The sequence below is a fragment of the Polyodon spathula genome, chromosome 5 (genome assembly GCF_017654505.1).
Source record: "Polyodon spathula isolate WHYD16114869_AA chromosome 5, ASM1765450v1, whole genome shotgun sequence".
In the NCBI taxonomy this organism is placed as follows: Eukaryota; Metazoa; Chordata; class Actinopteri; order Acipenseriformes; family Polyodontidae; genus Polyodon; species Polyodon spathula.
Genome location: NC_054538.1, coordinates 50739594 through 50811682, shown reverse-complemented (window position 1 = coordinate 50811682; position 72089 = coordinate 50739594). Strand labels below are relative to the sequence as shown.

Genomic DNA, 72089 nt, shown 5'->3' with positions numbered 1-72089 from the left:
TACATGGGCTCAAATGGGGATTTCATAAGTGCCTTAAGCACCACATTCAACAGCAGGGGACAAGGTCCTTCCTAGGAGGACGCAACCTCTGAGCTCCCTTCAAAAACTGTTCCTCTAGGAAGTAAGCTCCTGGGTAATCAGAGCCTACTTTAATAATGCAAGCTGAAATAGCTGCCAGGTAGACCTTAAGATTAGAGGGAGATTTCCCTTCATTAAAAATTACAGTATGGCTGCCATGGGGCAAGTGATGGGGTTCAGCCCATGAGTCAGACACCAAGTCTGGAAAGCTCCCCATTTAAACCCATACCTGGAACATGTAGAAGCTAACCTGGCATTCTTGAGGGTTGCAGTAACCTCGTCCAAAAGACTGAGCTGGCTTAGTTGCAGCCATTCAGGGGCCTGACCCACAGCTGCAGGCTTGCTAGGTCGGGATGCCACAGGGTCCTCCTCGCCTGGCTAAGCAGGTCGCGATGCGCAGGCAGCTCCCAAGGCTGGCCGTCCAGGAGCTGGATCAGTGTCGAGAACAAGGTTCTCCTGGGTCAGTTCAGGGCTACCAATCTTGTCTGATTTTCTCGAGGCACAAAGCAGAGCCTTGGGCCACTTGTGTGCCAAAGTGTCTATGTCGAGTGTACGAACTAGCACATGTCTCCTTTGTAGCCCCTAGGTAAAAATTCTGCATGGCCAGATGAAATGCCTGCAGTTCCAAAAGATTGATGTGGATACCCTCCCATGGAATTGCTGCCCATGAGGAGGCTGTATTGTTCCATGACAGGTTGAAAAATCCTGCGACTGAACCAGGCCTGGAAGCTGCTGCCATCAGGTCCTTCAGTGCCACGTTGGGCTGGAACGACTGTCGTACAATACAGTTGTTGGACAATTATCCATTGTCGATGTTGTATCCTCAAAAAAATCAAGCAGGTTAGTTAGACACGATCTCCCTTTCCTAAAACCATGCTGACTGGCTCCCAGGATACTGTTACTATATAGGTAATTTTCCATTTTGGATCTTATTATAGTTTCCATAAGTTTACATATAATAGAAGTCAGGCTTATTGGTCTGTAGTTACCTGGTTCGGTTTTGTTTCCCTTTTTGTGGATCGGTATTACGTTTGCAATTCTCCAGTCGGTCGGTACAACCCGTGTCAAGAGACTGTTGAATGATCTTTGTTAGCAGTTTGTAAATAACTTCTTTCATTTATTTGAGTACTACTGGGAGGATCTCATCCAGGCCAGGGGATTTGTTTATTAATCGTTCCTAGTCCCTTTAACACTTCTGACTCGGTTATGCTAAAGTTATTTAAAACTGGATAGGAACAGGTTGACATGTGGGGCATGTTGTTAAGAGCTTGAATGTTTAGGAGTTTGTTATACTAACCCTGCAAAGCTGTATCTTACAATATAATGTATCGCAATAGTTTATAGGAATAGATAAAACAGAATAATTCCATAATGTTATAATACAGTGTTAATACAGAGGGTTCTGACAACCCGGGGTGCAATTACCAAACAAAAAGCATATCCCCTTCAAGGGGTTTCAATGAAAAACAGGTCAACAGTTTTTTTTTAAAGATGGTTTGAAGAAGTTTGTACTGAAAGATACTTTATTTAATCTTTTAGACTCCCCAAGTGTGTCTGCTGAAGGCAATAGACCTCCTAGTTGCTTTGAGGCACCTCAGGGTTAATAATTCCTCCAAGAGCATTGGGTATGTTGTACCTGAAATTATATTCTGTATTATATTCTGTTGTTTTTTTTTTTTGTTTTTTTTTTTTTTATATATTGTATAGATCTAGGAACATATTTTATTTTATTAAAAAAATTCCAGCACCTCATAAGAGAATTCAGAATATCGGGCAGTCCCTGTTCAATTTCAGTTCAATCCCAGTTCAATCCTAGTTCAGTACCACTTCAATTCCAGGTTCAGTTTCAGATGAAGACTGCAGACTAAAAAGAAGAAAAAAAGCCCCATCAAAAAATTTCCAGATGGCTGGGTCTTCCCCCAGAATCAACAGAGTCTCTGCAGGCAACATCAAGGCACCAAAGGGTCTCGAACACATCTATAATTAACAGCGGACGTTATTCCCAGTTGCTGCGTCATGAGGGAATTGACCATCACTAACATTACTGGTAGTTAGTTATCCTATTTTAGACTTATCAGTGACTGATCCGGAGGTGTTTTTTGAGAGATTTAAACATGCCAGTCTAGAGTTATGGCCTCCTCAAAAAAAACTTGCAAAAAAACTGATGAGCAAATGTTGACGATTTGAATGTAAATGCTAAGAAAAATAAAAAGAACAACTGATCTCTGCCAGTTTGTCTCTAATAACTATTTAAGTAATGATGTTTAAAACCCCTCAAATTCTCGTAACAACCCCTCTGTAGCACCACTAGGTGGAACCCATTATGTCAGCCAACAGGCTGAAGGTTCCAGAAGGGAAACTTCTGTAAATGTACCAGATTGTGAGAATCTGAAAATTCTGAATATACTGTTAGACAATCTAGCCTAACCCTCATGTAATCTGGAGGATCTTACTACATGGCCAACAAAACATGTGAAAATCCTGACACTGTTACTGACAATATACCCATTTAAATACAAAAGACAACCAATCCTTCAATAGCTGATATATTTAAGACAATTTTTATAGAAGGATAATATACCGGTACATCGGATTTTGAACTTTTCTAAATGAACTGATCACAACACTGACATTTTTTATTGGTCCACTCTGTGTATAAGAATTCTTTGTAACATGTATGAGTGTCTTATATTTGTTTTATGGCCGTTGCATGAAAGTGTAGTGGGAATCTTCATTTGTGTCTTTATAGTGTAATGGCTAATTTTGAGAAATAAACTGTATGTGTTGAGGGGGCTGTGGCTGCTTCTGCTGCTGAACTGGCACACTGGGATGAACTTGATGGGCACTGGGTTGTGACATGCAGAGATACTCCATCTCTGCTTCGTTTACTAGATGTTACAGCGTGAACAGTAAATCCAAGATGGCTGTCAGCAGAAAAAAAAAAAAAATATTACTTTTGGTGCATCATAACTAATTCTCTACATGATTAAAACCCATCTTTTTGGAATTTATTTGTTGAATCTAAAATTTCCATATGATAACCGTTAAAAAAAATACTGTGATAACCTTAATATCACGGTACAGAGTGCATCATGCAAGTTATCAAATAAAGACTCAAAAGAAGAAAGAATAATGTAAATCACTTAAATTACCGTAACTCACAAAAATAAAACCAACAAATCACACTTCCTTTCATAGAATGATTTCTTATTTAGTATTTTACTCTCAACGTTACACTAGTATTAAGATCTATTATTTGCTCCAAATGACGTGGTGCAGTAGTGTGTATTTTAACGTATAAAATTAAATAAATAAACAAATAAATAAATAAATACTTTGTTTAGTTGATGGCAAATAGAATTGGGAAATGAGCTGTCTTTTGCTTAAAACACAAACATGTACCTGTACAGGTTATTATAAAGCTGAGATGAGTAGTTTATTTTTTCAACCGGATAAATAAAATATATATAACAACAAAAAAAAGTATTTTAATACTAAAATGTGTTCTTGGATTTACATTTACGACATTGCACAAGTCGTGATTCCAATGATTACACGGTGTAACAATTTTTTTTTTTTTTTTTTTTTTTTGTTCCTGGGTAGTAAGTGTTATTTCCTAATTGCTTATGCCTCAAAAGTATAGAAAATGGCTATTATTCCCCACAAACTTTGCTTTTGTGACCAGGACAGTGATATTTCAAAATATCACTATTTCCAATGGGAAAATGGGCAAATGTGTGTCTTTTCGTTCACATAAAGTCAGAAAAAAACAACATATGAATTCAAATTAACATGTATTTATACTAAAGTAATACAAAAATGACTACAAAAGATTTAGAAGTGAGTAGTTTTTCGAGATTTACGATTATACTGTATACTGTAACTGACTTCATAATCCAGACAAATGTAAATATAGCATGTTGAAAATGTGTGCTACGCTGAAGGTTTGGAGAAGGAGTTTCTTTAAAAGCTGCATGTGACATCAGAAAACAGCAGCCGGCGCAGCAAGCACTGGGTAACAGAACGCAGCAATTGAAACGTGTATTCTGTGTCGTTGACCGTTTCCTTTATCAAAATACAGTATCAGTTCACAAAAAGATCTTCCTCAGACACTTTGCTAAGGCTGCAAGTACCATCGCTTGATTTAGAAGAAGCGTGTTTGCAGTTGAAAAAATGCGTTAACTGGTGTATACCAGAATTACGATAATTTACAATTTACAATTTACAAATGCAAAAATTGGCAAAAATACCAGATGTTACAGCGTGAACAGTAAATCCAAGATGGCTGTCAGCAGAAAAAAAAAAAATATTACATTTGGTGCATCATAACTAATTCTCTACATGATTAAAACCCATCTTTTTGGAATTTATTTGTTGAATCTAAAATTTCATTTGACCACCCAAATAAGGTAGAGATTATTAATTATCCCATAACTCCAATAATTTGCAAGTTGATGTGACTTTAGGAGATCGTCTAATTAGTCAAAGCAAAAACACTTATTCTTACAGGAGCATAATAGAAGCCCTGCTAAACGTTAGCAAGGAGACCAAAGGATTATTTTACAAAAATATCCCAGGAAACATAGATGCAAATAATTGAGCAGGGGCCAATGAAGGGTCACATCACTTATAGAAGCTAGATATTGAACTTTTAGGACCCCTGCTCGCTGATATTTGAAAAAAAAAAAACTAGAAAGAAAATTAAAATGGTTCACAGCACGGACAGATTTTGTTTAATGTCGCTGCAGATCAATACAAACTTAACATTTTAGAAGCCTCTCTCTTTGTCAAAAAAGTAAAAGTATCCTCTGAGGTAAAAATAGGACATGCTCAAGCCTTGATGGCCTCTAATGCTAAATACCCTATTGAAAGAGTGTCCCTGAAAGTTTTTCGTGTGGCTGTGAGTAGCAGAGAGTGTAATCAGGTAAATGTGTTTCTTGGACAGCTACCAAAGTTTGTGATTAATGGTTTAATGGATAATAAAGCTTTTAGTGGAGCCTCAAAAGCTCAAAGTCTCTCCAGCGAAGTGAAGCCATCTCTGCAGCCTGGATCCTCCAGCCATGCAGGCATGCGTGCGCAGCTTTTTATAGACGTCGTCATTCATCTGAACACCCCAATCACACAATCACATCGTACCTTATCATAAAGCCTAGGACACACATGAGCGGCATGTTCACTCGATTAGAGTGAACACACATTGACGAAAAAATTACTTTGCGGAAAAGTGTCACCGCCGCAGAATTTTAGAACGGTAAAATATCGCTCGGTGAGCAATGTTTTGCTGCTCAAATATTTTCCCTCAGTGGTAAATCTGGAACCTAGCCAATCAGGTCCATGGTGTGGGATACGTCATGTCTTGATTAACTCGACTGTCCATCAACATGAAGGAGCTACTGATAGCTGAAGTTTCTCAGCATCCCGAACTATTTGATTATAAAAATAAGAATTTCAAGGATGTTAATATGAAAAATAACAACTGGTGCACAGGCTGTAGGCGGTAGGCGTTATTCACGTCTTATTTTATACATAACCTAGTATATAAGCAGCACATGTACAATTAAAGCATATACCTGCAAACAATAGAAACTTCCAGACTGTCAAGGTATATGGGCTTATACCTTGGCCTTATATGGGGTTATGCTAAGAAATTGGGAGGACAAAACCAAACAATATTTGTTGAAGGAAAAGGAAAACGCAAACAAATAAAATACGTTTTTTACTAAGACTATAGCCTACTGATGCACAGGCTACTTAACTTCAAAAATAAAATGTCAATTCACATTTCCAGAAAGTATAATGCAAATGCTTAACACACGTATATTCTCATAAAGTGGTCAAGTTGCACTTTTTAGAAAACGTTTTTTGCAGACCCCACTGTCTGTGGTGCTGAAGTCACACTGACATGTCGCTTCTGTGAAATAGAGATGCACGGTTCTGCTTTTTGACATGTAAAATTGGCAGCAATAGCCTTCCATTTCTCTTGTGTGGGTACAGGCATCACCTTGGGTCAACCGCCCCAAAAAAAACACCACCACAACCAAAACCAAAAACCCACCCACACCCAAAAACAAACAACCCCCCCCAAACCACACAAAAAACAAAAAAAACCACACCAACACAAACAAAAAAAAAACAACCCAAAAACAAACCCCCACCAACACACACCCACAAAACAAAAAAAAACAACCATGGTTGTTTTCCATACGACTTCACATGTCTCCTCAACAATCTTTTTAACTGTCGACTTTCCCCCTCTATAACTGAAGGCTATTGTCAGAAAAGAATCACCTGTTGCCAGATCCCTGAACTCAAATAAGAGTTTGAAATAGCAACATGTCGTAAAATTAATATACTTTTAAAAATAATGTAATTGACTAAGTATTTCTTGTTGATAACTGAATTAGTTCAATATATGGAATGGCTGCTAGGAGTGGATAATGGTGCTATGCAATAGGAGTCTTATTTTCATCCTTGTGTGTGGGAATCACGGTTTGAGTGTGTATGTATTTGTGTTTCTCTCTATCTCTCTCTTCGGGGGAGGTGATATATGTTCTTTGTTAAGTGAGGAGTGGCTGATAAGGAGAGGGGGCTTGTCAAGGAATGTGTGGGCTGGGGTGGGGGTTAAAGACTTTACATGTGTGCCTTATGTGAAAATACAGGAGAGTGGCTGACATGTCCAGGGTTAATAGATAAATATTTGATTTTATGTTAACTCAAGGCTAATTCATAAACACTAGTAACAGTGAATTTCTCTGTATACTTTTGCCTGTATGTTAATAATAAAACCTGATTACTGTGATTTGAAATTGTTTGTGTCTGGTAATTTCAATAGTTAAAAAAATGTAAATTATTATATTCAAATAAAAAAATGTAAATTGTTAAAATAGTAAATCACTGACTTAGTTATGCAATTTGTGCCTCTAAAAACACTTTCACTGTAAACCACCTGTCAAAAGTGAGAGCCACCCACTGAGCAGTCCGTACTGCAGTTAAACACATAGGTGTCTATAGAAAAGTGGTTTGCAGTGCACAGGTGTAGAGGTGATGTGATTACGAAACAGACAGCAAAGTTCATGATCCAAACAGTGGTTTATTTTTGTAATCCCGGTCTGGGGAACGCAAACAATAATCCCAGACAACTCACTGCAGTGTGTATTGCACTGTTTCAAACAACGGGTTACAGTCTTGCAATAATAAACACAGTATAACACACACAAAGACACACACACGATCACAAGTCCACAGTGAGTGCTAACGTTCAAGTGATGAAATACAATTTATTGTGAAGTGTTGTCCGGCTTGGTGTTGGCCTTAAGTGACAGCTCCCGGTATGTGCTAGCCGTCTAATAAACAAGTATATAATTAGACACAACAAAAAAATAAATCCACTTATGGTACAATTTTTGTTCTCCTGTAGCGGTTCGCTCTTAACCATAACAAAGGAGCAGATCACCTAGCCACATCTCCTTTTGTACCGTCAGTCATGCTCCCTTGGTTAGCTTCCCTTCTGGAGCGATGACTTGGCGTACTGTAGCTCCGTCCCCTTTTTAGATGGCCAACGTCCACCTTTCTCTGGAGTGAACTGTCAAACCATCCAGTCCGGGGCACTCTGTTTCCTTTACACAGTGCCCTCACAGGTTGGGAGGGAGATTTATAACCAAGATTCTTTCTCTGTCATTTGGTCATACAGTCACATGGTCATACAGAAAGCCCATCTCTTCAATGTTATGGTGCACTTCTTTATCCATCACAGGCTGCTTTTTTTATCACATGACAAATCAGTCTGTCTTGATTGTGCAGTTACACAGCTTCCTCCAGTCTCCCATGACAAAATTGCATCAAAAACAAAGCAAACGTGACAAGCTACGGTAATGTTAATCATTAACAGTATTAGATACTGTGACGCATTTTTTTGTTGTTTGGTGCATTTTCATTTGCAAGTAAACAATGACATTAGGGCCTTATCGAGCACTATATTCTGCAATTTTGAATATTGACTGTTGCTGTTTTTTTAATCTTTTGCTTAACTGCATTGCCTTTTATGTTTTACGCAGTTCTGCGCATGGGTAATTGTGAACAGGATGTGCAAAGCAGTGTAATAAATGAAATGACCGAACCATGTTTTCGCTCACAAAACTGTCTGTTTTTATTTAATTTAACAACAAAAATAAACTTCTCAAAAATAAAACAGGTCGACCCTATACCAGAATGGGTATAGGGGAAGCAAAACATGGTGGGTTGCAGTCCCAAACAAAACAAAACAAAAAAAACAAGACACTCCAATAACCACAATTCCTCCATGTACAAAACTGCTCTGGTGCTTCGTTGTGCTGTTCAGTGAGACGGTGACTCGGGGTTAGCAATGGCTCCATGGCCATAGGGGATGTACAAGACCACGCTCTGGTGCTTCGTTTGTGCTGTCAAGGTGTGCCACCTGAGACCAATCACGACAGTAATGACTGAGCCCAATCATTACCGAGTACTTTTTATATGGAAAAAAAAATGTATATTTTTTGGAATTATAAAGATGCCCTGGTGATAACAGCTTCTTTGTGCATTATTTATACAGTGCCTATAGAAAGTCTACATCCCCTTGAACTTTTTTCACATTTTGTTGTGTCACTTATCTACACACCATACTCCACACTGTTAAGTTGAAAAAAAGTTTGTTTTTATTGAGAAAAAAAGTATATATTAAAAATATAAAACTGAAAGATCATAATTTGATTAGTCTCCACCCCCGAGTTAATACTTGATGGAAGCACCTTTGGCAGCAATTACAGCTGTGAGTCTGTTGGGATAGGTCTCTACCAACTTTGTACAGCTAGATTTGACAATATTTGACCATTCTTCTTTACAAAACTGTTCAAGCTCTGTCAAGTTCCTTGGGGAGCGTTCATGGACAGCAATCTTCAAGTTGTGCCACAAATTTTTGATTGGATTTAGGTCGGGGCTCTGACTGGGCCTCTCATGGTCATTTACCTTTTTGTTCCTAAGTCACTCCAGTGTAGCTTTGGCTGTGTGCTTTGGGTCGTTGTCATGCTGAAAGGTGAACCTCCGTCCCAGTTTCAGCTTTCTTGAAGAGGGCAACAGGTTTTCCACAAGGACTTCTCTGTACTTTGCTCCATTCATTTTCTCTTCTATGTTGACAAGTGCCCTAGTCCCTGCTGATGTGAAACATCCCAATAACATGATGCTGCCACCACCATGCTTCACAGTAGGGATGGTGTTCTTTGGGTGATGTGCTGCGCCAAACATAATGCTTTGCATTTAGGCCAGAAAGTTCCATTTTAGTTTCGTCAGACGACAAAACTTTTTGCCCCATGGCTGTAGTTTTTTTGCATACTTGAAACGGGAGTTAAGGTGAGCTTTCTTGAGAATTGGCTCCAGTTTGGAGGGACAGTCTGATCTAGGCAGGGTCTTGGTAGTGCCATACACCTTCCACTTCTTAATAATCATCTTGACCATGCTCCATGGGATATTCAAGGGCTTTGATATTTTGTTATACCCATCCCCTGATCTGTGCCTTTCAACAACTTTGTCCCGGAGTTCTTTTGAAAGCGCCTTGGTGCTCATGGTTGAGTCTTTGCTTTGAAACGCACTACCAGCAGAGGGAACCTACAGGAACTGTTGAATTTATCCTGAAATAATGTGAATCACTATCATTTAACACAGGTGGAGGCCACTTGGTGTGTGATTTTAAAGGCAATTGGTTATACCTGAGCTAATTTACGATTGCTATTACAAGGGGGGTAGACACTTATCCAGCCAAGCTATTTCAGTTTTTATTTTTAATTACTTTTCTACAAATTTCTAGAATATGGGGAAGGATATGTAAATAAATGAAAAAAAAAAACTATTTTAATGCATTTTAATTCCAGGGTATAAGGCAACAAAAGGTGAAATTTTGAAAGGGGGATGTAGACTTTCTGTAGGCGCTGTATGCTGCTAATAAGTTTTTAAATAATGTAAAAGTAGCCTTTACTTCCACTTTGTTTTTCTGCTTTATTACCAATGTATTAATCATACACAAGTTGCTAGTAGGACCTAATATGGTCAAGAACAGTCTTTACTTCAGAATAAGGCATGCACATCCTTCGTTAATGTTCAGTAACCTGTTAGTAAGGCATGTTTGAGAATAAGCATAATAAATACAGTGCCGTGAAAAAGTATTTGCCCTGTCTGATTTTCTATATTTTTGCACTGAATGTTATCAGAGCTTCAACCAAAATGTAATATTAGATAAAAGGGACTGTGAGTGAACAAATAACACAAAATGTTGATACTTATTAAATTTATTTATTAAAGAAAGTTATGCAGCACCCAATGCCCCCGTGTGAAAAAGTAATTGCCCCCTTAGACTCAATAACTGGTTACGCCGCCTTTAGCAGCAATAACTGCAACCAAACACTTCCTGTAGTTATTGATCAGTGTCTTACAGCACTGTGGAGGAATTTTGGCCCACTCCTTCAAGCAGAACTGCTTCAACTCAGTGACATTTGTGGATTTTCCAGCATAAATTGCTTGTTTCAGGTCCTGCCACAACATCTCAATGGGATTTAGGTCTGGACTTTGACTCGGCCATTCCAAAACGTTAAATTTCTTGTTCTTCAACCATTCTCATGTAGACTTGCTTGTTTGTTTCGGATCTTTGTCTTGTTGCATGATCCAGCTGCGCTTCAGCTTCAGCTCATGGTCGGATGGCCTGACATTCTCCTATAGAATTCTCTGATACAGAGCAGAATTCATGGTTCCTTCAGTGATGGCAAGTCGTCCAGGTCCTGATGCAGCAAAGCATCCCCAAATCTTGGCACTACCACCACCATGCTTGACTGCTGGTATGAGGTTCTTATTGTGGAATGCAGTGTTTGGTTTTTGCCAGACATAACAGGGCTCATGTTGGCCAAAAAGGTCCACTTCTGTCCATAGAACATTGTTCCAAAACTCTTGAGGATCATCCAGGTGCTTTTTGGCAAACTTGAGATGAGCATTCATGTTCTTCTTAGTGAGCAGTGGTTTCCACCTTGCTACACGGCCATGAGTCTCATTTTTGCCCAGTGTCTTTCTGATGGTGGAGTCATGAACACTGACCTTAACTGAGGTGAGAGAGACCTGCAGATCCCTGGATGTTGTTCTAGGGTTCTTTTTAACTTCCTGGACGATTTTACACCTTGCTCTTAGAGAGATTTTGGCAGGACGGACACTCCTGGGAAGATTCACTGCTGTCCCAGACTTTCTCCATTTGGACAATATGGCTCTGACTGTGGTTTGGTGGAGCCCCAGAGCCTTAGAAATGGCTTTGTAACCCTTTCCAGACTGATAGGCATCAACAGCTTTTTTTCCGGAATTTTCAGGAATTTCTTTTGATCGTGGCATGACATGCCTCTAGAACCTTTGTGCTGACAACTTCACTCTAATGGTAAGGGCTAAAGTTAGTCAGATTTGTATTGGGCAGGGCTGGCCCAAATCAGGCCTGATTGTTAAACAAAGTATTCAAACAGCTGACCCTAATTATCTCTTTAATTGGGTTGAGTTAACTAGGGAGGGCAATAACTTTTTCACACCTGAAGATTGCATGTTTGATTACCTTGCACAGCAAACAAATGAAAGAAGCACCAAACTTTGGTGTCAATTTTTCTCTCAGACTCCCTCTATATACTAATACAACCCACAAAAAGATTTAACCAAATTCAATGTGAAAAATGTGCAAAAATGCAGAAAATCAGACAGGGGACAAATACTTTTTCATGGTACTGTACCTAACATTCCTTTATTAGGAGGCTATGCATGATGTATTATGTGCTAATTAGTCACAAATAAGTACATAATAAATGCCTAATATGTAGTGCTTAAAATAAAGTGTTACCCTTTTTTGTATTTCCTTTAAAACGGACAAGGGTTGGAACAGACCAAAATGAAATAATCAGGAGTCACACTTGTTTAACCATTACTGAAGTCAATATTTTATAGGGTCGGATCTGTGAGTGCTGACTGTTTTTTGTTTTCAACATATCATAATGTGAGTGTTAAAGTAAATGAATGTGTCTCTTAATAAGTGAAACACTATAAATGCTGTATTGTATTTACGAATATTTATTTGAAGGTTACAAAGACACAGTAGCATAATAGTTATTTATTTCCTCCTCGATTTGTGAGACATAACAAAATATTTAATGCATATTTAAGTGAAGTGAAAATTATATATTTGTCATTTTTTATTTGATTAGCAGAGCAGCAGGTGCCGCTGAGACGGGCCAGCCAAACTCGAGGACCCCCTAAACATAATTCCTTATTTTTTGAAGAAGTCTGAACTGCTGTCCTCACTTGTCTCTTGTCACTCTAGATTTTTGATTGTGGGTGATTTTAACATTCATATAGAAAACTGTTTGGATAGCCTTTCTAAAAATGTCACTACTGTTTTAGATTCTTTAAATTTGCATCAGCTTATTTTGGCAACTACCCACATTCAGGGTAATAAAAAGTTAATAAGGTCATAAAGGTATAGGAAGTCAGCATTTTTTGAAGGAGGCACAACTATACACTTCTAGGAAGGAGGAAAATGAAGTATTTAATTTTCTTTCCTAGAGTTAGTAATACAAATATTGCTTTGGTTTGTTTGATGCTAGAGGGAGAGAAAAAGAAAGAAAAGGCTCCCAAAGAAGCACAGCAACAAGGAGTGGAAGAGCACTGAGAACCCAGAGGGGAACTGGATCTCAGGGAAGGAGTGAGGAAAGCCATCGGCTTCCAGTGGTGCACAAGACGAGAAAGTAACCAGAACCAAAGGCTAAAGCTGCAGAAAACACACAAAAGTATGATATATACTAGAAGGTGGCTCTTCTAGCAGCTTTGACATATATGAGATCAGGAAAATTGAGCTACACATAGGTATATCCCAATCAATAATGGAATGACATGACTTACTTGAAAGGGAATCCATTTTACAACATGTCTGCCCTTAGCAAAATAGATGTAGGGGCCAATCACCAGCAGTAACTGTTTAGCAATATGAAGCCTAGGATCTGTTCAAAACAAGCAAGTGTTCTGTAAATAGCAGGCACTGTATTTATGTGTTCATCAAAATTTAAACTGGAATCAAGTTACAAGTTAAATGCTCAGTAAGTACAAGTGGAGAGCCATCGTAATTATCAAGACATTTTATTGAACTTAATTTTTAAGACAACCATTTTTTTTTTAAAATAAAAATGTGTTTATTATTCTTAAACAAAGTCTTCAATAAATGAATCATATTAAAGCTACTTATCTAAAGGAGACAGAATATTAGACCAAACATAGAATTATATCAGGATATTAACATAGCACATTTCTTTCTCAGTGTATAACAAAGCGCACTGCAGCATACATTTTGAGCATCTGCAAATTTGAAAGATTATTTCATGTAAAATGCTTTAAAGAGAAAAGTATACACACATACATACATATGTACACACACATACCAGTCTTTATTGTAAACTATTATACAAGCAGAATACTTAAATCATAGAAAAGACAATGTTAGCTTATGTTAACGAAAAGTAATTTCAACTGAACTACAGTTAAGTTCCGAAAAAAGATGACAGTAACAGATGTAATGTGTTTCATGTTTACAGACCACGGATTTTCGTTAAATTGTTTTGCTCAGATTATTGAGGTTTAAACTGTACTTACTAAAAGTACTTTTTTCATTGAACACAGTTACTGTTTACAAATAAATGCTTTCATTTTCATTAAAAACATCTCTGTTAGGTTGATGGTTTCGGTCCATTTATTCTTCTCTGGATTAGTGTACGTAACCAGATTTTCTGTGTATTGTAAGATGGCTTTAAGAAATCTGGTGAGAAAAGTATAAACAACGAAAATGGCTCAGTATTAAAGCATTATTGTTAGTTAACATCATAGCATAAAAGGCCACATTTCAAACTTATCACAAAGGCATGTTTAAACACAAATTAACGGTTTCTTGGCTTCAGATTGGAAACCAACAAAATCTGAGGCTGATTTTCAAGACAAGTTATTGTGTTTATGTCAGCACCGATTCTCAACTGCACTTACGTAGTCTTAAAAGTGTTAATGGACAGGCTGTAGGCCTGTGTTGTACATATTCCTGCAATACCTTTGTCAATATAATCTCAATTTTAACATTTTTATGAACATATCCCTGGTTATTAATGAGTTCTGACAAGTAATTTTTGTTTTTACATTGGTTATGCCTCCAGTCTTCTGAATTCACAACTGCTTGACTGCTTCAAATCAGAAACATGCAATTGGTTCCCGACTCCTCTCACAAAGTTCAGCATTTTCATTGGTTCATCTATACATCATCTTTGCCAGTATCCTAACTGCTCGATATGACAAAGGTTGAGGAGTGGCGGGCACAGGTTTATGAATATGCATGAGAAGCCCATGTATTGGCAATAAATAAATACATTATTATTGGTGGGTTACGGTGAAATAGGAATGAGTAATAAACCTTACGCGAGAACTCTACATGCAAAAAAACACAACAACGTTTAGACAGAAAGCAGATTTCACTGCCTAGGTTATAAATTGTTCTACATGACATTGTCTTTTGCACACAAACATAAATATTCCTATGGTTGGAGGTTCACCATCTGCACATCTTGCATATTCACTGTACCCGTTTATGGGGTCTGTAAAGCGGATGTTGTGTACATATTCATAAATCTGTTCCCCTACTGTGAACATGTGCCAGAGCAAGAACGTAGTACAGATGAACCAATCAAAATGCTTTGTGACCAAGGAAATGTTTCTGATTGAACGGTTAGATTGAAGCAGCTGACATTGTGAATTCTGAAGACATTTTGGTGGGAAGTGCTCAAACGGATTTATGACCAGGGACATGTTAATTAAAATAACGAAACAATCACAATTAATGTTGAAAAAGATATTACAGGAATACGTACAACAAAGCAGGAAACTAAGAAAAGTAACGCATTGTGTTTTAAACCCTACAGCCTGTTCTGTAACACTTTAATTCAGAGGCAAACTGCTTTATCCCATTTCAATAAGACATAAATCACAGTAAAGAGAAAGTGTTAAAGAGATTAATCATTCTTTGTTAATACTGAGAGGATGAGAAAAAATACATATTGTGCTAATGACATTTATGTAAAAAAAATAGTAATACAACAGGAGTTAAAACATGGATCAACCACTGTGTACCCTTCCACTGCTAATTTCTAAACAGCCACAATCACTTTTATTTTGTCATTTCTATATATCCATGATCAGTATACTACAGTCTGTTTTTCATTTGGAATTGGGGTCTAATGAGAACCAAAGCAAGGCAGAGTTTATCTGTTATAATGAAGTTCAAGTGAAACACACAACCAATGTGTCAATCTGGGTTAAGCTAGCAGATCATTAAGAGCTACTGTATAAGTAGCCTCCATGTTTTTAGCCACCAATTTGTGCAGTGTATATAGAGCGTTGTAATATATATATATATATATATTCTATATATATATATATATATAATATATATATATATATATACACACAGTGCCTTGCAAAAGTATTCAGACCCCTGACCAATTCTCTCATATTACTGAATTACAAATGGTACATTGAAATTTCGTTCTGTTCGATATTTTATTTTAAAACACTTAAAATCAGTTATTGTAAGGTGACAAGGGTTTTATGTTGGGAAATATTTTTAAGAAAAATAAAAAACTGAAATATCTTGCTTGCATAAGTATTCAACCCCCACACATTAATATTTGGTAGAGCCACCTTTCACTGCAATAACAGCTTTAAGTCTTTTGGGGTAAGTATGTACCAGCTTTGCACACAGTGTCGGAGTGATTTTGGCCCATTCTTCTTGGCAGATTTGCTCCAGGTTGTTCAGGTTGGTTGGACGCTTGTGGACCGCAATTTTCAAATAGTGCCACAGATTCTCAATGGGATTGAGATCAGGACTTTGACTGGGCCACTGTAGGACATTCACCTTTTTGTTCTTGAGCCACTCCAATGTTGCTTTGGCCTTGTGCTTGGGATCATTCTCCTGCTGAAAGGTGAATTTCCTCCCAAGCTTTAGTTTTTTAGCGGACTGAAGCAGATTCTCTTGCAGTATTATCCTGTATTTTGCTCCATCCATTCTTCCTTCAATTGTAACAAGATGCCCAGTCCCTGCTGATGAGAAGCATCCCCACAGCATGATGCTGCCACCACTATACGTCACTGTAGGGATGGTGTGTCCTGAGGCATGGGCAGTGTTAGGTTTGCGCCACACATAGCACTTTGAGTTTTGGCCAAAAAGCTCATCTGACCACAAAACCTTTTCCCACATCGCAGCTGGGTCACTCTCATGCTTTCTGGCAAACTCCAGATATGCTTTCAGATGGTACTTTTTGAGTAACGGCTTCTTTCTTGCCACCCTCCCATACAGGCCAGTGTTATGCAGAGCTCTTGATATGGTTGACTGGTGCACCATTACTCCACTCCCAGCCACTGAACTCTGTAGCTCCTTCAAAGTGATTGTTGGCCTCTCTGTGGCTTCTCTCACAAGTCTCCTTCTTGTTTGAGCGCTGAGTTTTGAGGGACGGCCTTTTCTTGGCAGTGCCTGGGTGGTGTGATGCAGCTTCCACTTCCTGATTATTGATCCAACTGTGTTCACTGGGATATCCAAACACTTTATTTTGTACCCTTTCCCTAATCTATGCATTTGTATTACTTTATCTCTAACTTCTGTAGAATACTCTTTGGTCTTTAATTTTCCTTCAGATTCACAGCCTTACCAATGATCCTTCAACAATGGGGTTTTTATCCAGAAAATGTGACAGCAACTTTAATGGTTCACAGGTGGAAGCCAATGGCAAGGTAATTGTGTCCTCGTTAGGGCAGTTTCTTTCATCGGTGCAAACTGGGAGCTTCCACAGCACAGGGGTTGAATACTTATGCAAGCAAGATATTTCAGTTTTTTATTTTTCTTAAAAATATTGCCCATCATAAAACGAATGTCACCTTACAATAATTGATTCTGAGTTTCAGTGTTTAAAAATAAAATATCAAACAGAACAAAATTTCAATGTACCATTTGTAATTCGGTAATATGAGAGAATTGGTCAGTGGTCTGAATACTTTTGCAAGGCACTGTGTGTGTGTGTGTGTGTGTGTGTGTGTGTGTGTGTGTGTGTGTGTGTGTGTGTGTATATATATATATATATATATATATATATATATATATATATATATATATATATACATACACACACACACACACACACACACACACACACACAGTGCCGTGAAAAAGTATTTGCCCCCTGTCTGATTTTTTGCATTCTTGCATATTTCTGACACTGAATGTTATCAGATCTTCAGCCAAAATCTAGTATTAGATAAAAGAGACCCTGAATGAACAAATAACACAAACTTTTGATACTTATTTCACTTATTTGTTAAACAAAGTTATGGAACACTCATGTGAAAAAGTAATCACCCCTTTAGACTCAATAACTGGTTACACCACATTTAGCAGCAATAACTGCAAATAAACGCTTCCTGTAGTTATTAATCAGTCCCTTACAGTGCCCTGGAGGAATTTTGGCCCACTCCTTCATGCAGAACTGCTTCAACTCAGTGACATTTGTGAGTTTGAGCATAAACTGCTAGTTTCAGGTCCTGCCACAACATCTCAATGGGGTTTAGGACTGAACTTTGACTAGGCCATTCCAAAACTTTAAATTTCTTCTTCTTCAACCATTCTGATGTAGACCTGCTTGTTTGCTTCTGGTCATTGTCTTGCTGCATGATCCAGCTGCGCTTCAGCTTCAGCTCACAGACAGATGGCCTGACATTCTCCTGTAGCATTCTCTGATACAGAACATAATTCATGGTTCCTTCAGTGATGGCAAGTTGTCCAGGTTGATGCAGCAATGCATCCCCAAATCATGACACTACCACCACCATGCTTGACCGTTGGTATGAGGTTCTTATTGTGGAATGCAGCGTTTGGTTTTAACCAGACATAACGGGGCCCATGTTGGCCAAAAAGTTCCACTTTTGACTCATTTGTCCATAGAACATTGTTCCAGAACTCTTGAGGATCATCCAGGTGCTTTTTGGCAAACTTGAGACGAGCATTCTTGTTCTTCTTAGTGAGTAATGGTTTACACCTTGCTACTCTGCCATGAATCCCATTTTTGCCCAGTGTCTTTCTAATGATGGAGTCACGAACACTGACCTTAGCCGAGGCAAGAGAGGCCTGCAGATCCCTGGATGTTGTTCTAGGGTTCTTTGTGACTTCCTGGAGGATTTTACGCCTTGCTGTTGGAGAGATTTTGGCAGGACAGCCACTCCTGGGGATTCACTACTGTCCCAAACTTTCTCCATTTGGACAATATGGCTCTGACTGTGGTTTGGTGGAGCCTCAGAGCCTTAGAAATGGCTTTGTAACCCTTTCTAGACTGATAGGCATCAACAACTTTTTTTTCCCCAGAGGTCTTCAGGAATTTCTTTTGATCACGGCATGATGTGCCTCTAGAACCTGTGTGCTGACAACTTTAGTTTGACGGTAAGGGCCAAAGTTAATCAGATTTATATTGGGCACGGCTGGCCCAAATCAGGCCTGATTATTAACCAAAGTATTCAAACAGCTGACCTTAATTATCCCTTTAATTGGGTTGAGTTAACGAGGGGGGGGCAATATCATTTTCACACCAGAAGATTGCATGTTTGATTACCTTGCAAACCAAACAAATGAAATTAGCACCAAACTTTGGTGTCATTTTTTTCTCTCAGACGCCCTCAATATACTACTACAACCCACAAAAAGATCTGACCAAATTCAATGTGAAAAATGTGCAAAAATGAAGAAAACCAAATAGGGGCAAATACTTTTTCACGACACTGTGTGTGTGTGTGTGTGTGTGTGTGTGTGTGTATATATATATATATATATATATATATATATATATATATATATATATATATATATATATATATATATATATATATATATATAGATTCATTTTCACAACAAGTTACAAGGTCGTGCACAATTATTCTGAATTTTGTAATATAGAATATTAAGCCAGTCTGTAGTCTACAGCAGTTCTGTGTAGATACAGAGCAAGTGTACGCGAGGTTAAGGCCTTGTCCACACTATGCCTTTAAACTGTATTAAGACAAAGATATAACAATAGAGGCTAAGAGGAAGCTAGTGAAAGCGATGATATTCACTGTGGCTTTGTACGGGTGCGAGTCATGGACAATGAGGACAATCGGAAGAAGTGGTGTTGGAGACGAATGGTCAGAGTGGCATGGACTGACAGAAGAACGAACACTTCAATAATGAAACAAATTGGAGCAACACTGCCATTGGAGGCCATGATTGTGAAACAAAAGTTATCCCTCTTCGACCACGCGATGAGAAATGAGGAGTTGGAGAAAATAATCATGCTAGGAATCAGCGAAGGCAGAAGAAGGAGAGGCAGCCCGAGGATGAGATGGTTGGACAAAATCAAAAACAGGACTATCCCTCCATGATCTCCAAGATGCAGTTATGGACAGAAATAGGTGAAGGGTGCTCGTCATGGAGGTCTCCAGAGGTCGTGTCTGACCCAACGGTCCAAGGTGACAAGGTGAGGGTTCTATTGTTTAACTAGTTGTGATTTAGAAGGTAAAATATAAAGCTAAAGTAAATGATATAAATAGCTATGATTAAATGTATGTGGTAAAGTGCTGTTACTGACATTGCTCATTATATATTTTTTTAAAAATAGACACAAAACCGTTTGTGTTAAAGTTAAATAACACAACTAACAATTTAACTCAGGGGTCCCATAATGCAGACTCTGTTTCTTGTGATTGTTTACCATACTTTTGAAAGTTTTTTCCATCATGACACTAAATATAATAGTGTTAAAACGTACTTCGTGAAGCATCTCAATGTTGTACAGTACCAAAATGTAAACCTGATGCTTATCCTGTCAATATTCTGCAGTTTAATCGTTTTTATGATTTTATCTAAGCAATTTTAAAACAAACCAATACAGACTGGTTGTTAATAAGTGCCCTGATAGAAAAGTGAACCCTCGGTGAACCCTCCCTTTAAAATGTGTGCATGCGCAGTATAGACAACATCTATTTCCTGTTCTACCAATTCTCTTTGACACTAGCATTTATTGATTTTTTTCTATCTTCACACATTTAAATAACACATTTATTGATTTTTTTCTATCTTCACACATTTAAATATTTTTTTAAAAAATCCCATGCACAGCATTTAATTCAAATTGCATTTGTATGGGCAGAAACATCTTTTTAATATAGCAGTTTTTTTGTATTGCCTGTATCTTTGCCCATCACCACTCCTATAGATTTTAATTTTGACTCAATTTTGACTCTGTGTCCCTGGACATTAAATCCAGTTGTGTCTCCAAAACAAGGCAGCTGAGAAAATATTTGCTGTTGTTCATATTTACAAACTGTTAAATGTATATGGCTACTATGCCAAAATTCTATAATAATTCAGACTTACTTCAGATGCTGTTGAATTTCGTGGTCATCTTTTTCACATAATGCAAATGCATTCTGAGTTTCTACTGTAACCAGCAGCAAAATCACTCTCATAACTGGTGAAATACACTGTATGCTAAAAACAAAGATTGGGACTGTTAGTATACTATATAGAATATAGTTGAATATTTACATTGTCAATATTTATGGAGTGATTACTAAAATTCTTAAAATAAAGCATTACAAAATCTATGTAAGATAATGTTATAGGAGGGGTTACAGTCACTGCAATTGACTTAGCAAGGTGATGGTTGTGAGCCCACAAGTTTCACTTTCACTGAAAAAGACAGAAAACATTTAATATATTTTTTATCATCATTTATTCGCGCCCTACTCAATGGTATTGTAAATGCAAATGGTTAAAAAAAAAAAAATATATATATATATATATATATATATATATATATAACGTAAAGGTTACGTGCTATAAAGGTTACGTGCTATAAGGAGCTTAGTTTTACACATGGTTAATTGTATGATAACATCCTGTATTGTAGCAAATATTTCTGACTTCTGCATTATGTATGCTACTAAAAAAAAATATATGGCCCACCAAAGCTACCCATCCCTGCTCTAGAGAAATATCAAACAGGACAACATATCCTACGCTTACTGTACCTGTCTAACATGCGGAGGTATGTGAGCCTCTGCCGTGAACGCAATGATTTGTTCATCCACTGGTTGTAACGGGATTCCGAACTGGAAATCACTTTTTCAGACACAATCTGGCACTGTGAGGTTATTTTTCTCAGCAGTGACACCACCTCTATCACAGTACGTGGGCAGTACAAGGTTGATATGTGTAGATTCCAGATTTCTTTCAACAACTGAGACCACCTGGAAAAGCCTTCAGTTCATTACCAACAGTAGGTCACTATAATAATACTTCCATAAAAAGGGTGTGATTCAGACAGTCAGAGTTTAAAATGAAGCATACATATTTACCATTTTTGTTAGAGGTTTAATTTTTATTATAATTGTATTATAATTGGGTCTGGATATAATTTTTTTTTTTTTTTTTTAATAAAATGGGAACACTGCTTTCATTTATTTTGGAATTAACAAATATAATTGTTTGGTAAAAAAAATAGGTCTGTTTATCTTGGTAATAAGATAACCAAAAAACTATATTTGTTAATTCCAAAATAAATGAAAGCAGTGTTCCCATTTTATTAAAAAATATATTTTATGTCCAGTTCTTGGATGACCAAACACAATAAGTAACATCAAACAAAACATGATATTTCATTCTTAACTATATTACCACTCAGTCTAAGTACTTACGTATTACCACTCTGGAAATAATCTTCAGGAGCTACAGTCTCCCTGCATTGCACAGGCAGTTGGGATTGCAAACTTGAAAGAATTGCTTTCACCAAAATGTTGCCAGCACCTGATTCCACAGATGAGTCTAACCTTAAAAATAAATAAATAAATAAATAATTAAATAATGTAAGGTGATCCAGATGTGTTTATTTATGTTTAAAATCAGGTGTTTCTAAAGTTATTAGATGAGTATATTTTTACAAATCCTGCTTTAGGCAATAATCTATTTTTGAAATTTTACATTAGGACATCCCAAAAAAAGAAGTTTACTTGTATCCCACCTTGATTTTCTGCTGTTGTTTACTCATTCCCTCATAACACAAAGGGGTCAGGGCTACATCATGAACAAAACAAATGTCTTACAGATGCTGGAAATTGGTCTGTATAAATTATGTACCTGGTATTGTTTTGAACTTGGTCTTGAGGTGGAACAGGCAAATTAACCCACATTTGTAGATTTGTAGTGCAGTCAAGTACCTTCAAAAACAACAACATTTGTGAATGGTTTGTAAAAATAAATAGTATAAAGTGAGTAATCGCTATCATTGATATGAGCAGAAATAATAAGTGGCAGGAAAAAAGTAAATCTTTACTGGACAACATCAGTAACGGAAGTTGACAGAGAGAATCATAAAACACAGCCCGTAGCAAATGTGAAGATACTATTTAAAAGTATGTTTAGTCTTTATAATTGATATGGGTTGAGATTAAAACAATGCAGCAGTATGTAACTGACAAGATCATAGAATACAGGTGTGTACACATGGGAAGACAATAATTCAAAGTGCTCAGTCTATTCAGCAAAAAAACCCAAAAAATATCAAACCCTCCTAGACAATCTCTTTTTCTGCCAAGTATGCCTCCATTTTGTTCCTTGCAGAAGGGCCATGTTGTGTTGGACTGCTGTTCCCACTGCCAAGTGTTACTGAGATGGTGCATTTATTTTTGCTCTTTACAAAATTCAACACAGAGCAGATGATGCTAGTAGCATTGCTACCACCATACTGCCACATTAGTGGCAGACTTGGTACTTGCAGCATCGCTCCCCTCACTTACACCGCCACTGCCCCATACAGCCTGTGCCAGCTCCACTTCCTGAACAAGCGTAATCTTCCACGAGACTAGTCTGAGTCTGTGCTACACTTTTTGTAGTAGTGAAAGCTGGCACTGGGGGTAGGGAGAAAGGCCTGTTTAGTGTATCCCCAAGCTGAAACCAAATCAAATAAATCTGCAAGACTATTATTTTGCTGTTATTTGGAGGTGTCGGATGTTTTGTTCTTTTTTTACAACAGTATTTAGTTTATTAAATCTGAAAAAGAGAGGTTCTATTTTAAATACTTACAACTTCCAAGGTATTTTAATGCTAAGAGGTTTGGATGCAAAATTAAAGTACCAATACACAGGCTCCCGAATGGCACATCCAGTAAAGGCGCTCCGGCACTATGGGTCCGGTGGCTTCACTGTGGATCCGCAGTGTGAAAAATGATGGGTTGGCAGGAGCACGTTTCGGAGGACGCGTGTTTCAGCCTCCGTTTCCCGAGTCGCCGAGGGGGTTACAGCGGTGAACCGGGATAAAAATAAGAATTGGGCATTCCAAATTGGGGAGAAAACCGGTGTAAAAACCATTGGCAACGACTACATTTTTATAGTTAAGTACCAATCCACGTATTAGCAAATGATTCAGTACCATCAGCCATTCAGCTTCCAGCTCTAGCAGGCACCTGACTGTAGATGCCCACTGCTATGGTCACAGCGTAAGCTGTCAATCAAATTTAATATCAATGTGCATATGCTGGCTTTTTCATTTTTAATTGTTATAATGAACATTTTGTTTACATCTGTTTAGTCAGCAAATATTAATCTAAATGTACTTGATTATCCACTGAATCATTCAATCAATGCTGTGCTTCAAAACTAGCCAAACAGAACTGTGCAGCTACGAAAGCAACCAGTCATGTATCTGCCACTGTGCTGCCAAATCACAGCCTGTTGGATAAACTGGATCTCAGCATCTTTCAACAACAAACCGAGACAAAGACAATTCAGTAATGTTGTTCCATCCAGTTAAATATCCAGTAAACTATACGCAACTCTGACAAGTGAAAGTTATTTGTTTAATACAGTTATTTGTTTTTTCTCTCAATATGTATGTCATCCTTGGGGACTATTTTTCTCAAACTCTTCTTAATGAAGGGGTACCCAATGAACCGTTACAAGTTCAAGGTAAATCTAGGTTTTAAAATGTTGTTTTAAAGAAAATAATGAGAAATATAATTTCTTATTAGCAATAGTGCCCTCTTGACTTCAACTCGGCACTATTGCTTAATTTAATTATATATCTCCTAATACTTAAGGGGATTAAATAGCCAAGGTACAGTATTTGGGTAATCGCTCAGTAATGAGGTGCTGCCAGAGCATTTACTACGGTATAAATGGTGCCTTTGTTATTGAAATATATATGAATGGCAAGGAAACGAGTTCCAAACAGCTGGGTTTGCCAGAAATATCCAGAGTGCTTAACACGATAAAGTGATGCCTTAGTTATTGAAATCTATGGGAATGGCAAACGGCAAACACTATTTGCCAAATATAAACGGCTGCCCGCGATAACCCTGGATGGCATAAGTGCTGGATACTGTATAAGCTTACATACCTGTTTCCTGAGTTTTCCAATTGGATGAAATCTAGAGCGATAGCACTGGGCAGAATTTAGGATTTCCCCTAATAATTCATTGTCCTGGTTTTGAAAGATAAAAAATATAAAAATATTAGTAATAGTTAAGTGTTCACTCCAGTCTTTAATGAACTTTTTTTTTTTTTAAAAGAACATTCCATGTAAATGATATAAAGCTGAGAAGGAAACAGCTTTAATTTGTATGAAAGTCCATGTATATTAGTATAGTAGTTGTTTGGTTCTAGTTTTATAAAAAATCTGCTGCTTTTTCTCATCCAGAAAAATAGGAGTAATGCTTTGAAAATATAACCTTTTGTTGACGTGTTCAAATAAATATTATATTTTACACAGGAAACAATTCATGGCATTCATAAATTAACATTCCAAGTTTGTTTAGCATTTACTTAGCAATAAGACCCAAAAATAAATGCTCTATTGAGTGTCCTATTGCTATTAGATATTGTATGCATTATAAAGCCAAAGTTTCTTTTTTTGTGTGGGTTTTTGAATACAATTGTTTTGCTAATAACATTTCACATACTGTATGTAATGTGGCATGTCTTCATTCAATACACTGTTATAACCAATTCATCCTGTTATAAAATTAAGTCTTCATAATATTTACATTGTGTTTGTTCAATAGTTTTCTTCTCTTTTTGTTTTTTCTCAGAGAATGTTAATACTATGATTACTACTAGTAATGGATTCTGGTTTGTGTCAAAAAAAAGTTAGTGTCAAATTGTCAATTGATGGATCTGCATCATGTGTTTTTAAGACCCCTGAGCCACACTTACTAGGCTTTTGCTCAGTTTTATTTCTAAGTAGCATTACATCTGCCAGTGTTTCAAAGTAGGTATTGAGGAGTTACAAAACATAGTTACAAAACATTTGAAAGGGAGGATATGTAAAAAGTCGGATAAATGAATCCTTTTTAAATACCATTATACACAGCTGTAACAATTAATATATTTACACAATTATTGTTTTGAGATTCAGCTTTTATTAGGGAACTCCCCTAAATCCCTTGTTTAGAGTAGCCATCTGCCGTGTGGATGCGTACATTCGCTGCTGAGTGACAGGCAGGAGATCGAGACTGAGGTTGAAGTTGACACACCCCGCAGGCAAACAGGATTTATTTACAGATCAAGTCAACAAACCGAATAGCTCACATGACACTAACAGCAATGGTAACGCACAGAGTACACACAACACAGTGAACAAAACCTTTGGTAGGAACTACAATCTCTGAACTAATCTTCTCTGTTCAGTAATAAACTAAAGTTGTTGAAGAGCTTGATCATTGCGGATAAACGGTTAAGGTGGATGTGACAGACGGATATGCGAATGAATACTGTATAATTCAATTGAAAAGCTTAAATCTGTTCTTGTCCAATTTATTTAGCTCAGCCTTAACAGACAGTAATCTATGGGAATGGCAAACCACAGATGAAAAATAAAAGCCCACAGACTCTTATCACGTCCACATTTTGAACCTTTAGGCATGTGCTATTTGCGCTATTTTGATTGCATGGATTTCCACTCTGATATATAGGTGAAGTAGGTGTCTGGTGATTGTGCCTGTGCAGAGCGTTCTGTGCTGCTTATGATCTTTGCTGTTTTAAGAAATGTTTCTGCATTTTTTAGAACTACAAATGCTCCGGTAAACGCAATTAGTAATCACAATACTCATATGTTGACGGTGTATGTTTTATTTATTACTGCGGCTGCATTTTATTAACAGCAATAGCGGCTGCTTGAATATGTTTTCGGTGTTTGAAATGGATACTTGCAAAGTTAGAAAACACAAGAGTACAGAAAGTGCAAAGCGACAGAAAGTAATACAGAGTCCCTTTGTTAGTTATTATAGTTTTATTTTGAGGTTAATGTTTTTGATGTTGTAAACATTTTAAAAGGCACACAATTATACTGAGGTGGGAAGTAAATGGTAAGTGATAAACATTTACAGTGCAAACTACTTTGTATTACTTATAATGACTTTGCCGAATAGAAACCGAATACAGGTGCTTCCAAAGAGATTCCTAAATACTGACTTTTAATTTGTGCATCCATCATACAGTTAAGTTTAAGTTTTAAGAATGGAGCCTGCTGTTTGGCATTCAGTCTTAAACTAGCAGTTTGTCAGTCCCTGATTGTAATGAAAAATTAGATATTAAATAAACAGGAGGGAAAACTCATATTATTCTGCCTTTTATTGCTACTGTGATATCATTCAGTGAGTGAAAATCGTAAAGAGTACCTTAGATGAAACCTCCAGACAGAAGGGGTACATTTTCAAAAAAAAGGTTGAAAACCCCTGGTTTAGACAGATCTCTAAATGAACAGGAAGTTATTTATCTTTAAATGATTTAGAGATCTTTAAATGAAAAGGAAGTTATTTAGCTGTATGTCTAAATGATTTAGAGATATCTTAAAATGATCTAAAGATATCTGAAAATGCATTTTAGATATCACATTTAAAGCTCCATTTAAAGACATCTGGAAATCATTTTGAAATATCTAAAAAGGACTTTGAGAAATCTTTAAATATTTTAAAATATTTAGAGATATCTGGAAATGATTTAGCGATATCTCTAAATGATCATCATAGTAACTAGTCATAGTAACTGTTGCTAACATAATTCCATAAATCTCATAAAACCATTTTGCACATCCATTAGCTAAATATAACCTTTCCCATTACTCCCGCCACCCGGGAAAAATAATCAGCATTTTAGTGGTCTTTCCCCACACGGTGTATCATATGGTACACGAAGGGCTGCAATGCCAGATACCAACGGCTTATTCGGGCATTGCTGTCCTTCATTGTGCTTAACCACTTGAGTGGTGCGTGGTCAGTGACGAGATCAAATGAGTGCCCCAGCAGGTACTATTTCAAAGAGTAGCCCATTTGATGGCCGAACACTCTTTTTCGACAACAGTGAGTAGTTGCGCTCCCGAGGAACCTTTTTTTTTTTTTTTTTTTTTTTTTTGCTTATGTACACAATGGTATATTCTACTCTGTTTACTATTTGGGACAAGACTGCACCTAAGCCGACATCCAACGCAATGGTGTGGAAGATGAATCTCTTGGTGAAGTCTGGTGTGATTAGGGCGGGGGCCTGGCATAGTCTCTGCTTAACAATATCAAATGCCCCCTGACATTCTTCTGACCACTTAATTAAATTTGGTGCGCTCTTTCTGGTGAGGTCAATTAAGGAATTGACCACTGTGGCATACTTGGGGATAAAGCGGCGGTAAAAACTGTCTAACCCCCAGTAGAAATCTCACTGAGCCTTCGTCTTGGGGATTGCTGCGTCCACCAAGGCCTGGACCTTGGTGTCAATGGGTTTCACTCTGCCATTGCCCATTATAAATCCCAAATATTGTGTCTCTTTCTTGGCAAACACATTTTCACAAGTTAGCTGTCAGCCGGGCTGCCCTTAGAGACTGAAGGACGGCTGTGATCCTAGCCAAATGCTCTTGCCAGGTGGAGCTGTAAATAACCATATCATCGATAAACGCTGCCGCACATTCACAATGTGGATGTAAAACCTGGTCCACCCGTCTCTGAAAGGCAGCGGGAGCACCATGTAGCCCAGGGGTGTCAAAAGTATTCGCATGCCGAATACTGCCCTTGGGGGTACTTTATCCGGCCCCCGCAAAGTTCATTCATTACAGTGTAATTTGACCCGGCACAGTTTATTGGGTTATTACGCTTAAGAACTCCAAATCCCATCAGCCATCAGAAAAGCAGCAGGAAGCTCAGAGCTAAAGAAACAGAAGACAGCGAGAGAGAGCCAATCATATCTCGTGCTTGGTGCTTAAGGCATGTTTTCCATTAGACACTGTAGCCTACTGGCCGTCAAAAACGGTGATATAACTCAATGCCCAAGAAAAGAAAGATCGATAAGGAAGGCAGATTGTTTCGGGAAAGGTGGGAGTATGAATTTTTATTTGTAGAGCAGCAAGAAAACCCATTTGCTTGGTATGGAAGATACGTATTGCGGTGATGAAATAATTAAATTTAAGGCACCACTATGAAACGAAACAAAGAAAAATATGACGAGTTTGAAGGAAAGCAAAGGCAAGAAAAGCTGGCTGAATTAAAAAGAACCCTTGATTTACAGCAGAACGTAAAAAGGCAAAAAGTGAAAGTGATGCGTCAGTGGAGGCAAGTTACCTTGTGTCAAAGCTAATTGCAAAGTTGTCAAATCACTTTTCTGAGGGTGCTTCTGTAAAAGACTGCATGCTTAAAGTCACAGAAATAGCCTGTCCTGAGAAAAAGCAAGTGTTTTCCAATGTCACCACTGTATTCTACACCAGCAAGCCTTGTGTGGGAAGGTGCTGAAAATGGATCAGGTAATGGTCACGGTTGTGAAAATGATACATTTCATCAGGGTGAAAGTTTTGAATCACCGGTAATTCCAAAAGTTGCTTGACGTGCTTAATGCTCAATATAGTGTTTGGCCGCACCACACCGAAATTCACTGGCTTAGCCGCGGTGCAGTACTTACAAGGTTCTTTGAATTGCGTCAAGAAATATACATTTTCATACACAATAAAGTTAAAGAAATTAGACAGCTTTCAGATGCAAAGTGGTTGTGTGATTTGGGATTTCTCTGCGATATAACTGAACAGCTCAACAATTTAAATGTGAAACTGCAAGGCTGTAAACAAGTCATAACTGAAATGTATGACAGTGTTAAGGAGCTTCAGTTAAAGTTACACATGTGGGAAAAACACAAGCAGCAAGGAAACCTTTCCCATTTCCTAACGTGCCAAGCTGTGTGTGATTCTATGGCGGATTTTACTTTTCCTGGTAGTGTGTTTGCTGCAAAAATAAACGTGTTGCGTTTGGAATTTGAGCATTGTTTTTCAGATTTTTTCAAAGTAGCAGTTCCAGTTCCAGCTTTTTTCAAACCCATTTAGCATAGATTTGGAAACTGCACCTGAAGACATCCAGATGGAATTTATTGAATTGCAGTGCAATAGCGCACTGAAGGCGAAGTTTGATTCTGTCTCGGCTGAGCAGTTTTACCCATTCCTTCTAGACACATTCCCACAGCTCCGCATTCAGGCTGCACGCATCATGTCAATGTTTGGCAGTACTTACTTCTGCGAACAGCTATTTTCACTGATGAAGATTAATAAAACCACTCAAAGATCTCGTCTGAATGACAAGCATCTACACTCCATGATAAAGATCGTTTCAGCACAAAACATTAATCCCGATATTGACAAGCTTGTCTCATGAAAAATGTGCCAGATTTATTCAGTAAATGAGAATGCAGAGGACAGCAACTTGGTAAGACAGATAACCTGTGTTTTAAATTAGTAAGTCATATATAACATACATGTGTATGTATTAAAAGCTGTGAATATGTGTATATGTAAAACGTGTGCATTTTGTGGCCCGCGAATCAAACCTTAAATTAAGATATGGCCCTTGGTAAAATTGAGTTTGACACCCCTGATGTAGCCCAAACGGCATGGCTGTAAAATCAAACAGCCCCTCTGGTGCTGAAAATGCAGTTTTCTCTCTAGAACTATGAGTTAACGGGATCTGCCAGTATCCCTTCATCATATCCAAAGTGGAAATAAACCTTGCCATCCCCAGTCTATCTAGAAGCTTGACGACCCAAGGCATGGGATATGCATCAAACTTGGCAATAGCGTTTACCTTGCGGAAGCGGTTGGTGCTGTCCTTTTTGGCCACTATCACAATTGGACTGCACCACTTGCTCCTGGAAGGCTCAATCACCCCAAGTTCGAGTATGTCCCATACCTCTTTGCGAACTTTCTGGGATCTGATAAGGTCTCTCTCACACCGTGACACCTGGGGGAGAGGCAGTGGCATATTTAACAAGATTAGTTCTACCGCGCAGCTCATGTTGCTGATCAGGAAGTAACTGTTCCTCCACTGAAATGTCCTTTGTGCTAGAGGTCTTTAGCTCATGGCCCAAATCATCCTCTAATTGCCTGGGGCTATAAAATAAGGCTCCGTTGCCTGCCAGGGCTTTAATAAATTTATATGGTATATGGTAAACATTACCAATCATTTCTCTTTCGGCTTTTTCTACAACATTTACGTGTGCGGTCGGGACTGCCATTAATTTCACCAATTCTTTATAGTTTGGCCAGTCTCGACCCAGAATTACTGGATGTGGTAGCCTTTCAGCCACCCCAACTACCAGGTGACGTTTTATCGGACCGACCGATAAGTATACTTTGACTGTGGGGTGTGTTGCCGTGTCTCTATTTATACAGGAGATAGCCACCTGACCTTTTGGCTGCCACAGCACACCGCCCAAAAGAGACATTCTAATTAAGGTCTGACCACACCCTGTATCCACTAATGCATGGGTTTTCACACACCAGAACCGATACAGAAGCAATGCAACAGATTGGAAAACTGCCAGATCAATAAAACTAAAAGACATTGCTAGTGACAAAACTATGATCAAGACTAGCACATATTCAACATGCCATAGTAATTATGAGTGCCTTTTCTGAGAGTATTTCAACATACTGTAAAACAGGATTTCTTTGCAGCAGCTTAATTTCTCTAATGACCTACAAGTCCATTTTTGCTGCAATAAATGTTAGCGCTTCTTTTTCTTTTAATGTACGGCACATGTATGAATAATATATTTCACGGCACATTAATTTTGCGAATTTTTAATAAACACAAAATTAGCAAACATTTCTTGCTCGGGAAATGTTCTTGTTTTACAGTATATGGCAATAAATCATAAATACCAGGCTTATCAAGTCAAGTCCCTTCGAAAATTGACTCTCGTGCCTTTCAAATCTGCAATAATCTTTGTCATAAAACTCGGGGCATTTTTCCACGGCAAGTATTATTTTTTTCCTCTGTCGTTTTGGATACTGCTTCACCCTGCTGGACCACGTGCATTGAAGCTGTTCTCTGATTGGTCAATTCCCTAGTTGTCGCATGACAAATCGCAAAAAGGACTAGGACTCAGTTCTATTTATTTCGCATCGCTCTGGTGTCACCCCCCGTGTCACCTGTCGTGGTCGCCGGTGGTGTGAATGACACTTAACAAAAGTATAGGTTCTATTAATTTTGTTGCATCGCTGAACAGTTTCGCTTCTTGCATCACACCTGGTGTGTAGCAGCCTTTAGTTTCAAAGTCAGCGAGCAACAACGTTTAAGCATTTCAACAGTTTGTCTTCATCAGAACATTTCTGATAATGACAAACTGTTGAAACGTGTAAACATTGTTGCTCGCTGACTTTTGAAACATGAATATGAAAGAATAAAGATACTTTTATCTACAAACTGACTACGGACGGACCAGGATTAATCCAAGGGAGTTCCCTCTGCCTGTGGTTTTCCAGTCAGGTATTTGAGAGAGAGAGAGAGAGAGAGAGAGAGAGAGAGAGAGAGAGAGAGAGAGAGAGAATATATGCATCTTTCCAGTCATATGCGGTTTTCACAATCATGTCAAAATTGTAGATATTAGTACTGCCACAGCTGTATGTTTTACCACTGTACTTTATGCATCCAGGGTATGGATGTAAATAGTGTTTAATTGGGTATTCAATTATACTCTTGTTACTTTGCTAATTTAACCTATAACAAAAAGTGACATTGGCATATACATCTATTCCATACACAATCAAAATATTGCTTATGTTATTGTACTTACCAAGAATCATTTATCCAGTGCTGAAGTTACAGAACAAAAATCAGTTTGAAGGCTAACATTTTTTATAAACTGCTGAGAACTCATGAGGACTTGTAGCAACTTGAAATAAAAAAATACAACTTTCAAAATTTTTTTTATGTATAAACACATGCTAACTTTTTTAATGCATACCATAATTTTACAAACCTTATTAAGTTCTTTAATATACAAACAGGATACTTACTTTAGTGGTGGTGTGTTGTTTACCAATGAACTTGTGGAGAAGCACAAGTGATAAACCCAAAACTTGGTTTGCTATAACTCTGGGGAAAACATTTAAATCCACTTCCCCATGACTGAGGTGATCCCGAATGCGAGGACCCTCTTGATTGTTCAAAAAATCCCAAAGTATTTCCTGTAAAATTCAAGTTGAATACTAAATTAGAAGATTAGTACAGTGATTATCACAAATCTAAATCAGGCAGTTCAGCTACATTCTGTGACCTGTGATGAATTCAATCTTTATAGATGCTTGGTTCTCAACTTTGCTGTAAAAATGTTTTCGTCACATGCAATACCGTATATTGTACAATGCAAAATGTTTATTTCTGTAATTTTAAATCTGTTTCCCCTTCAAGGTTAATTGATGATACAATCGCAGGGAACACACACAGCCTACTAAATACTGAGGTTTTGACTCACTCTTATGGTCACAACTAATACAGCAGTTATTTATAAATGTACTCACTGTATTTTTTTTTTTAACATTGCGCTGTGTCCTTTTTACAATTAACAATACAATGAATAGTAGTTGGTACAAATGAGTACAATACGGTACTAAAACTAGTCAATATCAACAGCAGAGTTAAGTGCAGCACATTCAAAAGAATTAAAGGACAAACATGTCAAACTTTTCTAAACCACAAGAATAAAAAGTGAGTATTTTAAGGGAGCACTCTTTACACACTGAAATTGACAAATGTGTGTAACATCATTCAATTAAATAATCCATGGCAGTATGACAACAGGCAATACCTTGCATAAGAACAAACTCAGGGCTATTTGCATCAGGAAATGGTCTTACTACAGGGTTCAAGACTGTGTTTATGTACAGTAGAGCTGTAAACAATAATATCTGTGCAACGTTTGATTCTTAAATTGTTTTGCGTAGCGTAGCAAAGGAGGGCATTTTTTTTCAGTTAATGATTACCCGGATATTTAGCTAGCAACTGTTTTATAAGGATATATAGAGAAATATGGAGGTTGCGTATGTGTTGTGATCACAGCCACCATTATGCGCTCAATTTTATTGTCATTCATTACATTCTTATTGCCATTGAGGGCTCAACAAGACCATGTAAATTCTACAAAGGAACATTCTGAAGTGATGCATTTGTGGAAGTGAAGATAACTAATGAGGCTTTCTAACATGCATAATTGCAAGGACACTGGTCCCTGAATATTGGAGTAAAAGAGAATTGGAGTAAAAGAGAAACATTTTCTTACCATGATTCGGTCACCAAGCATCAGAGGAATGCGATTTATTTCTTCATTATTCGTGTTTTTAGCAAGTATCTAAGAAAATAAAAGTTCAATACATTATCAGATATTGTATAATTCTTTTAGAACTGGAAATGTATGTACCAAGTGCACTATAATAGGGTAAAGGCCAAAGCAAAAGGTAGCCTTACATATTGCCCAGAATTAACCCTGATTTTAACTTATTTTTAACATGGCAGGTCTGTTCTGAAAATATCATTAACCAAAACAGACGACTGTGGACATGTGGCCTGTAATACAAAACATCCTTGTATTCCAGTTGCTGTGCGGCTCTGCTTTTACAAGACAAGGGTTTTGCGACCTAACCCAAATAAAATTTAAATGTTAGCACAAAAGATCCAGAACAGTATCCAGAATTTAAATGGTATCCAAAGTTGCAGAACTGTACTCAAGTGCTTGATAAAAGGTTATAATGTTACAATGCAATTGTAAATGAAAATGCACAAAAGTAACAAAAGAGATTATGGATTAAAAAAATAACTTATTTAACACTGTTTAATGAACATTACAGTGTAAAGTTACTGTCTGAAGTATTCAATGCTAATTGACGTGTATTCTGTTGCCCAACTGCTGATACCTTTTTTTATGAGGCCTCTAATCAATCTATCTCGGCAATGCCAAAGAAATCACCTATACCGACTCCAGGCCATGACGGCTTCTCTTGCTCTCCACTGGTCTTGGAGGGTCACTGTCATCCATGTCTCTCTGAATCTTTTAAGATGTCAGAAATGGTTGAATGTCCAAGAGACAGTTTATTGCCTTTAAACGCATGTTAAATCATGCAACACCTGGAAGCTTTAGGATTTCTCTCATGGAAAAGACAAACTGCTTTTTTGTTGACTGCATTTTTGGTGAAACTCTCTTAAGCACTGTAACTGCACACAGACTTAACTGTGCATGTGAAAGAAAAGCAAAACAAAAACAAAACAAAAAACGTGGGCTGTGACGGATAATCAGATAAACTGTATCACTGAAGAGATGGGCTATGTACAAAGAAACTGGTGTGAAATTGCGTGTGATGGATCAGTGCTGGTTTTGTTATAGATATATAATGGGAATTGAGTTTATTCTTAATACACAAGGACAGTAAAATGTGACTGATGGTATCTGATTAACGTATATATCCGAGTGCTAACTGTATATGTAGGAATCATATCAGAAAATACATATATACACATACATACAGATATACAGGCTTAATAAATCACTTACCTGATCAAAAGTTGTGTAAAGTGTTGAAGACTGAAAAACATCAGATATAAAATAATAAGACATTTTGAAGAGTAAAAGAGTGAGATGTGAGGAAACATGCAGTGGGTCCAGAATGTAACTGACATGAAGAGAAGAGAACACCTGTTTTTGGGTAAGTTCTGTGGTTTTAACCTTATAAGATATTAGTATAGGGTGAGTCATTGTATAGGCAGAGGGCTAGTACTACTTAAAAGCATTGTAGCTTTATACAAGCAGGGGCATCGCCTTACAGTTGTTATGTATATATAAAAAAAACTCTGACCTGGGGTACATAACTTAATTATTATTTTTAGTTTTTTTAAATATAAATTTCACAATGAGTCATTCTATTCTATTCTAAATTATACTCTTGTTAAATTATGTATGTTTTAATTATTATTGACAATGGTGTTATATTTTACTGAAAGAAGGACCACAACAGTCCTGGGTGTGTATGGTGTATATGAGTTAAGAAATTTTAAATACAGTATCCACTTGGTTTGATATTACATTAACTGACAGCTGCTGCTGTTATGGTTCTAAGGATAGTTCTAGGTACTTACATACAGTAGGAGTAAAGGAATATTGTTTCTTGTCTAGAGTATATTTTGATTATATAATAATATTCTGAAGGTTTCACAACTGAATCCCACTAGTCAAGGCAAAAATGGAGAATATTATACAAAACCGAAGTCATAAATTATGATGTCAGGGATAAAGTAACAGTGCTCAAGGCGTAATTTCAGGCCTGCTGCAATCATGGAACTTGAAGGTTAATGGTTACATTTTCTGAATGGGTCAGTATACCCAAGCCATCGCAGGGGCAAGATTGCCGAACAGCCTTGTGCGTTACCACGCGAAACCCCAGTAACAAGTAGCTAGGGCTAAAAAACTGAGGGAGAAACTCACCTCTATGCCTGTGTTGTAAGTATCAACTGGAAAGCCACCCTTAACACTCTAGTTTGAAAACCAGGATTTTGAGGATCCACAACATTGTGTCTTTAGAACCTGGTAAAGGGAGTAGCCCACACTGCTGCATTATAAATGTCCATGACAAAACCCTTGAACAAAGCCTACAACGCTGCCATGCCCCTGGTGGAATGGGCAGTGAGCTTTTCTGGAGGGGGCGCATTGGCTCACTCATAGGCAGTCTTGACTGTGTCTGCTATCCATCTCCTCAGACAGGACTTGGCCATGGGATTTTGCCCCATATCAGACAAAAAAATGTTCAGACTGCCTCCAAATTTTTGTCCTCTCAATATAATACGCTAGAGCCCACACTGGACAGAGCGTATGGAGCTGTTGCTCTCTGTCAGACTGGAAAGGTGGTGGATGGAAAGGAGGTGGATGGAAAGCCTCAAATTCCACAGACTGGTTGACATGAAATGCCAAAATAGCCTTTGGCAAAAAAGCAGGATGGGTATGGAGCGTAACCTTTGTGCTAACTTCTGCAAACATTAAGCAGCCTTTCACAATTGAGAATGCCTGCATCTCACTCACCCGCTTTGCGGAGGTGATTGCAAGCAAGCCCCTTTCAAAAATTGCCCAGCCAGGAAGCTAGCTCTTATTTTGACATGACAAGCTGAAATAGACCTTTAATGTAGAGGGGGATTTCCCCTCGTCAAATTGCAATATAACTGCCACGAGACAGATCATGTGGTCGAACCCCGAGGCAGGTTCCACATCTGAAAGACACCCCACTTGTACCCATACTGGGACACTTGGATGCTGCTCTGGCATTTCTGCCTTATTGGACAGACCCAGACGGCTCATGTGCAGCTGTTCAGGGGCCAGACCCATAGCTGCAGGCTCGATGGGTCAGGATGCCATAAGGTCCCCCGCGATTGACTGAGTAGGTTGCGCCTATTGAGCGGCCAGTTGTGGAGGCCGCCAAGAGCCGAATCACAGTTGAAAACCAGTCTCCTTGGCCAACTAGGATGGGGTCTAACTGGGTCTTCTAAGAGTACCTTGGGCCGGTGCATACAGCAGCGTACAGCAGCTGCCTCGGTCACTGGTGTGCCAAGGCATCTATCACCAGCGGGTCCCCACCTCCTATTATGAAGAAAAAGAGGGGGCATCGGATTGATTCATGACAGGCAAAGAGATCTATCTCTGATCTACCGAATTTCTCCCAAATGAGGCTCACCACCTCAGAATGCAGACTCTACTGTGAGGCGTTGAGAACCCCCCTTGAGAAGTGGTCCACCACCCAGTTTGTCACCCCAGGCAGGTGAACTGTCCTCAATGAGAGAAGGTTTTTGTGTGCCCAGAACAAAAGCTTGCAGGCCACGTGATGGAGAATGGAGGACCCGAAGCCATCCTGGTGGTTTACGTACACCACCACTGTTATATTGTTCATACAGACAAGGCCATGCCTCCCTTGAACCTCCTGCAAAAAATTCTGCAAGGCAAAGTAAACTGCCTGCAGCTCCAAAATATTAAAATGGAGACCATGCCAAGGGGGGTTCCACACTTCCTGCCATTCCACACAGCACCCCAGTGTTCGTTGGATGACCTCCCTTCTGGTGACACTGCCCAGCGTTATGCCAAGGCATAGATGGACAGGCTGTTTCCAGCAAGAGAGTGCCTTTAGACAGTGACGCAATCTAGAGCAGAGGTGGGCAAGCTACCAATCCTGGAAAATAGAGACCAGCTCTGCCTCTTACCCACTCTGAATGAGCAGGCATAACCTCTTAAGCTTGGTTGGGAATAATTAATAATTGGGAGGGGCAATTAATTAAAACCATTACACATCTCAGATAGTTACTCTTGATTGGGTATTGTAAATGTATTTACTTGTTAATACTTCCCACAATAATACTTCCCACATAACTGAGATCTGGAAAGTATGAAATCCGTTGAACAATAAAGCAATGTGCTTGTTAAGTATATGGGGCACAGTGTACTCTGTGCTTCTTGCCCTGACTTAGCCAGCTGTTTCGAATACAGCATCAGACAGTACACACTCAGGGGCTGTGACATAGATGAGGGGTGTTACACAAGGCAGTACCTACCACTACTGAATATTCACAGACTTCAGTGAACCCTCTAGCCTACTGGTACCACTAGGTAACTACAATGCAAATTCCTTTAAAATAAATAGTGAACTGTGATGAGTCAAAGGGGTTTCGGTCTGCAATTCAGCCTCCCAACAGTAGAAGGCATCAAACCAACTCGGGATTTCCCTTACCAAGGTCTTGTGACCATGACAAAAGTCATCTTTTTAAGGGGCGGCACCTTGGTGAGGGGCGGAAGTACGAGTATGTAAATTCCAGCCACTGGAGTCAAGTGAAATTAAGGATACCTGTCAGTTTGGGATTGGTGATCCACTGACTACCAGGGCGGGGTTTGCATACTAAAGGGAATGTGCTACTGTGTTCGGGGTTGGTCCTAAGGAATAGAGGCGGGGAAAAAAAAGGCTGGAGGGAAGTACTTGGTTGTTTGGACTGTGTCACGAACGGGGGCCTTACTAACTGGTTCTTTTCTGTTTTTATTGCTTTTGTTTTATTTTTGGATTAAAGCAGAACGCGACGAGGACTAAGAGGCTCCCGTTCCTTTGTTTTTGATTACTCCCGCACTCCCTCCCTCACATCCTTTTTTATTATTTATTTTTCTTTTTTTTCTCGTGTAATATTAAATAAAATTTTAATTGTTACACGTAAATCACTGTCTGGAAAATCCATTTGTACTCACACGCCTCACATGAACATATACTACACTCTAGTGGACAATAATAAAATTACAATTAAAGATTATTTTATTTTAGATTTTCACAATTATAAACAAATACTACCATCTTGTGGTCATTTTAATTAAGTACAACTGAAACACATTTAATTAAACAATATTCCTTTTTAGTGGAATTAATCTGTATAACACATTAACTTTAATAAGTAATTAAATTACTATTATTACCACTTTTGTTTTATTCATCGAAATACTTTTAGTATTATTTTGAGAACTATCAACATTTTAATATTTTGATATTACAATTGGAAAAACTTTTACAAGTTCTCCTTCATTATCTGCCATTCAGTGTTTCTTTTCCATTCCAACTAAGTACATTTTTAACTTTAATTATACACACATTTGCCAAATGTTCCACACAAGTTACATTTACAAACAACACAACATGTTGGAAGGGTCAACAACCCATGGTGCAACTACTGAAAGTTCCCAGGATGTGGGACTGACAGACCTGTTCATCAAATGCACTGCAGACCCGTCAAAAGCCTGAGACAGTGCGAATATTGAAATTGAACTTCTAGAATGTACAGAATTTCCTCAACTGGAAAGGTCAAAGCAACAGCTCACCAGGAGACTTGCAAAAAACAGTAAAAAAAACTGATCAGCTAGTGCATGTATCCAGAATAGAAATGCTCCTACAAAAGGAGTTAACAATGACACAGACACAATTCCACAAACTAAGGGGAAGATTCGATCAAGCCATTGAAAGGGTAGATGACTTAAACCAAGAGCTGGAAGAACAAGGGGAACAGGCTGCTCAAGAAATGGAACTTCAGACGAGGAAATGCGAAGTCAAGGAAAACCTAGCCAATAGGGAGACTGAAGATTTAGAATGAAAAATTGAAAAATAAAGGTGAGGAGTCAAGGCTAAAATTCCTATTAAAGAAGAGCTGGAGAACAAACAAGGAAGATGGGTTAGAAGGATACCGGCTCTGGAAACAGAGGGAGAACAACATGCTGTTGAAATGGTTCAGAGAAAGGCTTGAGTTGAAAATATCTACAGTCTGAGAAGGAACGCCTAGATGATAAGATTGATTAATTGACATAGAGATATAGAAAGGCTTCAGGAGTTTGGGAGCTGAAACACGAAACCAGAGCTCGATGAGTAAAGGAATACCCCAGACACCCTGAGGAGGACTATAACATGGAAAAGGCAGACCATGTGTCAGCTCGGTCCCAAGCACTAATCCAAATGTGTCAAGACATGGCTGAGCTGTGCGAACGCATGGATGAAATAAACTGACCGGTCCCAGACACAAGGAAACCACAAAAACAATACGACAAGACCCTGGAAACTTATATTGGGAGTGTCACCCGACAGCCGAAAGAGCGTACGCCACTGAGCAGAGGGTTTCCCTGAATGGAAAGGTGGAAAAATTACGCTTACCAGCATCCTGCAGAACCAACGCGCTCTTCAATGCTTTCCCACCATGAAGACGCAGCAATGAGCCTACAGACCGACCTCAGGGCTGTAAGAGCCACCGCAACAAGTAGAGGCCCTAACGTTAACCTAGAACAACCGAGATCTCCTATTGAACTCTTTTGCCAAGTTCAAGCCAAACAATCTAGGGACGAACATGACATAACATATAGCAGCCCAGTATGCCATCACTAGTCCGAAAGAGTCTGACAGTTCAATGATGGGCAACAGTCCTACCTGCAGAAGACAAGACCTATCCAAATTGGCCGCGGGGAAAACGGATACAAAAATATGCAAAATATATCGGGACCCACTCTCTGCAATCAAGCAATGGTGAGCCGAGCCATGAAGACAGAGAAGTCTCCAGAAGACTTCTGGCTTTCATTCCTCCCGATGTCTTGATTACTTAATTGGTCTAATTATTTGATTAATTAGATACATTTATCACTTCTCTCCAGGCCTCAAAATGTTTTCTAGGTAGCGTACCTTGAATCAAACACATTTTTTAAATCATCGATTGTAAAAAGTATGGAACCCCCAAGGCTTCTAAATTGCTCATTTGCTTAATTAGACATTTTTACTTGTTTTCAGCTCTTGAACAATTGTATATTTCAAGTGAGCATTTGATAAGTAATTTGAACTGCAACTGTTTAAAACCTGAAAAGAAGTAGAAATGTCTAATTAAGCAAATTATCCATTCAATTAAGGGTCTAGTTAAGTAATTGAGAGCTCAGCTGATATGAAAACCAGTGGACAGAGGGGGTCCCCAGGACCGAGTTTGAGAAGCCATGCCCTAAAGGGACATTGTGAAAACATTTTTAAAAAATACTATCTTGTGCTCACCAGACACTCTCTTGTGCTCACCAGTTAATATCTTGCTGACTGCAGCAGACACCTCGGGCTGGTTTTTCAAAACTTTTAATCTGGATCATATTTGTGATGGAGATTACCTTTATGTGGATCATACTGACCTGGGTTTTCAGAAAATGTCACTGCTGGATTACATTTATCCAGATAACAAATAATCATGATTACGAAATCCAGTTTTTGAAGTAGGCTGGTTCTTAATTTTTTTTTAAAAGAAGTCTTATTTATGCTATAACCTAATTTAACAAAATAAATAAGATAGTGGTAATAATGATTAATCTACACTTTATTTAGTTTTATTTTTTTTTAACAAAAACTAAATTACTTTTAATGTTAGTGCACATTTAACGCATTTAAATAATGGTTATTTTATTTATACCCACTTAGCAGAAATTAAATAACTAAATATAAATTGAATAAAAATAAAACTTGTGAAAAAAGGATCTGTGTTTTTAGACATCTCTTCATCGTATTCCTCGTCGGTCGGGTGTCCAGCATCTCAGACGAGTTTTAAGGAGGCGTAGGTGAAGCATATGCGTATGCTTTTTTTATTAAAGCTATACCACTAAATATGTGTTTTCCTTTTTGCTTGCATGGATACAAAACTTAAATAAATATTTAAATATTATATTCTAACACTATTTGGACATATACTGTGTGTTTGCTATGACAATTCAAACAAAATATCGTTATTTTATGATCATTTAAAAGCTAAATCCATCTCCGCAGTAGGATCACAATAATCCTGGTATCTTCTCTTTAAATTCTGAAAACCCCAATTGCAACACTTAATCTAAAAGTGTTATCGGATTACCAAAACTAAATCTAGATCACAGTAATCCCAATCGCATTTCGATGTTTTCAAAAACCCAATTGCACAATATAATCCAGATCAAACACGGAAATCCAATTACCACAGTTTTGAAAAACTGGCCCCTGGTATTCTTGGTGGATAGGTTTGGAGACATTCACTGTATTTATTCATAGCACAACAACTATGCAAAAACTGGTGTGCTTTTAGGCTCATGCTATCTGAACATAAATACATTAATTTAGTGCATCCAATTTTATTATCTTATTCCTTGAAACATTTCACCCAGTTACAAAAACAAATGTGACAGGAGAAATTTGAGTCATCAATCAGTATTTGCAACTTAATTATCTCGATTTATCATGGTGAAAAGTATGTACACATATGCCCTTTAGATTATACCATAGGCTACATCATACAACAGTTCGTAGCTCCCGAAAGACTAACTTGCAAGATAAAGCTATTTTACCCCATGAAAGACTTCATGTCAAGGAGTAAATTGAGTCACATCTCAGTGATTTGCGAGTTATTATTGGGACCAACACATTGATGATCAAGTCCAATCATGCTTTTGATTTCAGAAAGTGGTTGTAACTGCAACAAAAAAATGATTACTGTCATTTTGACAGATGAGCAATGCAAAGACAGAGAGAAATTACAAAATAAGTGAAAATCAAATGAGGCTACCGCAATCTCTATTAAGTATTAAGCACTAACTCGTGCTCTCCAGATACTAACCTTTTTTTAATTCACACCATGTCCCTTTAGACCAGAGCTTCTCAAACTGGTTGCTGGTTTTCATTCCAACTGAGCTCTTAATTACTTAACTAGACCCTTACTTGAACAGATCATTTGCTTAATTAGACTGTTTTACTTGTTTTCAGCTCTTGAACAGTGGCATATTTCAAGTTAGCTGTAACATTTGATAAGTAACTTGAACTGCAACTGTTTAAGAGCTGAAAACAAGTAAAAATGTCAAATTAAGCAAATTATCAGTTCAATTAAGGTTCTAGTTAAGTAATTAAGAGCTCGGTTGGAATGAAAAACCAGCAGCCACAGGGAGTCCCCAGGACCAAGTTTGAGAAGCCCTGCTTTAGACGGTCCATAGTAAAAGGCCTTGAAAAAAATATTAAATGTGTCTAAGTGAACAATTAGATCAGTTATGTTAATTGACAGCTTGACAGTTGGAATGAAAACCAGAAGACCCTGCGACCCTTAGGACTGGAGTTTGACACCCCTGATCTTGATCCTGTGATGTGTTTAAGTACTAAGGTTACAAACAAAGGCATATTAGACCCATAAATGGACAGAATATGATTGTTGAACTGGAATAAATATTACAAACTAATTACTTATTACTAAATGACAAATGGTTTGGCCAATCGATGATAGTCAAATGGAGGGTTTTTGATAGGACAGCAACATACTAAAGGGCTACACTGTCATAGGTTTTTACACCTGGACTCAAAGCATTTACCTCAGCAGTCAGAAGCCTGTCCGGGCAGTTGTTTGCTTTTGTATAAACCCATCTTAGGCTGGCCTCTAGTTGTGGTAGTATAAGTATCACACAGTCTGCATACCTGAAAGCAAATGAAACAGAAGCAGTTTATTATTTATTATTCCAAATTAAAGAAATTTAATCAGAGCACTGTATTTTTTAAAGAGTAAAAAAAAGGGCAGTGTTAAATACTGGAAATGCTGTTAAAATGCATTTCTGGTACAGATTTGTATCCAGAAAGTAACCATACAGTGGTTCTAATTTTTATTTAACAAGAATTTTGATTGTTTCAAAGTCCTAATGTCCCATATTGAGCAAGCCTTATCATATTTCATTATTATCAAATTATATGGGATGTCTGTGACGGGACAGTTATTAATGTATACAGCTGAAGTGGAAACCACTTTGACCAGACTGAAAATGTGCTAGATTTATTTATTTATAATAACTTATTTACAAATTTTGGGGGGATTATTGTGAATGGCAGAAGTGTTTGTTTGAATGTGAAAATAAAAAACTTTTGACTGGTTTATTGCACCCTATAATGTGCACAAAAAGTAATGTTGCTATCCTAAACCTCTGTTTAAAAATGCATCTTATGAAGTGAACAGCTGAAGCTGGAAGTTTTTTATTTTTTAATAAAAAAAAAAAAAAAAGTGGTTGAGTTTGTCACACCTGTTACTGAAGTGTGTAGACCTAATTTAAATGTGTGCTATATTTATACATATAAATAAAACAAATAATGCAAAAGTATCAAAACGTTAGTTGAGGTCCTGAACAATAGTGAACCTGGAATAAGCAGTGAACTGAGCAAAGCTGCAGAACAGAAAGGAATGCAAGAGACAGGTAGAACCTCAGATTCAAACTACTTGATCGTAGACCGTCCTTACTACCCGGTTCCAAAATTAGTTAAAATAAATACCTGGACTCAAAGGAGTGCAGTAGCTTACCCCTTGGTGTCTTACTGCAAATACATGGAAGCTGCTTTGCTGTACATGTATTGGAGATATAAAATTAGTTTAGTTTGTCCGATTACTTTTACTGCATTCTATCGGTACATTGATTGAATTCAAGTGTGACGTCATAATTAATAGTGTCATATGTAAAATATAATAAAGGGCTATAACAACAACAATACAATACACTAGCATGTTAAATAATACTTTTGTGTGTGTTTTTTGGGGGACTGACAGTGAGCCTGCTAGTTAGTATAAGCGGTTATATTTTCGCAACTACAAAAACAATACATGAAATACGTTGAGTTTTCTAATCCAATTTTGCAATGAAACCAAGTAGTATTATAATACAGTATAACAAATGAAAGCCTGTGACAGAGAAAGAATGAATCTTGGTTAAAAAGGTGGAAGTCGACCACCTAAAAAGGGGGCAGAGCCACGGTACACCAAGTCATCGCCCAGACGGGAAGCGATGTGTAAACCGCGGATTGGAAGAAGATCCCACTCACTAACCAAGGGGGCATGGCTGACAGTACAAAAGAGGACATAGCTAAGCGATCTGTTCCTTTGTTATGGGTAAGGTTAATTGTAGGCCCTTTGCTACCGTCTGATTCCGGGTATACGCATATATTAGTGGTGGTAGATTATGCAACGCGATACCCAGAAGCAGTTCCATTGAGGTCTGCAAGTGCATCTGCGATAGCCAAAGAACTTAATGGCTGATCGTGGAACAAACTTCTTGACTCAAAGATTACAGCAAGTATACAAAATACTCAAAATATGTCCCATTCAAAACTCTGTTTGTCATCCACAGACAGATGGTTTGGTGGAACGTCGACAGAGTGGGCGAGGTTACTGGGCCATCCAGGGCAGAGGCACCAACCGCTTCTGCGTTAATTTCTGTAAGGTATATGCTATTGCCAAATTCGATGCCTACCCCATGCCTCGGGTCGACGAGCTTCTCAACAGACTGGGAATGGCCAAGTTCATCTCAACTTTGGACCTGATGAAGGGATACTGGCAGATCCCATTAACTTGCAGCTCTAGAGAGAAAACTGCATTTTCTACTCCTGATGGTCTGTGCCATTTGGCCTACATGGTGCGCCCTTCTTCCTATCAGAGACTGATGGACCAGGTCTTACACCCACATTGTGAGTATACAGCAGCGTATATTGACGATATGGTTATCTACAGCTCCACCTGGTGAGAGCATCTGGCTAGGATCACGGCCGTCCTTCAGTCTCTAAGGGTAGCCCGACTGACAGCCAACTTGAGAAAATGTGAATTTGCCAAAGAAAAAAAATAAATATTTGGGATTTATTATCGGAAATGGGCAGGTAAACCCATTATCACCAAAGTCAAGGCTTTATTGAACATGGCAATCCCCAAAACCAAGTCTCAGGTGAGGTTTCTATCGAAGATTTATCCCCGAGTATGTCACAGTGGTCAATCCCTTAGTAAACCTCACTAGAAAGTGTGCTCCAAATTTGATTAAATGGTCAGGAGAATGTCAGGGGGCGTTTGACATTGCCAAGCCTCCACCCTCATCGCACAAAAGATTTTAACAAAAGATTCATCCTCCACACCGACGCTTCGGATGTTGGTCTGAGGGCAGTCTTGTCCCAAAAGGCAGATAGAGTAAAGCACTCATCGTGTATCGCAGTAAAAAGCTGCTCCCTCGGGAGTGCAACTACTGCATCGTCAAAAAGGATTGTTTGGCCATAAATGGGCTGCTCACTCTTTACAATATTACCTTTTGGGACATTCATTCTATCTTGTCACAGACCATGCCCCACTCAAGTGGTTAAGAATAATGAAGGACAGTAATGCCCGGATAACTCTGTGGTATCTGGCATTGCAGCCCTTCATGTATCATATGATTCACCGTGCAGGGAAAGACCATGGGTGTAATAAGGAATAGTAGATTTAGCCAAGTGTTCCTTCGGCTCCACTCTGAGTGGTGGGATAGACAGAGGAAGAATGAATCTTGGTTATAAATCACCCTCCCGACCTGTGAGGGCGCTGTGTAAAAGGAACAGTATGCCCTAGACTGGATGCTCTGACAATTCATTCCAGGGAAAGGTGAAAGTCGGCCATCTAGAAAGGGGGAGGAGCCACAGTACACCAAGTCAATCGCCCCAGATGGGAAAAGATGTGGCAGCGGATTGGAGGAAAAAACGGTTGCACTCACTAACCAAGGGGGCGTGGCAGATGGTACAAAAGGGAACATGGTGATCTGTTCCTTTGTTATGGTTATGAGAGAACCGCTGAAGGAGAGTGAAAAAGTAACCGTGAGTGTTTAGTGTTTATTTTGTAGTTTCTAATTGTACTTGTTTGCTCTTATTAGACGGCTAACACATACCAGGAGCTGTCTCTTAAGGCCAGTACCAACCCGGACAACATTTCATAACTGCACAGATAAATTTCATCACTTGAACGTTAGCACTCACTGTGGACTTGTGATCATGTGTGTGTGTGTGTGTGTGTGTGTGTGTCTTTGTGCATGTTTATACTGTGTTTATTATTACAGGACTGTAACCAGTGGTTTAAAACTGTGCAACATACACTGCTGTGTATTGCCTGGGATTATTATTTACAGTCACCATGACCTGGATTAAAAACGGAACCAATAAAGAATTATGTGGACCGTGAATTTTGTGGTCTGTCATCTGTTACACAATGTATCAGTTCTACACCTGCGCACTGCAAACCACTTTACCACAATGCCCCATTTTCCTACTTTGAACAATGAACAGTACTTTTATTTAATGGCCATGACATACACCATTATGTTTTATTAATAAACACATTTCACCAGAAAAAAACTTGATAAATCCAATAAAAGTTAAGAAAAATAACTAGAGGTTGTTGACTCTTTTTACTCCCTAAGCAATGTGTGAATGAAACATGCTCTAAAAGCATCCTTTTTCTCAACCAAAAGTAAAATATCATGTTGACTGTAGCACTGTTTGAGGAAGGCATGTGAATTCTAAAGCGTACACCGACTACAGTGTGAGAAATAGATTACTTTTAAGGCTAGAAATATATAGAGAAAAAAGAATGGAAAGAAGGAGTTAAAATTGTGGATGAGGAAACAAATCTTACATTTCACCACCCCCCCCAAAAAATGCAACATATTTAATTATTTCTCCAGAAGCCACTCACCACAGCAAAGACAAAACAATGACAACTTTAAATGCAGTGACTTTAATAAGCATACACAAAGACAGAACATTATAGACATGTTTATAGCAAAGAATAAGTGGAGAGAACCTAGTCTGGAAGCCAAAGTCTTAATCCGCATCAGTAAACCTCCTACTGTTACACGGTAATTTATTTATATGCAGGGTGTTATTTTGTTTACTGTGGTAAAAATGGGGACGACTTTGAACCAAGTTCTCTGAAGCACTCTTAACTATGAATGCAGCATTTTCTACAGTAGCCTGTCACAGTTTACACAAACAAGATAATAAATACTGTACTACGATTATAGCTTCCAGTAGACTTCTGCAATATCATGATGTTGTTTCTATGATTATATGATGTTAAATTAAAGATCTAAATGTATTTAAAAGTAAACAAACCACGTAGGCCATCTGGGTCAAAAACACGTGCTCCTTTAGAATCTTATGGGACAGAAAAAAGGCAAGCATGTCATTCTGAAATGCCTTGCTTAAACAGTGCCCAACTTGCTGGAGATGTTGTGTAGTGATTGTATATATTATATATTTTTGTAATGTAATAAATTAGAACCAAAACAGCATGTTTTTCCCCTTTGTTTTACAACGGCATTTCCACGTTTGTTTTATTTGAAGCTGTGACAGGGCAAGGTCTGTGCTGGCTGTCTGACACATGCATAATTCTGCAGATTGAGTCAGCAGCCCCACAGGATCAGCCTGTCAATCATGGCCTTGGCAAGGAGAGGTTGGAAGAGGGTGTGGTGTCTCACCCTCTCTCTGAGTGGTCAGGAGGTGTGTCTTGGGGGGTCGTTCAACCTAGAAGAGTTAGGCTTTGCTAATCCTTCAGGCCGGGCTGCTCCTACAGATGAAAACACAGTGACACTGGGTTCGGATGCCAATACAAACAAACTGAGGAAAAAAACGGCAGCGTACCCCAGCAGGACATGTGCTGTTAGGTGGGAAAACCTGGGCAACCCCCCACAGTATAGTGAGGGAATAGCAAAGCACCTGTTATTTTGTAGTTTTGATTAGTGTTTAATTTTCCTTTTTCTTTGTGCATTGTGTTTTGGTTATTATCTCAGACACCTGTGTGTGTACCACAGCCAAACTTTTAACTTTTTTGGTATTGGGTTGAGCTTTGCAGCAGTGCCACCTTATGGTTTAAAGAAATCGGTGCACCTAAGAGGTGTTCCAAATAAAACTCCTGTCTCCCGTGTCAGTGAATTTTTCCCACCCTTCCACAGAACTGTTTAAAGTTAATGTTCAGTTTTCATTTGCTTGTTCAGCTACAAAAAGGCACAAGTAAACCTCATGTTATTACTTTATGAAAACGTGTCTATGGCCACTGTTTACTGTGGAGAAACAGCAATGGCAAGGAATGAAAAAAAAGTAATAAATAAATAAAATGCGGTGTCAACTTTATGTACTATTTATTTTTAGAATAAACAAAACAACGTTTAACTTGAACTGCTATTTGGCATCTTTTGTTTTGTAGTAAATTCACTGGGGTAAAGTAAGGCCTACACAACTTATTCTTTACTCCTGGGATATGTTTCTACTTTAACGTGTTACATATTGTAATGTCTTGCTGTGAAATACAGGCATACACACGGGCCACACCCACTGCCCCAGCTGCTATACTGTCTCTGCCGGAGTTCTGAGTAACATAATGACTTTTATTAGTTTTTGAAAACGAACGAATATTTAAATTATGAGCGAATATCCAAAAATAAAAATCCTGTGTTCGTCCCAGCACTTGTTAATATATATATTTTTTTTGTTTTTTTATATTATTATTATTATTATTATTATTATTATTATTATTATTATTATTATTATTATTATGATGATGATGATGACTCAAACCTAAAATTCTATCTGCCATGAATGGTATGTGTTGGCATTCCCAATCATAGTGGTGCAGATATTGACACCATGGGCTTTGTCTGGAACTCGGGCACATGCCAGCTAAAGGTACTACCAGTGCAAAAGGTTTTACATTTACAGGTAAAAGAAACAGACTACCCTGTAACACTACTAAATAAAACTCTTAATGTATGTTCTTCATTTACACAAGCAACACAAACAGACAATCTGTGTACTCAACTTGACTGTTTTAAAAACATAAGTGAAACAAATGTTGCCTTTTGTGATACTACAAATACAACTGTTAATGTATGTTCTTGTAACAAAGGAACACAAACAGATGATCTGTATTCCACTTGATTTATTTAAAAACATAAGTGACACAAATTTAAATGTAGATACACAACACGACACCAACATGTGAGCAATATACCGATGAATCCGCAGAGGATTCTTCAATTGAAGAAAATGTTTTTAGTCAAGATACTTTACATTGTACTTTATCACAAAAGGCAACATTGGGTAATTTTACATGTTAGGTTCTCCCATCAGCTACATTCCATTTATCAATGGCAGATTGGTCTCTGCTCCTTGAGCTAAAACGTGGGACGTATTTCCAGAAATATTCATGCAAAGCATAAATGCAAATAAAATGAAAGATTCCAGTCCTTACTGTGTCCTATCACTAAAAAACCATTGTTTCAGTACATCAGGGGGCAATGAGTCGTCTTTGCCATGACAAAAAGATTGACCTCAGCTTCCCCAAAGCGTTCCCAAATGTGCTGCACCACCTGAGGGTACAGTCGCCACTCACTGTCCACTGCCCAGTTCAACACTCCCGGGAGATGTACAGCCCGGAGGGATGGGTGTAGGGGTGTAGCCGAAAGGCATTGAGCCATGCTTAAAATAGGCACATGTGAAGTAACACCAGTTGGATGGCTGACGAAGATGCGGCCATCATATCCAGTAATTTTTGGCACAAGACCAATTGTACAGCGAACCCATGTTGAAACAGGGCCACAGTTGTGAATGGCAGCTACTCTGTCGCCCAACAGGTAGGCTTGCATCATGAGGAAATCCAGCCAGAGACCAAAGTAAACCATATTCTGCACCGGTATTAATTGGCTTTTTGCATAGTTGAGGGTGAAGACCAAGCCTCAACAGATGCTCCATCAGAAATCGCTGTGTGGGCCATTGCTCCTACCTGGGACTAGAAACAAATCAACCAGCCATCTAGGTAGTTCATCACCCTGATCCCTTGCAGCTGCCAGGGAGCTAGGATGGCATCCAAGCACTTTGAAAATGTGTGGGGGGCTAAGGAGTGGCCAAATGGCAGCACAGAAAACTCAAAGACGCTCCCCTGAAAGGCAAAGCAGAGATATTTCCTGTGCGCTGGATGGATAGGAACATGAAAATACGCGTCCTTCAGGTCCACTGTTGTAAACCAGTCACCCGGCCAGACAGACTGGAGGATGTGGTTATATGTGACCATCTGGAACCTCCTCTCCCTCAAGAGCCCGTTTAGTTTTTTCAGGTTTTTCAGGTGGGCTTCTGTAATCCTGCATTGGCCTTAGGGCATACAGGACCCTTGGACAGACCTCCAACTAGATCAACTCCTCCCTTTTTCTACCCCTCGAGGGTAATCTATAGCAGTTGCTGGCCGAACTTGCTGGATCCTGCGCGCAAGACATACTCTGTGCTGGGCTCGAGAGCAGGCGGAGGGGGGAGAACTGGGATCCCGAGGTCAAAGATGGCTCTCCCAGGCTAGCTGCAAGGGTCTCCCCTGTGAACTGCGCCATTCTGTTCTGCAAGGTCTTTTCCTTGGATCCGGCGCAAATAGTGCAGAATGTCTTATCTGCCAAGGCAGCAGAGGCGTGCTCAATGCCCAGGTACTTGACACGCAAAGTGTGTTTATCCTGCGGGGGCAGATTCCACCTGCAGGACGTGCACGGGTGAAAGTTCGACATTGAGGCTGACAAACGCCGAAGCTATAAGCACCAAGGCACTTAAAACCTTGAGGGGATCGAATGTGCTCGTGCAACAAGTGATTTTGGACCGAGGGCATAGATGCCCCAAAGCGTCGAGGCCCTGGGGTACTGAGGGTGTCGAAGCACCGAGGTACCGAGGCTATGGAGCACCAGGGACCCGAGGATCTTGTGGATACTGGTGCACAAGGCTTAAAATGCCTAGAAGCATCGAAGCGCCTTGAAAAAGCCTCGAGGCGTACAGTCCTCAAGGCACAGAGGATGCCGAAGCACAGAGGCACGAAGCCACTGATGTCGGGAAGCACTTGAACACAGAGGGTGCCCAGACTTTATTGTACCGAGGGCGCCAAAGCACAGAGGACCCGAGGGTAACACGAGTGTCGAGGCCTAAACACTGGGGTGCCGAAGCACCGAGCACCAAGTACCGAGGACAAAGCACCAAGGTACTGGTCTGTGTCTATTTCTGGGCTGCTTGCAGTCACACAACCAGGAACGGCGCGTAGCTTACAACGGTGTGGAGAGTAGCCTACAGACAGTAAAGGCTGATTGCTAAAATGCTTTCTTTCTGTTTCTATCGCGGAAGCTGCATTTGCTGCCAATGCCATTACTGTCATAGCTTACTTTTAATATTTATTTAGCGAGGCGACATTCCATTGTACTTTGTTTCAACGTACACCGTATTCAGGTCTATACACAGGTCCTTACTTTCACATAGACAGCCGGTGTCTTTGAAACCTGTCCTTTTATAAATTCTGAGCTTGTTAAATTACGAACCATGTTTTTGGATAGCTAGGGCATTGTGAGAGATGTAGATTTTCATTCCTCATTTAAAAACAGCAAGAACTACATTTCCTTTTTTTCCACCCACAATTTTAATACCTACCTTACATTTCAGGGTAAAGACTGCATACTATTTAGGGTCCTTTTTATCTCCCTTCTACAATTTGACCCCTTATTCTACCACAAAATTAATTTACACATAAACACCCCCTTCTCATTTTTATTTCACATATATTCAGACAGGTTCAGGAAAAACAGCAATTTTATCATCCAGCAATTACACAGATGTTAGATTTAAACGTAGATTTCGCACTTCTTTCGTTTAACCATTATTCAAACAAGTTTACAGTCCACTTCTGTACTTCTCAAAGTAATCGCTGGCAATGATATTGAGGACTTCATCTGTTTCAGGTTCAATAAAACTATCAGTAACCGTACTCTCCTTTCCTTGTTCACATTCCTTTGTTTTTTTGCATTTTTATTTACTAGTGACACTTTTTTTCTACATCTAAAACATAGTCCTTGCTACTATCTTCACTTACAACAGACACTACTGTGTCTGTGTAAATGGGATTTCAAACTCAAACTCCAGCAATGTGAGATGCAAACATTTGAATTGTTTGAACTAAGCTAACAAAGGAGCAAAAACCAAATTAAAATTACCAAATTAACAACCAATTGAATTTAGTTATCAAAAAAGTATCAATTAGGAAGAAATGTGGCATAAACAACTCAAAGTATTGAATCGGTAAGAAAATAATCCACAGTTTGTCATGCCCAACGGCACTGGAAACAGTGAATTACTTTTACAGATTCAAGACTTATTGTTGTTTATCTCGTACTTATTAGATGACATAACTAAATTGGATGTAAGATTAGCATCACCTAGATAAATAAAAATAAACTATATGAACATAATTTAGACCGTTAACAGATCTAACATCATGTAATCAAAGAAACTCCAAAATGATATCACAAAAGTACTGTATTTCATGTTAGATATCAAAAAGGGAAATGTTTCAATTTTTGTCAGTTTTTTTTTTGAAGTATATGGAAAACTACAAAGCAGTATGCAATTCAATATTATTAATGTAACATTATTCAGCGGGTTCCATTCAAGCAAAATGAGTTAATTCTATAGGGTGATGCAAAACTTTTGGCCACAGCTGTACTTTAAGGTAAATCTTACCTTTTTTGTCTAAAAGCAGTGATCCCTGCAGTCCAACATGGTAGCATAATCTCCAGAACAAAATCTGACTTGCCAATCAAATCTTCTCCCATAGACAGAATACCTTCTTGATCTGAAACAGAACCATTAAAGTTGGAATTTACACTGAAATATATCCTGTATATAAACTCAACTGACCTTTCAATTCTGTTGGATCCTACTTTACATAGAAATTATTCTAAATGATAATAACTCAATATTGATTTAAAGTATCACAAACACAGGTAAACGTGAAGTTGACCAATTTAGAAAACTGCTTTTTAAATGGGTTGCAGGTATTGGCTTTATCTGACTTATCATCACGTTTTAGGTTTTTCTGTGAAAACATGTTGTTATTGTAACGTCATCATCAGTGGCGGACATAGGGGTGACAGAAATGGTAGGCAACTGAATCAGTTAAGTAGGCAAACAACAACTGGGGTCTAGGGGTCACTTTGGCCCATATAAGCTGGTGTTATGAAAACAAAATGGTGTATTCTTATGTATTTTGACTGCAAGGGCAGGCCCTGGGCTGGAGCCTGGCTGGCCTAGTGGTCACGCGCAGACAGCTGTGGCTGTCGCAGGTGGGGGTGCCTGATGCTAATAAGGCTGTGCTTTTGGACGCGCCTATATCACCAGGCCGTACCTTTGGTCCAGCAGTGGAGGAGATCCTGCAGCGGTCTTTCCGAGAATGCGAGGCGTCTAGGCAGGTGGCCGCGTTGCTCCCTCCCCCTGCTCTGGCGCGGGGTAGGTCAAGCCACTGGCACACACCTCTGATGCGGACTGTCACCAGGACGGTGCTAGTCCCCACAGCCCTGCTGGGTGACCTTAGGCGTCGCCTACAGGCCTCACCTCAGGCAAGGGACAGGGTTCAACCGCAACGTGGAGGGCGCGCAGGCTGTGGCCAGTCCATGTAGCAGCACCCTAGAAGGCGGTTTCAGGGCAATCGCTCTAGGCAACTGCCTCACTCAGCCCAGCCTCAGCCTCAACCATCCCAGCAGGGCCCCTGAAGGCTTGCAGCCTCAGACCCAGTTTACTGTAAAACAGCTGCATTACTGGCGCACTTACACCTCAGATGCGTGGGTGCTGGCAAACGTACAATACGATTACGCACTTCAGTTTCGCTTGGGACCCCCTTCTTTTCGCAGTGCCACGACTACATTCGTGACGGATTTGTTTCAGGCCTCGGTGCTCCAGACCGAAGTGGCAGCCTTGCTGGGCAAGCACGCCATTTGTCTCGTAGACCCCACCTCTCAAGGAGAAGGGTTCTACTCAAGATACTTTCTGGTTCCAAAGAAAGACAGCGGCTTTCGCAAGGGGTCAGAGTGATGAACTACCTCGACGACTGGTTGATCCGTTCCCAGTAGCAGGAGGGAGCGGTGGCATACACATCGCTTGTGACTGAGCATCTGGTGAGGCTGGGCCTCACCATCAACAATGCCAAGAGTTGGCTGACGCCGGTGCAGTGCACAATGTATGCGAGTCTCCAGTTGGACTCCACTATGATGCGTGCATACGACAGAGTAGCAGCTCTCCAGCACCATCTCTCCCTGTTTGGACATGGATCGAGGGTGCCCCTTGTTTTGTGCCAGAAACTACTGAGTCTGATGGCTGCAGTGATTTCATCCATCGAGCTGGGCTTATTGCGCATGCACCCACTGCAAGCGTGGCTCAATGCGTTTCATCCGCATCCCAAGCGCGAAGGACACCGTCGGCTGACAATGTGTCTTGCTTGCTCGTCGGCCCTGCGCTGGTGGAGGACGACCTCTCACCTGCGCCAAGGGATCCGAATGGGAGTAGTTTCCAACCGCAGGGTAGTGATGATGGACACCTCCTACTCAGGTTGGGGCGCGGTCTGCGAAGGCAGAGGAGTCAGTGGGTCTCTGGTCAGGCCGCTGGACGTCCCTGCATATCAACATGCTGGAGCTGCAGGCGGTTCTCCTTGCTCTCCAACGCTTCCTACCAGTGGTACGCAACAAACGTGTTGATCCACACGGACAACACATCAGTGGTGGCGTATGTCAACCACCAGGGTGGCCTTCAGTCCCTGGGGTTGCATCGTCTTGCCTTCAGGCTTTTGACTTGGGCCCAAAGGAACCTGCTGTCCCTTCTTGCGACATATCTCCCGGTCATGGACAATCAGGTGACGGACCTGCTCGAGAGAGAGAGAGGGGGTCCGCATCCGTCGGAGTATCGGCTCAATCCTTGGGAATGGTTCGGGAAGGTGCAGATCGATCTCTTCGCCTCAGCGGAGATGACACATTGCTCCCTGTGGCAGTGGCGGTGGCAGGATTTTATTCCTGGCTGGGCCCCAAATTTACACAGAGGGGCCGTTTATGACTTAATGATGTAAACGTAATGACATAATTACCAATATGTGTACTGAGGACACTCTAAACTGTCAGAAACAGCACCATATTTATCAAGAACACACTTTCTACCAAAACATTTTGACATCTGATTTCCCACCAACAGGCATATCAGCACAAACTCCATAACGTTAGCGAGCTGCAAGTCACTATCACACAAAGAAAAGCTCTCAAACGAGTATTCAACTTCCCAAAGTGAGCTTAAATTTAGAAAGCTCTCATACAGTGACTAAAAGTGAATGTCAATATTTCCCTTTGAGCTTTAGAAAAGTGTCAGTTATATGGGAACAAAAACAAACAGGAATAGAGGCATGAGTTGAGCATAACATACAGTGCATCTCAGCTGCATCAGTCAACTGAATTCAAACTGATAAAATTAAATTTAGGTACTTACGTTACTGGCGCATTTGTTGACCGTCGGTTCGTATTCTTTTTACAAAATTTGTTGGGACACAGCTAATGCGTAAGACACAAACATAGCTCCAATTTACTGCAAAGTTGGCCAAACGTTCCGTATTATTATATTTCTTAGCAGACACCCTTATCTAGGGTGACTTACAATTGTTACAAGATATCACATTATTTTGTACATACAATTACCCATTTATACAGTATAAATAACTAAACAGCAGCTGCACAAGCTGGTTGCTTGCGTGCCTTGCATTGAAAGAACAGTTCCTGTATGTTTGCTGCCGACGAGCTTAATTTTGATGACGCAAGATCTCATATCTCAGCCGTCCAATCACCAATCGTTTCATAACCATGACAACGGTACTGAAGTGGGTGGGACGGATATATTTTTTGAACCATGAGGATGAGCTAGATTACAGCTGATTTCATTCTCATACGGTTTGGCATGAAATTTTTTTTAATTGTCAATCGCTCCATAACTGGGTGGGCCCAGACCCCTCAGGCCCTGCCCTGTGGTACTCCCTCCACCACTTAGGAGGTCCACTCGGCATCGACGCCCTAGCCCACATATGGCCCAGAGCGCTCCTTTACACGTTCCCGCCTCTGCCATTACTCCCGGCCTTTCTCGAAAAGGTCTGGTCAGAGAAGGCGACAATTCCCCTAGTGGCCCCCAGGTGGCCCAGGAGAATCTGGTTCTCGACCCTGTGCCAGCTATTGAACTAACGGTCATGACCCAATCTCTTGTCCCATGCCTGTCATCTTGCAGTTTCTGCAAGATCTGCTTCAGGTTTCTCCGAGGCTTTCGGCAGTTGCGCCCTCCTGGGAGGGCTACTCTCCCCAAATGGAGTCTTGAGGTTGTACTGGTCTCACACAGGCCCCGTTTGAGAGTGCGCTGTGTCAGTCTGACCAGCTCTTCGTCAGCCATGGTACACTGACCCTGGGACAGCACCTCTCCAAGCAGCGACTGCCGCATTGGATTGTGGATATAGTCTCGACTGCATATAAAGGTGCTGGCATACCTCCGCCTGGATGGGTAGCCGCACATTTCAGAGGTGTGGCTACGTCATGGGTCCTCTTTAGAGGTGCCTCCATGGCTGAAATTTGTGATGCGCCTAGCTGGGCTACACCGCATAATTTTTCCAGGTTCTATCGCCTTAACGTGATAGATCCTTCCTTGCCTTCATTAGGCACGAGGGTCCTTGAGGTTGCACGTTCGCACCGCTGACCTTTGGTCAGGCAATGCTGAGTCGTCCCTCGTGTGCTGCCGTTCTTCCCTCCCTCGTGACGGCTCTGGTATTAGTTTTCCCATAAATGATGTTTGGTGGCAGTTTTTGAATAGAAAGGGAACGTTACTTTACCTCCATTAAACCTCTCTGTCGAATCTTATTGCGCGTAGCCCTAAATCCTCAAGTGAAAGCAAGCAGTCGCGCCAGAACAGTACTTCTCTATGAAAGGACACACTGCTAAAAAACCCCCTTGGTAGGCGGGACTGAGGAGGTCATCGAGGGAAGGGGGGCCTATTGGCAGCTTTGATAGAAAGAGTTCAGTGACACCTACCATTAGGTAGGCATATATCACATAACAGTGTTTTTGGTGGCCATATTCTCTTTCAGGTAACCAGGTTTACGGTAGGTAAACTAACTTTTTTGCAATATATATTGTAATTGATTACCCACCCGGTATCCGGAGAACATAGTTAGCCACCACCGAAAAGGTGGGAAATTAAGCTGGGTCTGTGGTTTACCTCACAAGTCATTTTGACCAAACACCAACAATCTATGACTGAGACTTTTCCACAATGTCTCTGCAACAAACAAAAATAAACAAACACCTAGCTTTTTCTTGAGTACTAACTACTACACACAGGAACCTAATTAACTCACATGATGGCTAAGCCGTTTACCTGTCACACAAACACGAATCTCCGTACCTTTCTTTTGACTGCTCGGAAACAGAGCACACCTTCTGTCTCCCTCTACTCAGCAGTCCAGAGCAGTTTAGCTCTGGATATTAGATATTAACCCCCTCCCTACTGTATTACTATATATATATATATATATATATATATATATATATATATATATATATATATATATATATATATATATATATATATACACATACACACACACACACACACACACACACACACAGGCACGGAGGTGAATATTGTCTAGGAGTTTCATTTAAATCTTATTGAGGCGGCATGTCCCAGGGGACCATGGTACCCAAAATGGACCTTACACATGTAAAATACATACATACAGTTTTCTTGATCCACAGGCAGATGTTTTGCGTTTAATACGTACAGTTTTCCTGTTCCACAGGTAGATATTTTGCACAAATAAGGTACATCCAGGACAGTAAATGACAGTCACGGTGGCATTTGTGACTAAAAGAAAGATACGAAAAGCACTCAATATCGAAGATAAAGGTAAAATAAGCAAATGAAATTTCCAGTGGTAAAAAAAAAAAAAAACACAAGTGGCAAAGGAATGGGATCTACTGAAAACCATGGTAAATACAATAATGAAGAATAGACAAGATCTTGAGGCAGTCTGAACAAGACGGGAGCAAAGGTGCCAAACAAATTCAAACATCTAATTTTTGCTGAAGTAGACAAAGTGGTTTCCGGCACAACTGTCAAAGCAGTGGAGGTCTAGGTTGCCCCAATTGTTTCTACTAATCTGGCTTGTGTTTTTCACAATAAAAGTGGATAGAACTTTGTGGCAGCGTGCCCCGCCCCTCTGCGTATCTTTGTGTTTCATGCTGTCTGTTATATGTGGATATAGTAGTGCACATGATATAAATGGGTCTGTGTATCACAAGTGATTTCAAATATATAGTTGTATTTAGGCACGGAGAATGCATAATCACTTCACGTGCAGATAAAGTATGTAATAGTATGTGAGCACGGGGATTGCACATATTAGTTCACGTGCTAGGATTCAAGTGAATAATTAATTAGTAATTGCATCCCGGCACAACAGTATATATATGCACAAATCCCTCACTTGGGGTTCGGTGTTTGTTGAGTAGAGAACGGGAGAGAGAGGAAGAGTAAAATAAATTAAACAAAACAATTGCTATTTTATTCTGGAAGCATCTGCACGGTATTTGTTTGTTTGTCTCATCATGTTTGTTAGTGTCTGTCTGTTTTGGTCACTGTGCCGTTTGTTTTGTTCAGTGTTTTCTGTTTAAACCTTTTATTTTACAATAAACCGGCGTATCAGCGCATTTCATACCCCAGCACCACTGTCGTCCAGGTCAGACGACACCACCACAAGCTATCCGTGACAAACTTGCATCAAAAACACAAGCAAAGTTAGTAGAAACAAATTAGGGCAACCTTGACCTCCGACTGCTTTTACAGTTGTGCCTATTTGCTTTGTGCTGGGCAAGGTTGCCCCAATGGTTTCTTTAAACTTGGCTTGTGTTTTTGATACCGCCACTTTAAATGGCTGGACCCTTTCGATAACTTGCCGTTGTTGTTTCAGATAATTATAAATAGGAGTGCATGCCTGAGCGTAGTTGGAGAGCGAGTGACTGAGGCTTATTGCTATCTGAAAATGAAATTGAAGGCGAGGAGCTTAGAGAGGGAAGCCGAGCAGATCCACGGGGTCGCCATACACAGCGCGGCCTGTCAGGCTCGCGGCGGCCACGAATCAAGCCACAGATTCCCAGGAATGAACACATATTCTAGACAAAACTGGTCAAACAAACAATTGACTCACTAGCTTTGAAGGGCTAATTACTTGATCAAAGTGCGTAAGGAGGAACAGGCACAATAACTCTTTAAGACCCGCCAGGTCTCGAGAAGAATAGAACGACGCCCACAAAAACAGGATTGGCAAGGCCTTCATTTCTTAATGTTTTTCTTTCAGTCATTCGTCATTAGATTATCGTAAGACTAAAATCACTTTGTACAAAAGACCACCATTCCTAATGAAGGAATTAGTGTTCTTTGTGTGCACAGCTAGACAGCCAACCCCCCATATCTTTATTGATACGCTAGCTCTGGTATCAGACTTACCTTGTCTCTTTCGCACCCTAGTGTTTGTGCTGCTGAATTATTTGTTATTGTCTGGCCAGCTTCCAAACGTCTGCTTTTGTTTTTTTAATGGAACCTTAGAACTCTATTCACATTCCAGAGCTTACCATTCAAGCTGGTGCACATTTCACTGAAACACACCCTTTTTTTTCCGGGCTCCCCACGGTCCTCTGATCTCCTCTTGTCCTCCCCCGTGGACCCTAGCCCTTCCCCTCCTGTCCCGTCAGTGCACCAGCCCCTTTTGCTGGTCCAGCCCCCTTATATCTCCAAGATCCCCACATTCTTATTGTCGTTGCCCACGGCATCCCTGCGTCCGCACAACGTGTTACACTGCATTTAGGAACCTGGCAGACGGTTTATTTTGCTTCTGGTAAATGATTGAACACACTTACTGTTTAGGTAAGCAGTTAAATATTTGGGATCAAAATGATGAATGTGACAACGCCATTTTCACCCTTTAACAAATATTATGTGTAATCATGAATTTTTAGATCGTAAAATGCTGTGAAATAAGCCTTTTATTTACTGTGGTTTTTTATGTCGGGCCCCATAGACTGTGCACCACAGGCTACACGGCACCTGAGGCTTCCTGCCGCCCTCCCCCGTTCCCCGTCCCGGGCCTTGCCTCTTTGTTTTTGTCTACTCGGCACCAGCTTCCTTCCCTGTGCGTGCCTCCGCCTCCCAGCCCTCTTTCGGTGTCGCCCGTTTGCCTGTCCCCTGCCTGCCCCGGCCCCCCTCACCCGTCTTTCGTCTCCTCGGGCTCCGTTACCCCCCCCGCCACTGCCGCGCTCCTCCCAGGTTCGCCCCGCCCCCCCCAGCTACAGTGCTGGTGAGCTCAACAATGAAGTATAGTCTGTCTATTAACCTATCAAAAAGTAATTTGTATTTATTTATTTTTTATGTGCTTCGGATTGGCTTTGTGCTTTCCTTCTTTAATCATTAAAGCAGCAGAGATAAAGAGGTCATAAACAGCACTATTCAGCATGCAAATTCCAACCTTCCTCTTTCCCTTACAGCATGCTTAGAAGCAGCAGTGCAATAAAGTACCTGTTGCAATGATCCACTTGTGGATCTTAATGAACCCCAGAGCTAGTCGCCATGGCAGCCAGACGTCACTAGCTATAATGATTACAGGGTGTAATATTATTACATTATTAAAAAAAAAAAAAAGTGTATCATAACCTTCAGTTGTCAAGTCTTGAAACAAACCCCATAGACTGTACTCTAATACAGACAGCTTTTTATTTGCATTACTATAGCTGGGGTTCTTTTACACTGAAACTCTGGATAAGTGCATATTCAGTGCAACTGCTTTCTGTACATCAAGATAAATGATACAGAACAGGACATTTAAATGCATTTTAACTACCAGTTTTGCAATTCCTAATTTATTTAGTTCTGCTTAATTGCAATTAAGACTTTCCTAGTTGCCAGTTTTCCTTGACGTAGTTTTGTCATTCCTGGGAAAAAGTGATACCCTGAGAAGCCAGTATAGGGATGCAGTGCCAGGGTAGCGTGCTGGCGGGTTGCATGTATGGTGGAATTAAATTACACTCAATTCACACCGCTTCTACTGTTCATCATCATAGGAAAGTAACAAACAATGTTGAAAACAGCATGCATTTAAATAGTGTATATCTGCTCAAAGGCCACTGTGGCAGGCTGGTGCATGGATAGAGGCCCAGGACTGACAGCACTGCAAAAAAATAACTACTTTTATTATCAAACACAAAAATAAAAAGGCACAAGGGAAAAAATAATGATGTTTAAACACAAATAGCCAAACAAAAAAAGCAAAACACTACAAAACAAAGATGTCCAGGCTGGGCAATGCCTTCACTGGATTTAAAAAAATTTATACAACCAAACAAACAAACAGCCTGCTTCCTCAGCTCCCTCCTCCCAAATGAGAAGCAGAGGCCTCCTTTTATGTCAGGTGGCTGGGTGCCGATTGATTGTTAATTAACCTAATCAACTAATCAACCCCAGCCACCTGAACATAATAAACCCAGGTAGGTAGGGGAAATTAACCCCATCCCTGCCAATTTAAAAAAAAGGCAGAGCTTTGCTCTGCCACACACCTCCCCCCATGTACAACGTACACCGGCCGCAATCGGCCAACTCCCCCCTTCCCCCCCCTCCCCCCAAGAATCCAATTATGTCCCTTGGGTGGGCTGTTATGGTGGGTGGTGGTGGGCGGGGTTGATGTCGGAGCCCCCAAGCCTTCTTTGGTTGAGGGGGCCCCGGATCTCCAAGGTAGTACGACGACGGCGGCCCGGCTCTCTCTAGTGGTGGAGGCGGCGACGACGGCGGACCCTCGGCAACCCTAGAAAACAAAAAGGAGACACCAGCAGTCCCAAGCGATGCGGAGCAGCAGGCAACCCCAGGTGATGCGAATGTGTCATCCCTGAGCGGAGCGGGCATGGCATCCCTGGGCGGTGCAAGGCAGGTATCCTTGGGCCATAGCTCCTCCCCTCTGGGCTCTGAGAGCGGCGGCTCCTCTCTCTCTGGCTCTGGGAGCGGCGGCTCCTCCCTCTCTGGCTCTGGGAGCGGCGGCAGCTCCTCACCCCTTTCTGGCTCTGGGAGCGGCGGCAGCTCCTCACCCCTCTCTGGCTCTGGGAGCGACGGCAGCTCCTCTTCCCTCTCTGGCTCTGGGAGCGACGGCAGATCCTCACCCTCTCTGGCTCTGGGAGCGACGGCAGCTCCTCACCCCTCTCTGGCTCTGGGAGCGACGGCAGCTCCTCACCCCTCTCTGGCTCTGGGAGCGACGGCAGCTCCTCACCCCTTTCTGGCTCTTGGGAACAGCGGCTCACCCCCTCTCTGGCTCTGGGGACGACGGCAGCTCCTCACCCCTCTCTGGCTCTGAGCCTCTAGGTGGCGCTATCCCACTCCTGACACCAAATGTGGCAGGCTGGCAAGTGGATAGAGGCCCAGAGACAGACTGCAGGTCAAAAAAATAACTACTTTTATTATAAATAAACACAAAATAAAAAGGCACAAGGGCAAAAATAATGATGTTTAAACACAAATAACCAAACAAAAAAAAACAAAACTTACAAAAATAAAGATTTCCAGGCTGGGCAATGCCTTCACTGGATTTAGAAAAATTTAGACAAACCAAACCAACCTGGTTTGGTTTTGGTTTGGTTGGAAAAAACAAACCAACAAACCTGCTTCCTCAGCTCCCTCCTCCCAAATGAGAAGCAGAGGCCTTCTTTTATGTCAGGTGGCTGGGCGCTGATTGATCGTTAATTAACCTAATCAACTAATCAACCCCAGCCACCTGAACATAATAAACCCAGGTAGGTAGGGGAAATTAACCCCATCCCTGCACATATAGCCAATTCATTATGGGCATCACGGCTATTATGACGGATTGGGACAGTCACGAAAAACTCCCCTCAGAAAGATACTGTATTGACATGCTGTCCATTGACATGCTGTCCATTGACATGCTGTCCATTGCAATGCAAGCTGCTGTTGTAAAAACAATCACCCTTAACTACAAAACACTCAACAGGGTTACATTTATAAACACTGAGAAATGAAATCTAGTCGAAATACGTGCCATTGAATGTATTAACTTTATTTTGTTCTTAAAACAAACCAATGGAAAAAAAATATATGAAAAATACGTATTCATAACATGGGACCTGACCTGTGACGTGGTCACGCCTCACTGCTGAACACACAAACACATCAGAAAGAAAACAAAAATATGGTGGAAATGCTTTTTACTCTCATTTCTGAATAGCAGCTTCAACCAATTATATATAAAGGTATAATATATAGTTTTCATCATATTAAACACACATATTAAAATGCACATTTATTTCAAAATGCTTTTCTAGGACTGGCGGTGCAAGTAAGCTGGGCAGTGGTGTTGTTGTGCTGAAGGAAGCTCAATCCACACTTCTCTCATGTTTTAGCACAGAGCTGTGTTGCCACTACATGTATTTTTGTATAACACACAGTTGAAAGAACAAGCTAGAAATACTTTGTGAATAAACACGTAGGTACAGCAGCTCAGATTGATAGCGTCAGATCTCGGGCGATAGGGGCAGGTATGAACCATGTTAGAACTCAGCTGGGAGACCCACAAGAAACATCCCATTATGTAGAAAGTCGTTTTTTTGGCTTCCTAGCATGAGCATTGGTGTTAGGTGGGACTGTGCCGTGGATGCAATGTTAACCCTTTCGTGCATTACACAGCTGTTTACATTATTTGTAATTGTTCCTGTTTTCATCAATCAACCCTTCAGTGAAACACATTACATTATTGTTACGCTTTACAGGGACATTCCGGTGTGTGCTGCCCTTCCACCAGATAGCAGTATCAAAAACCATGGCTCCCTTTAGAGGAGTGGTCACGCTTTTTTTTACCTGTCAAATGGACGTCTGTTATTTTTAAAGTCAGTAAGTATGAGTATTCAGCTAGGCATATGTTTCTAAAATGCAAAGTTATCAGCACGGAAAATATCATTATTTTAGCCCACCAGTTGCTGGTGTTAAATAGTGAAATTCTTTGTATCTTTAAATATACATTTTATCATGATTTACTCCACTTTTCTATCCTTTACCATGGAATATTTCACTACGCCCCTGTTTAATAGCTCAGTATATACAGCATGTATTTTAAACTTGATTGAATAGCACCATAAAACAAACAACTAATACAAGTTATAAAGCTGCAAAGTTATAAAGAAAAAAATAAAGAAGTGGTTTACCCCAAATTCTTTCTTTAAGCAGTTTCCACTGTGTGCCGATCAGGAGGACCTAGGACCAGCGGACAACCTTCGTTTTTAGCAGTCAAACCAATAGCTTCTCATCACCTTACCTTAGCAGCAGCAGTTACCCAGCAATGGACCCTGGGCACCAGGGCCCATCCTGTGACGTCACTGTCTGGACTTGTCCAGCATCTGATCAGTAAGGGTTATGGAACAATGTCCCCTTCTCTAACCCCTTGGGAGAGAAAAGGCCAATACAGTGCCCCATGTGAGTCTCCAGACAAGACTGGCAACTCAACTTGGACAGGATTCCAACCCATGCTTGCATGACTCACCCGACACTCTTATAGAATCTACCTCTGACCAGACAGATCTCTTGTATCTTTAAATTAATACAAGTTCATTGTTGCTGGAACCTGTTCAATAAAACCGGCATGGTCTGTATCTTTGTGTTCTTTATTCAGCTTTCAGAAAAATAAGGCAATTAATTATATAAAAAAAAAAGCTTACACAAATAATCACTTCAGTTCTGTGTGAGGTCTTCTGTTATCCCAGTCAATGACCACAGAGCTGCAGCTCACAGACATTAAGCAGACATGTGTTGTGCCACAGAATGTGTCGTTTGTATCAGTGCCACTCTGTGGGAGGGATGGTTTCTTACAGATGATTTCGGCAAAGCTAGCTGGGAGGTTTTTAAAGAAAAAACAAAGTTTTTTTTTTAAAAGCTACAGATTCAAGATTCTTTCTTTCTTTCTTTCTTTCTTTCTTTCTTTCTTTCTTTCTTTCTTTCTTTCTTTCTAAAGAGTTGTTGGCACAGCAAATTATACGGTAGACTCATTCTAAAGATATTTCAGGTCAGACGTAAGTAATTGTTTGGCAAATGAATATTGTGAAAGCGATAACTAAAGGGAGGGAGGAAGTTTGCAAGGAGTCTTCAGAGTGGATACATGTTCATACCAGCGAGGGAGCTTGTTGTTTCTCAATGCACCACGTGCACATTGTACTGTAGATATACAGCTATTTTGGGACAAGTGTTTTGGTCTTTCTTATTTTTTAGGTCCTGGGTTTCAATTTAAAAAGTAAGTTTTGTGCTGCTTCTGTTCTTAGAGAAGCCCTGTCCACAGTGGCTCACCTAGTATAAGCAGCGGGCTAGGCGCAAGGAGCCTGGTTTGAATCTTGTGTGCTCCAGCGACCCCACAACTGGTCAGGAAAGTACCGTGACAAATGTACTTAAAAAGAAGCTGTTGGCTTAACAGGGGAAACAGAGGTTTCCCATGGAGCGTCAGTCCTCTTGAGGCTCAGCCTTAAACCCATTAAATCCACCAGATTCTACTGAGTTTAAGAGTTAAGTCTTACTAATATTTACACTGTACATTCAAGAAAGCAAACAGTTCCACAGAATCACCCCACACTACACAAACAAGACCTCTGTATGTACTGTAACCGAAGATTACATTCAAAATGCAAGATAAATATGCAATGGGACATATTGAGGAGTAATTTAGAGCTCAGGGTGGTATAGTAAGTCATTTCGTTGAGACTTGTTTAACCCCTGCTGAGCAGTTTTTTGTGTGTCACGAATCTGTAAAGATGTTGTGCAGTTATAAACTGCGTCTCCATTGCTACAACAACACATGCTGCTTGGTTCCTCGCTGGGATTTGTTCCCATTGTGAGCAAGTCTACACAAGCACAGCGATGAGCTGGACTAACCCTAGTGTAAGGGGCATTTCATATGTCACCTGTGGCCAGGTCTAACCTGACATTAAGGGAAAAAGACATTGCTCACACTGTGCAGCCAGGTCACAGTGTAGCACAAAAGGACCCCAACAGGGTTAATAATCAAAAAGGGAGCGGGGGTCCTACAACTTGCCTGAAATAATGTTTACCTCTAAATCACTTTACATTCACTTTTAAACATATAGTAATATAATAACTGCAGCATCAAAATACATTTTAATAAAGCAGAATGAATGGGTATAGACTCCTTACACCAGGATCACATCTTCACTGTGGCAAACACCAAAACTGCGATAACTGTGTGTAATTATTTCATGCTATCATTGCACAAAACAACCCCCAAAAATTTATTGGATTTTTTTGTATACTGGTATGTTATGACTCTTGTGAATTAAGATCATTAGATACTGAGCAATTTCTTTGTTTTTGTACAATTTATCCCTTCTCTATCAACCACTGTATTTACAAATTATATAATCTGTGAATTTCTGGCTGGTGTCTGTCCTAGGAAACAGACAGCTCACACTCAGCCTTCAGAGATTCCATCTTTGTTACTGTACTAATGTTATGTGAGCATGAGAAGTGCAGCCCAACTAGTCACTCAGCAAACACAGTGACACTCCCACACAGTCTGGATCGACATGAGAGAGAGCACCTGAGTGCTCCAGGTGTGTCTGGTGGGACGGCTTCAAGCGGAGTGACTAGTGTGTACAGTGAGGAGTATTGAGCTATGTGTCACCATCTGGATAAACTAACAGCAAAACAACCATGATTTTTATATATATATATATATATATATATATATAATATGTTGTTGTATATTAGATATTATATATATTATGTGTGTAATATATATATATATATATATATATATATATATATGTATATATATATATATATATAGTTACATATATACTATATATATATATATTATATATATATATATATATATTCACCAGAAACAAGAGTGCATTGTGCTGTATGTGCTGATAGTATTCAAAACCCAAGAAAAATATGCTTTGGTCTAAAATGAGGTGCAATTTTCTGGTCAGGGTGGCATACACACTACTTCATTAAAAACCCAGCTGGTGTGGAGAAGACTGTGGTCTCTTTAAATCACTCCAAGCTACTTATAAAAGAAACATTAGTCAGGTCCTTTTTTAAGCACCTTTATTGCCTTGTTTTCCTTAGTTGAACATGTTGTAATATACTACTGCCTTCCACAGTGCATCGCTTTCCACATCTAACAGGGTATCAATGGTTTTGTAGGCTTTTACAACTAAACGGTCTGTTCTATGCTTGTGTGCACATCATGTGTCATAAAGAACAAAGACGGTGCAGCAATAAACAGATTACCAAGTGATACGTCTGTGCTGCTGGAAAGTTCCAGGTGTGTCTCGTAAAATAGTTTCAAGCTCCTCCACAATGATTTCCTTATTGCTGTTTTGGAGCACTTTGAATAACGTTTAACGATAGAAGTGCCAGTTCTCAAGTACTGCCTGGAAACAAGCTAAGTCTAAGCCTTGCAAAACGATATCTCCTTGTGCATATGCAAAAAACCTTCACTGGTGTGAAATCGGCATTAAAGAGCCACCAAATGACAAAACAAACAAACGCTCTGATGAAGACCATTGCTGTTTTTAGCAGACCATAATTGCAATTGCCCTGCCTCCTATTCTCTAAAAGAGATGCCACAGTTCCACAGCATACATCCAGCTTTCAGTACATAGCTGATTAATGCCTATACAGAATACTCACTCCTTCCCTGAACAGTAGTTTGCATTACTAGTTGTGTTTATGTGGTCAGGATTTCAGAAATTCTGATTCTGCTAGCTGGGTTATGGATAAGGCTTAGTATTATGAAAACGTGTTGAAGTTCGAAGTTACTCAATGCTATTTGTTTAATATGCTTTGTAATTCCATCTAAATGTATAGGAATTTTGTTTTATAAAAAGAAAAAAAACCTGCTGCAGCAAAGCCAATTCTAATTATGAAGTGCCATTCTTACCATTGCACAGTTCTCTACATTTTATCTGACAGACAAAAAGAATCCTGAAATCTTCTGTGTGTGACACAGGAAAAGAAATACAGCAAGCATTATCATGAAGGTAATTTACAGATTGGGGTTAAACTGAGGGGTCATGATTATCGGCTTAATATAATGACACAGCATTCCATTCAGCTCCGCTTCTCTGGTAGTGTAAAGTAGAAGACATCATCTTTGTTTCTGGTTCATGTTGTCTCCTCGTTCACGATGGATTACTGATCCAGTGCACTTTCTGCATGCAGGGTCATGACCCTGGGTTCCTGCACTGTCCTTGCAGCTCACATAGAAGAGAAAAATATCTGTAAAAATGACCCCCTTTATATTGGCCGAGTTCTTTAAGTGCTGCTCTTTTAGATTAAACAGTGTTTTGAAAATGAGAATAATTCAGATTCCTGAAATTGATAACTTTGAATCAGAAATGTTCTGCAGAGGATTTTAATAAAATGGGAATACGTGTTTTTAAGTGATTATGTTTGTTATGATTGCATGTACATTTCTATGAACTTTAAACTAGATTTAATGGGCTAAAAAAAACAGCCATAGCTCTTAGCAAAACATTCCTTAAAACAGTCTTCTATGGTTTGTGAAATGGACCCATAGGTCTCAATCCACAAAGATTGAACTCATTAGTAATTTAAAAGCCACCAAAATGTCTAGAACAGTTTAACAACGAATTCATTTGTTTTTCAAAAAAACAGATTTTAAAAAAGATATATATTTTAAAACCTAAAGGTAAATCTTTTGTGAATATTGGAATATATTCTGTGATATTCTGAAATGTATTCTTGTATTCTGAAATGTATTTCTCTTCCCTGTGGAAGTGGAATAAAAATATATATTTATATCCAAATACATAACACATATAATTAGTGAAGTGTCCTAAATTGGAATCCGCACTGGGACAACACTTATCTCCTGTCATCCCTCCTTCTGAGCATTGCATTGCTTTCTCCTTAATCGTGCTTAAAAGATCTTATCCTAGCCTAAGAGGCGAGATGGCTGAAGAGCAGTCAAGCCTCAGAAGAAAGCAGTAAGAGCTGTACTGAGAAGAAGTGGCGGGGTTAATCCTCCTCTTAAAGGTCATTTTGCTACAATTGTAAGCTGTCAACTGAAATCGGTTTTGTTGACTTCAGTTCATTGGCAATTCCATTGTTTATCTTGAGGTTAAAAAAACAAGTAACTGTGTGCCAAAAACGTGGTGCACATGAATGTGGCTGACACTGCTTTGCTATTACAATGTACGTTGCAAATGTAAAAATGATTGAACTGCCACCACCATTTGTTTCAATGGCAATGTCAACGATACAGAACAACATCCTTCTGTTGAAGCGAGTTACGAATGGAACTAGAATGAAGTTTGGTATGGGCTCGGTGTGAAATAGTAACACTGGGAAAGTACTGGCTGCTGTAAAGTTACAGATAAACGCATTGCTATACCTTCCCTTGTAAATAAAGGTTCACTTAGACTTAACCAGTACAATAAGCAAAGCTATTTAGATCTCATTGACATAGTATGCCATAACACACATGAAGGTATGCGGTTGTATTGAGAAATCCCTTACTGGTACACTTGAGAATGCAGGTGTGTTGTCAGGCCCTCCTACCTGCAATCATAAAGGCAGGAATGATCTGCTGGGAGAGACTTTCTGAAAGCTGTTGGGTAACATTCCAGCAAGCCTTTGATTTACAGCATGCAGAATGTACTTAATGGCACACCTGAAGTACAGCTATGGCCAACAGTTTTGCATCACCCCTATAGAATGAACTAATTTTGCTTAATTTTGCTTCATAAAGTGACGATTGGTAAATAATTTAAGTGGTTAATGAGATATGATTACATTAACGCTTTGAACATTTCTAGTTTTCCAAATGTAATGTACACTGACAAAACATCATTTAATAAAAACTGACAAAAATGTAAAAATGTGACATTTCAAAATCTAATGTTAAATACTAACTACTATTATGGCTTTATTACATACCGCTTTGTAGTTTCTTTGATTACATGTTAAATTTTAAAATATCAGAATTATGTTATTTATATATAATATATATATATATATAGATATATATATATATATATAATATATATATTTATATTTTTAAATGCTGTCTCAACCCTAAAATCCAAGGTGATGCATGGCTGTAAAGTATGATGGGAAACTGCAATAACAACACATTCCATTTACTCTGCTACTGTAAATACACAAGAGAGCGGCAGCAAATCAATCTTCAAACACGAAACAGAAAGCCACACGCAGGGATGGAAGGGTTAGTGGTTTCAATGGGCTCTGAAGATGTTACAGGCCTGGTTCGGCTGTAATCGTCATCGCATCCTGAATTTATAAACGACGGCACTGGTTTCCCTGTTATGTCCCACTGAGGATTTTGTTAATTGCGCAGGAAGTAATGAGATAACAGCAAATAACAATTAGAGGCAATACTGACGAGAGCTGGAGTGCAGACAAGGCTGTGTCAATGAGCATCTTTCTTTGTCAATGTAATTACATTTGAGAAAGTTGATTTGCGCAGCTACAACCCAAGAGACTCAAATCAGATTAAACTGGTTTTGTACTCCAGGTGACTCAGCCTCGCTGAAAATCACGTTCAGAGTGAAATGAGCTGCAAGAGACAGCTTTCCCTTCTGTGTACAGCACACTGCCCTCCCACTGCAATCTGAATGGCACAATTTTGGGAAGATTAGTTGAAAACCATTAATTTTTTTTTTTTTTTTTTTTTTTACTGATTTTTTTTACTAAAACTCTGTCCTGCACAGTATGTAGTGTATTGTGCAAACAGCAGATTCTGTAAGAGCAATTGATAAGCATGATCTGCATGTATTCTTCTTGTTTAGCTTTCTCTTTGCTTCTCTTTGCTTCTCTTTGCTTAGGAGGCAGTGTGGTCCAGTGGGTAAAGTCCAGCACTTGTAACCAGAAGGTCAATGGATCAAATCTCATCACTGCCACTCACTGTGTGACCTTAAGCATGTTTCTTAACCTTCTTCTGCTGTTAAATCAATGTCCTATTGTAAGTGACTTGCAAAGCGCTTTGAGATTGTGGTCCACTATGAAAGGTACTATATAAAGATGTTATTTGTATCATTTTCTGATTCAGTGATCATTGATTCACACATGTCTTCTCTTTAAATACATAAGAACATAAGAAAGTTTACAAACGAGAGGAGGCCATTCGGCCCATCTTGCTCGTTTGGTTGTTAGTAGCTTATTGATCCCAAAATCTCATCAAGCAGCTTCTTGAAGGATCCCAGGGTGTCAGCTTCAACAACATTACTGGGGAGTTGATTCCAGACCCTCACAATTCTCTGTGTAAAAAAGTGTCTCCTATTTTCTGTTCTGAATGCCCCTTTTTCTA

At 39.6% G+C, this 72089-nt stretch overlaps 1 protein-coding gene across 4 annotated transcripts; it reads right to left on the bottom strand.

Annotated features, from left to right (window-relative positions):
* Window positions 1-13300: 13300 nt before the first annotated feature.
* On the bottom strand, window positions 13301-56239 carry LOC121316031 (endoplasmic reticulum membrane-associated RNA degradation protein-like). 4 transcript variants are annotated; one of them, XM_041250724.1, is made up of 12 exons: window positions 56138-56239; window positions 53357-53468; window positions 43381-43483; window positions 35041-35070; window positions 33775-33843; window positions 32513-32683; window positions 24596-24679; window positions 22340-22419; window positions 21901-22032; window positions 21235-21453; window positions 20579-20692; window positions 13301-13906 (listed from the first exon to the last, which is right to left on the bottom strand). In XM_041250724.1, the coding sequence occupies exons 2-12, from the start codon at window positions 53446-53448 to the stop codon at window positions 13771-13773; spliced, it is 1230 nt and encodes a 409-aa protein (XP_041106658.1). In that variant the 5' UTR covers window positions 53449-53468; window positions 56138-56239; the 3' UTR covers window positions 13301-13770. The 4 variants fall into 4 exon arrangements, with proteins under 4 accessions (XP_041106658.1, XP_041106662.1, XP_041106659.1 ...); XM_041250728.1 differs by lacking the exons at window positions 21235-21453; window positions 56138-56239 and having other exon boundaries at window positions 53357-55978; XM_041250725.1 differs by lacking the exons at window positions 24596-24679; window positions 56138-56239 and having other exon boundaries at window positions 53357-55978.
* Window positions 56240-72089: the final 15850 nt, after the last annotated feature.

Coding starts and splice junctions, on each gene's coding strand:
- LOC121316031 (XM_041250724.1), bottom strand. CDS start 53,448: ATGGGAGAAGATTTGATTGGCAAGTCAGATTTTGTTCTGGAGATTATG. Junction 43,484..53,356: donor ACTGCTTTTAGACAAAAAAG/GTAAGATTTACC, acceptor ATTTGCTTTCAG/GTATGCAGACTGTGTGATAC. Junction 20,693..21,234: donor TACCTCCGCATGTTAGACAG/GTACAGTAAGCG, acceptor CTTTGTTTTTAG/CATACAGTGTATTTCACCAG.